The sequence below is a fragment of the Dendropsophus ebraccatus genome, chromosome 14 (assembly GCF_027789765.1).
Source record: "Dendropsophus ebraccatus isolate aDenEbr1 chromosome 14, aDenEbr1.pat, whole genome shotgun sequence".
In the NCBI taxonomy this organism is placed as follows: Eukaryota; Metazoa; Chordata; class Amphibia; order Anura; family Hylidae; genus Dendropsophus; species Dendropsophus ebraccatus.
The window spans coordinates 6499936-6562406 of record NC_091467.1 but is presented as its reverse complement, the minus strand read 5'-3'; the positions used below and the strand labels follow the sequence as shown (position 1 = coordinate 6562406).

At 47.3% G+C, this 62471-nt stretch overlaps 3 protein-coding genes across 9 annotated transcripts in view; 2 read left to right on the top strand and 1 right to left on the bottom strand.

Annotated features, from left to right (window-relative positions):
• Positions 1-1964: 1964 nt before the first annotated feature.
• Positions 1965-26655, top strand: LOC138772296 (bactericidal permeability-increasing protein-like). Its single transcript, XM_069952595.1, has 16 exons — positions 1965-2041; positions 10659-10767; positions 11258-11372; positions 11810-11938; positions 12050-12205; positions 17385-17448; positions 17577-17637; positions 18218-18309; positions 18379-18555; positions 22148-22207; positions 22435-22605; positions 22679-22746; positions 23136-23178; positions 25390-25450; positions 25577-25650; positions 26484-26655. Exons 2-16 carry the CDS (start codon positions 10662-10664, stop codon positions 26583-26585), a joined length of 1479 nt encoding a protein of 492 aa, XP_069808696.1. The 5' UTR covers positions 1965-2041; positions 10659-10661; the 3' UTR covers positions 26586-26655.
• Positions 26656-37358: 10703 nt separating this feature from the next.
• Positions 37359-44469, top strand: COX4I2 (cytochrome c oxidase subunit 4I2). Of its 5 annotated transcripts, none has more exons than XM_069951668.1 (5): positions 37359-37464; positions 38824-38920; positions 43511-43714; positions 44006-44137; positions 44211-44469. In XM_069951668.1, exons 2-5 carry the CDS (start codon positions 38824-38826, stop codon positions 44345-44347), a joined length of 570 nt encoding a protein of 189 aa, XP_069807769.1. In that variant the 5' UTR covers positions 37359-37464; the 3' UTR covers positions 44348-44469. The 5 variants fall into 5 exon arrangements, with proteins under 5 accessions (XP_069807769.1, XP_069807770.1, XP_069807771.1 ...); XM_069951669.1 differs by lacking the exon at positions 37359-37464 and adding an exon at positions 37492-37512; XM_069951670.1 differs by lacking the exon at positions 37359-37464 and adding an exon at positions 37662-37750.
• Positions 44470-49591: 5122 nt separating this feature from the next.
• Positions 49592-62471, bottom strand: part of BCL2L1 (BCL2 like 1) — a 48156-nt gene continuing 35276 nt past the window's right edge. The window contains exons 1-3 of one of the 3 annotated variants that reach the window (XM_069952530.1): positions 58626-58946; positions 52744-53400; positions 49592-49983 (exon numbers count right to left, since the gene is read on the bottom strand). In XM_069952530.1, the coding sequence (XP_069808631.1) occupies positions 49846-49983; positions 52744-53247 (642 nt within the window). In that variant the 5' untranslated portion in view covers positions 53248-53400; positions 58626-58946 and the 3' untranslated portion in view covers positions 49592-49845. Of the gene's footprint in view, positions 49984-52743; positions 53401-58625; positions 58947-62471 lie in introns of those variants that run through there. The other 2 variants (XM_069952531.1, XM_069952532.1) reach the window with 2 other exon arrangements.

The following is a 62471-nucleotide window of genomic DNA, read 5'->3' as shown; positions in this document are numbered from 1 at the left end:
TATTATAGTAGTTATATCCCTGTATATAGGAGCAGTATTATAGTAGTTATATTCCTGTATATAGGAGCAGTATTATAGTAGTTATATCCCTGTATATAGGAGCAGTATTATAGTAGTTATATTCTTGTATATAGGGGGCAGTATTATAGTAGTTATATTCTTGTATATAGGAGCAGTATTATAGTAGTTATATTCTTGTATATAGGAGAAGTATTATAGTAGTTATATTCCTGTATATAGTTGCAGTATTATAGTAGTTATAGTCTTGTATATAGGGAGCAGTATTATAGTAGTTATATTCCTGTATATAGGAGCAGTATTATAGTAGTTATAGTCTTGTATATAGGGAGCAGTATTATTGTAGTTATATTGTATATTCAGGATTCAGCGTGGGTCTCTTGGTTTATGTGCTCATAGAATAATATTTGTCAGACAAATACGAGAACTGGTATATGATAAGTGTGTATACCTTTTCTTTGTTCTCTCATGGGGTGGATGCAGCGTGACAGGCATTTACCATAATCTACCCCCAGTCTATTTGCAGACTCTCGGGGGTCACTGGGGTCTGTGTCGCCTTCTCTTCTGATGCCTCTCGGTTTCGGTTCCCCGTTCTGGGCACAGTGAGGCTTCCGCTTACAGTTCTGTAGCTGGGACTGTTCTGCTTTGTTGGTCCTGGTGTTTGTGTATGTGGGGGAGGGGGGGGGGCTATCTGCCCTTGAACAACATTCATTACGTTCATTACAAGTCACAGGACAGAGTAAAGGTCCTATTCCATGGAACGATTATCGTTCATAAACTCGCTCCAACGCCCGCTCGTTAACGATAATCGCTCCGTGGAATAGCTGTAAACAAGCGAACGACAACTGCAAAATCGTTATATTGTCGTTCAAAATTGTTTTTCAGCATGTCGAAAAAAAATCGTTGGTCTTTGAAAGATAATTCGCTAATCGGTTCGTAAAATTAGAAATCTTTCAGTCGTTCGTCAAAAGGTTTAAAAAAAGTAGGTGTGTCGTATGGTCATGATCACCCCGGCGAACGTTTTAAACGGCCGCAAAATATTCGTTATACTACATATATCGTTCATGTTCCCACATGTGTTATCGTTTCCTAAAAAAAAAAAAACTATTAGTGATCGTTAACTAGCGGTCGTTGGAGCGAGTTTATGAATGTTAATCGTTCCGTAGAATAGGGCCTTAAAGCTGCAGAAACCACCTAAGGTCGTTCACCTGGACCCCAGCTTGGTATTACTGGACCTGTGACAGCGTCGCACAGTGTAATACATATAGTGGCCCAGTAGATTGTATCACACAGGGTAAGCTCAGATACACAATGAATGGCTTAGATACAGCAGCTCAGCAAGAATATTCCATGTAAGACTTAAATATAGCAGCTCAGTAAACAGTATCACATAATAGGTTTAGATACAGCAGATTAGTAGACCGTATTCCATATAATAGGCTTAGATACAGCCACTTAGTAAACAGTATTAAATGTTCCTTCCTGACATGGACAGAGGTGACAGCAGAGAGCACTGTGTCAGACTGAAAAAAATACACCACTTCCTGCAGGACATACAGCAGCTGATAAGTACTGGAAATTACAAATCTATATAACTTTCTGACACCAGTTGATTTAAAAGAATCTTTTTTTTTTTTTTTTTTGCCCGAGTACCCCACTAGATGCACTGACTCCTCTGACACATGATAGATTTTGATACCCCAGAAGTGTATCACAGTTATATCCTGTGCAGGTAGGACATCTCAGGGGAATGTCATCCATGTCTGTAATGGGGTTAGAGGAGGGGATATCAGGCCCCCCTACTCCTATTCTGCCATCAATAAATCCAGTAGCTGTGGCTGCAGCGCCCCCTGGTGTCAGGACTGAACGCTTTGCTTTGCAGTGTAACTCTTCGGTCTCCTTCCTCCTCCTCCTGCAGTTTCTGCTTTCAGTTTTAGTGTATTTTACTCTATGAGACCAGAAAGGGTTTGGAAAGAGCATCTGAGATACAGAGGAGGCAGCGATCGGAGGAGGCCGTCACCAGGTCAGTGTCCCCCCACATCTCACAGATACACCTGACACCCCCAATATACGCCGTATGTATGCCCCCCTGCCCCTTGGCTAGCCGTCATCTCTAAAGCTGCATTCACAAGTTGTGTTACAATCAAAATTAGCCCAATTTATTATTTATTTTTTTTACTGTTTGTGCATTTTTTTTTGTTCTATAGAGTGGTTTTATGTAGCTTTTGTGTTTTATGCAAATCAGGTTTTCATTTTTATAATTAGCCAAAACTTAGGAGTAGAGCCGCCATAGGGGTGACTATCATAGAAAGGTTTGGGCTTTGTTTTCATCGTTTGTGCATATCGTCCATCTAGAGACTGTGGGTTAAGGTCATCTGAAGACTGTGGTGTAACACCATCTAGAGACTGTGGGGTAACACCATCTAGAGACTGTGGGGTAACACCATCTAGAGACTGTGGGGTAACACCATCTAGAGACTGTGGGGTAACACCAGCTAGAGACTGTGGGGTAACACCATCTAGAGATTGTGGGGTAACGTCATCTGAAGACTGTGGGGTAACACCAGCTAGAGACTGTGGGGTAACGTCATCTGAAGACTGTGGTGTAACACCATCTAGAGACTGTGGGGTAACACCATCTAGAGACTGTGGGGTAACGTCATCTGAAGACTGTGGTATAACACCATCTAGAGACTGTGGGGTAACGTCATCTGAAGACTGTGGTGTAACACCATCTAGAGACTGTGGGGTAACACCAGCTAGAGACTGTGGGGTAACGTCATCTGAAGACTGTGGGGTAACACCAGCTAGAGACTGTGGGGTAACGTCATCTGAAGACTGTGGGGTAACACCAGCTAGAGACTGTGGGGTAACACCATCTAGAGACTGTGTGGTAACGCCATCTAGAGACTGTGGGGTAACACCATCTAGAGACTGTGTGGTAACGCCATCTAGAGACTGTGGGGTAACACCATCTAGAGACTGTGTGGTAACGCCATCTAGAGACTGTGGGGTAATGTCATTTAAAGGACTGTGGGGTAACGTCATAGAGTAGAGACTGTGGGGTAATATCATTTAGAGACTGTGGGGTGACGTCATCTAAAGACTGTGGTCTAACACCATAGAGAGACTGTGGGGTAACGCCATATAGAGACTGTGGGGTAATGTCATGGAGTAGAGACTGTGGGGTAACGTCATGAAGTAGAGACTGTGGGGTAACGTCATCTAAAGACTGTGGTCTAACACCATATAGAGACTGTGGTGTAACACCATATAGAGACTGTGGTGTAACGCCATCTAGAGACTGTGGTGTAACGCCATATAGAGACTGTGGGGTAACGTCATGGAGTAGAGACTGTGAAGTAACATCATCTAGAGACTGTGGGGTAACGTCATCTAGAGACTGTGAGGTAACGCCATCTAGAGACTGTGAGGTAACGCCATCTAGAGACTGTGGTGTAACACCATATAGAGACTGTGGGGTAATGTCATTTTAAGACTGTGGTGTAACGCCATCTAGAGACTGTGAGGTAACGCCATCTAGAGACTGTGAGGTAACGCCATCTAGAGACTGTGGGGTAATGTAATTTTAAGACTGTGGTGTAACGCCATCTAGAGACTGTGAGGTAACGCCATCTAGAGACTGTGAGGTAACGCCATCTAGAGACTGTGGGGTACCATCAGGGAGTAGAGACAGATCACATCCCGGCTTCATCATCTTGGTCTTATACATTTACCTGTTTTATTGTGTTATTAGGCCGGGATCACACTGTGCTTCTGCCGTCTAATGTGTCCGTCTTATTGGGGTGGGGGTGGGGGGGGGGATGCAGCTGGGTGATATCCAGGAGCTGTTTGCCTTTGCCTTATATTATAACAAATTAGAATGTGTTTTATTTTTTCAGCATACAGAAACACATGAAAAAAATGCACATTTTTGTGGTGTAAAACAGCAAATTTAAATAATCAAAATTTTTTTTTGTAAAGTTATTTACTAAAGGGATAAATGTAAAAAATAAAATTTTATTTGGAATACCTATTGTTTTTCCAGTAAAATCAGACAGAGGCGGAGGAGTACAAAAAAACACACTAAAAACCGAAGTGCAACCATAGTCCAGCCGGCAGCCTCATGGAGGACATGATCCAACTATACAGGACAATGGCAGCATAGTGATTGGTCCCAGACATTGGGGGATCTTGCTGTGTGCGACCCATTAGGGACCCCTGTAGGATGGTGGGGATAATAGTTGTAGGGCGCTGGGGATGATAGTTGTAGGATGGGGGGGGGTAGTTGTAGGACGGAAGGTGTAGGATGGTGGGGATGATTGTTCTAGGACGGTGGGGACGGTAGTTGTAGGATAATGGATGGTAGTTGTTGGATGTTAGTCTAGGATGGTGGGGATGATAGTTGTAAGACGGTGGGGGTGGTAGTTGTGGGATGGTGGGATGGTAGTTGTAGGACGGTGGGGGTGGTAGTTGTGGGATGGTGGGATGGTAGTTGTAGGACGGTGGGGGTGGTAGTTGTGGGATGGTGGGATGGTAGTTGTAGGACGGTGGGGGTGGTAGTTGTGGGATGGTGGGATGGTAGTTGTAGGACGGTGGGGGTGGTAGTTGTGGGATGGTGGGATGGTAGTTGTAGGACGGTGGGGGTGGTAGTTGTGGGATGGTGGGATGGTAGTTGTAGGACGGTGGGGGTGGTAGTTGTGGGATGGTGGGATGGTAGTTGTAGGACGGTGGGGGTGGTAGTTGTAGGACGGCGGGGACAGTAGTTGTAGGACAGTGGGGGTGGTAGTTGTGGGATGGTGGGATGGTAGTTGTAGGACGGTGGGGGTGGTAGTTGTAGGACGGCGGGGACAGTAGTTGTAGGACAGTGGGGGTGGTAGTTGTGGGATGGTAGTTGTAGGACGGTGGGGGTGGTAGTTGTGGGATGGTGGTTGTAGGACGGTGGGGGTGGTAGTTGTGCGATGGTGGGGTAGTGGGGTGCGGTGTAGCAGAGTCCTCCCCTGTGGTCAGACGTGATGTCACACATTCTGCTTCCTTGTACTGGTTTTGGGTTTTCCCCAGGTGTTTGCGTTTCTCCCATACCCAGTAACACTAATAACTGGAGGCAGGGAGGTGACACTGGGAGCGGCTGGGTGACGGTACCATGTACAGTGCTACAGATGGTGTTGGTGCTATCCAATGCTACAGGCAGCTTCCAGCTCAGGGATAGAATAGGGAACTATGTGGACTGTCTTCTAAGCCCTATCAGAGTGGTCTCTGTCTCAAGCTTGTCCTCCCAGCATGCCCGAAATTGTGGTTTTGCAACAGCTGGAGAAGTATGTGTGGCAAAGGCTATCAGGGCATGCTGGGAGTTGCAGTTCTGCTCTGTAAATAGACCTGATATCAATCTGTTATATATGACCCTCCTAAAGGGGCCGCCCCAGTCTTCTACCTTCATGTTTTAATCTCAGCTGTCAGGCTGTGAACCTGCCCAGACCCATTATATTAAAGGGGTTATTCTAAGGCATCGCCCTTCCCAATAGCACCCTATGTCTGATATACATGTATAACCTGTGCTGCACAAGGGTGGGCCCATCTGCAAAGTAAATGGTTATTATGGTCACTCTCGTAGTCTGCAGTCTCGGGCAGTCCCCGAACACATATAGGAATGTCCCTTCTCTAGCGACACATCTCCAGCAGACCGGGTCCACCTGAGGTATTGTGGTGAGGCCCCGCTGCCAGGCACGATCGGTCACTTGCCAGATGGTGCTGTGTGACTCCACTATTGTAGTGGGTGCTCGGGATATAGCTGAGCCAGGTGTTATGCTGTCGTGGCGCCAGTGCCTGTTGGGCACACAGGTATGGGGGCACGCCTGCTTTTATTTTAGTGAGGCTGGCTATACCCATTCCCCTGTGGTCAGTAACCTGCCGGGCTGTGAGGGGGTCCCTTGGGCGTTTATCACGGTGGTCTGGAGTGGAGTTGTGACCCACTCGGACTATTGGTACCGCCACCCAGAGAAAGGGGAGATGACCCAAGGAAGGTGCAATGGCTGTGTAGGTGCTTGGATAAGAACCACAGAGTCCCGTTACAATAAATAAACTCTTCTTTACTGCGGGAATACTTGATTGAGTGATACACAATAGACTTTTGCCTTGATAACAAACTTTGGACTTGACGGACAAGACTTGTGCTGAGAGCTTAGGAGGTAGAATAGCCGTGCTGGCTTGGTTGCGTGCTTAGAAGTAGATTAAGTTCAGAAAAGTAGAGAGAAGGATGGCAAGAGAGTCCCAACCCAAGTAATACTGTGCTCTGCCGGAACTTTAGAAGTAGAATAAGTAGAGAGAATACTTGTGCCCGTGTTTTGACTCTGTGGTCTTTGCACCACCTATTGCCCACCAGTGTCGGGTGACCCGTCCTAGAGGGTGAAACAAGCGTCAGACCTTGTTACCTGCGATGAACAGAGTAATCAGAATTTTCTGGTTACACCCGCGCTGCGAGATAGAGTACATAGGCTTCTAGCAACTTTTCTCTATCCGGATTAGTTCCTCTTTCTTTAGGATACTGTCCGGCACCTTTAGACTTGTTCACGGCGTGGGCTGGGATGATCCCTGACTTTGTCCCCTCTGTGAGTGTTTAGCACTGCATAGTATGTACAAGTGCTACTTTCAAGAAACGAGTGTCTGTTCCCATGTTCGTCTGTTCTGTACCACACCTCAGACTACACTGGACTGTGTCCTCTAACAGGGGACTTGGCATAAGCCAGGGCCCAACTTGACTGCTGTAGGGACCGTTCTGTCTTGCGTCCTTCCTCTACAGAAACCAGAGTAAGACTAAGTGGGGGCTACACTTCCTCTCTCCATAAGACAACTTCCTACAGCATATGTAAAATGTGCTGTGAGTGGGTGAGAAGAGAGTGCAAGAAAGGAGATAGGTAGAGAAGAGAAAGAACTCTCACTGGTGCACAAATCACAGAAACAATAACCCTTTAGTTACCTACAGCTGTGCGATACTTAAGCATACAATATACATACTAGTGACATCTAGTGGCAAAACTTAGGCACTACTTCATTACCACTACCACTTTGGAGTACAGGATTTTGTGAGGGGTGAAAAGACAAGTAACACCTGTGGTGGGATACCACAGTATAAGTTTGTGCAGTTTGGAGGGTACTCTATACCAGCGGGCTAACAGCTTGTACCCAGCTTCTTGGAATTTGGAGTTGTTGGATGATCTATGCGTTAGATAGAAAATCTGCTGGATGTCGGTCAGGGCGATCCCCAGGTCAGTCTCCAAGTTCAAAATAAAAGTAGGAGGGATGGAGTAGATAGCAATAGCTTATAGGTCAGGGAGAGGGTATGCTGGAGAGGCTCCTTAGCTGCACACATTTTCTCAAAGGGAGTAAATGTGCCCGTGAGATGGGCAGGGGAATGCAACGTTGTCAAGTAGTGTGGTAGTTATGCCACCTGCCAGTGACCTAAGGGACAGGGCTCAGTCAGATCCCCAAGCAGGTCCGCAGAAATCCAGTTGTTGTCTCTTAGGAATTGGTGTGCTCTAAATATCTCAGCCTTTATCCAATCATGGAAGACCTTATCGGTCGGGCTGGGGCTGAAGTCAGGGCTCCCTAATATGAGGGTCATCCCACAAGTGAGGGGGACAAAGTGCTGCCCTGTCACACTAGGCATTGCTCCCACCTAGCCAGAATCCTGCTCCACACTGATGAGGGGCAACACCCCAAAACAGCTGCATGTGGATGGATACCTGGCCTTGGTTCTTCCCTTGTCATTACATTGGCTGATAGGGCCACTTAATATGGTGGTTTTGGTGGTTTCCTTACAGGAGCCGCCCCTAAGCTGGGGGATATCTGGCTAGTCCTTTGTTTCGAGACTCTTAAATGAGGCTCCACGGGTTTTATTTTGCATATTCATGTTTCCCAGGAAGCAATGCACCTAGGACTTCATTGCATTGAGCGCTTTTACTAGCAGCCGGCAGTGTTGTCGTTTGGTTGGCCTCCCTGAGATCAGCGATCTGTTTTGTCTTATGCCCTATCACCTTGTCTGAGCACGCTGCTAATGTAGGCCCGATGGTATTGAAGCTCACTGAGAAGGTCGCTTGATACCCATGCAATCCCTCGCAGAGGCGCTCCACTATAAGATTGCTCAATGGCAACCCACTGCTTCCTATTACTATTCCTTCACCAATCCACTATATGTTTGATTTGGGTGGCCAGATAGTACTACTTAAGATCAGGCAAGCCCACTCCTCCCTGATCCTTCGGATGTGTGAGGAATGCGCGCCCATTTGTCCACCCAGACAAGGAATCTCTGTGCCGCCGACATCGATGAAACGCCGCTGGTACACAGGACGGTAGGCACTGAAAAAGAAAAAACAATCTGGGCGCAGCGGCCGAACCATGCGTGGAGGCCTTTTACCCATCTGACACAATCCGTCTTAATGTTGTTTGGCAAAGGGATGTAGTTACGCTGATAGACGGTCCTCAGGTCTTCAGCCGGACGAATCCCTAGATCAGCGGTTCCCAACCGGGGCGCCGGGAGAACCCGCCAGGGGTGCCGCGGGATCCCTTTGGGAAATGCGACACTGTCCCTTTAATATCCCTAGAAGCTGTGTCACGCAGCTTCTAGGGATATACCGATCGGTTTGATGTTCCGCCCGCTCACACAGTGAGCGGGTGGAACATTCAATTGAGCAGAATGTAGGAGCAGGACCTGTCAGCGTCTTGCTCCAACATTCACTCCCATAGGCCGCTGGCACTTCATGCCAGCAGCTTATGGGAGGCCGGGACGTGACCTCTGCGGCAGGCGTGCTGACGTGACGTCATCACGCCTGCCGGAGGTCCCGTCCCCGCGGCTCACAAGATGGAGCCTGAAGAGAAGAAGAGCAGCCACGCAGCGCGGATTAGGTGAGTAGGATGTTTGTTTTTTTATGTATAGGTGGGGGCACAGCATGCAGGGGCCATTTATATTGAGGGGGCAGCAGAGCAGGGAGAGGGCACAGCATGGGCATTATTACTATATGGGGGGTACAGCATTGGCATTATTACTATATTGGGGGCACAGCATGGGCATTATTACTATATGGGGAATACAGGAGGCATTATTACTATATGGAGGGCAAAGCATGGGCATTACTACTATATGGGGAATACAGCAGGAGGCATTATTACTATACTGAGGGGCACAGCATGGGCATTATTACTATATGGAGGGCAAAGCATGGGCATTATTACTATATGGGGAATACAGCAGGAGGCATTATTACTATACTGAGGGGCACAGCATGGGCATTATTACTATATGGAGGGCAAAGCATGGGCATTATTACTATATGGGGAATACAGCAGGAGGCATTATTACTATACTGAGGGGCACAGCATGGGCATTATTACTATATGGGGGGTACAGCAGAAGGCATGATCACTATATTGAGGGCACAGCATGGGCAGTTTGGGAGCCTATAGGAGGGAGAAAGGGAAGCAAGTTGCTAGAAATGTGCAGAACCTAATATGTTTGTCTGGCAGGTTCTGAAGAGATGAAACGTAGCTGCAAGAAGTCGTCACGGAGGTCTGGACCAGATGGAGAGGAAGCGGAGAGGTACATCTCGGATCAAAGAAGACGTCACCTGTAAGTCCCTAAATAGCGGTTTTTTATATTGTGTAGAACATTATTTGGTAGGGGTGCCTCAAGCTAAATTTTTTTCTAAGGGGTGCCCCAAGGTGGAAAAGGTTGGGAAGCTCTGTCCTAGATATTTAATGGAATGTAAAACTAAAAGAGGAACAAAGATGCTCCACTAACTCACTCGCTAGGAAAACAGCCGGGGCTTCTGAGATGCCCCCCGAGAAGTAGAGTTAAAGGTAAGAAAATGAGGACTAAGTAGGTCTAGAAATGTTCTGTAGAAAAGTTATAGTTCTATCTCTGCTTGCTGTCAGTGATGTACCTGTGTGTTCAGTATACAGCTCTGGATATTGTAAGTGTTATGGATGTTCTTAGTCTGGATGGAACTAGAATGTTCACATTCACAGTCAGCAAGCAGAGATCTAAACCTACAATACACCCCCAGCAAACAGATGCCTGCTATGTAGCATATAGCTACATCATGCGCGAGTCAGCTCTGCTACATCATCAGCTAGTATGGAATACATACTGGGGTGATGTGATGCAAAATCAGTGAAAAAAACAGTCCTGTGTTTATTGTGCAATAGTAATGAGAGCAGCGGGCAGGAAAGAAAGCTAAGGGAGCGAGTACACAAACGGACCAATCAGGGAGAAGCATCATGGGAAATGTAGTTCCCAGGCTGGCGCCATCTTGGATATAGATCGTCTTTTAGAAAAAACTTGTAACTCAGGAACAGCAGCAGCTAGAAAGACAGGAGACGGCTCAAAATACTCAGGGAAACTTGGTGAGTAAGACCAGCTAGGTTTTTATTTTAGCTCTTACGTGGATAACCCCTTTAATACAGTCTAGATAATTGACATTGTCATTGCCGGGTGGTCTACAGGGCCGGTGCCATGCTGTAAGCCAGTCTGTGCCATACCCAGCCTATTGCATCCATTGATGACCCTATTTGACCTCACCTGTTAGGGGTTATAGGTCAGGTCTGGATGCATTGTCATCTGTGTTCATTTACCAATTTCTCCCCATCAGATAATGGAGCTCAGTCTGATCCTTCTCACCTTTGGCTTCATCCTATCCGGAGCCAATGCGACTGACCCCGGAGTGAAGGGCAGGCTGACCTTGAAGGGCCTGCAGTACGGTGAGTGCACCGCCCCCTATAGGTCATAGTGTAGTCACCCACCACCCCCTGGTGATCCCATAGCATTTAAAGCAGCAACAGGGAACCTTCAGCCCTCCAGCTGTTGAAAAAAACTACAATTCCCATCATGCCGGGACAGGCAAAGCTTTAGTTTTGGCTGTCCAGGCGTGATGGGAGTTGTAGTTTTGCAACAGCTGGAAGGCCAAAGGTTTCCCATCACTAATTTTTTTTTTTTTTTTTTTGCAGACAGCACCACCCCCGTTCCCAGGCTGTGTGCGGTATTGCAGCTCAATTCCATTAAATTGAATAAGTGAGTTGTAATACCACACACAACCTGAGGTCAGGAGTGGTGCTAGTTTTGGAACAATACTGGCATGTTGGGTATGGTGGGAGATGAGGGTGAGTTCACACCAGCGCAGAATTCTGGATGCTAAAATGTGAACCCATCCCTATAGCTCTAATGATGACCTGTTCCCTTCTCACTCCGCAGCCTGGCAGGTGGGCTTAGAGGAGGCGCACAAGCGACTAGATACCGTTCACATCCCCGACGTCAGCGGCTCGGTCTCTGTTGCTGTTCTTGGCCGCATTGACTATTATGTCACAGAGTAAGTTGTCACGGCCAATGATAAGGGAAATCACTCAGACTTAAAGGGACACTCCAAACTCATGGATACACTGGGCTGGAAGGGGCGGGGCCTGACTGATAGCTTTATCAATGTAGCACTGTGTCAGTGCAGGGAGTTTGGAGTGGCTATAAGAAAAGGAATTATAATACCGCACACAACCTGAGGACAGGGGTGGCGCTGTGCTTGTGCTAAGTCTCAATTGGGATTGCTGATAACAGAAAACAGTAGCCTGTCTCCTGTAATGTGGGGGATTCTGCTGTATTGCATTGTGGGAGATGTAGTCTCTTTCCCATTAGGCTGCCTGATGATATGCCATGCAGCAGATGTGACAGGACACAGGGTGGTGTGTGCAGCTTTGGCTGTGACTGGAGGAGACACCAGCAGCCATGTTGGATCACACTTTGTTGTTGCTTCAGGTTACAGATACGGACCCTGGATCTCTCCTCATCAGATATCTCATTCTCACCGGACACCGGGGTCAACGTCTCCATCAACAACGGGGAAATCCAGGTGACAGGACTCCTGCGGATCGAAACCTGGCTCTTGTGAGTCTATAGGGGGCGCTGGAGGGAGAGGTGCTGGGAAAGCTGAGTGACAACCCATCACCCTGCTCTCCCAATGAGACAACTAAGGAGCAATCCTCTTCTCCTCCGCAGCTCCGCGTCCTCCTGGCTGGAGCTCAGCGTCCAAGGTCTGACCCTAGATGCCGCCCTGGGGATCACATGCGATGACAGCGGACGTGGTGCCGTATGGTCCGCCGGCTGCTCCTCCAATGCCAGAGATGTCAACCTAAATTTCCACGGTGGAGCTGGGTCAGTATTATCTATCTATCTCTTTTCTTTTTTTAAGAATTTATTTTAGATTTTGCAAAAAGTACAAACATAAGAACAATCAGGCCCAATACGCCCGGAAAATCACATGGTGGACTCAACACCCCAAAATACAATGCACACCTCAGGGTGAGTAACAATAGGTGAGGGCCAGGAGGAGGCAGGTTAAAAGGTCAAAGAGCAGCCCCCCCCCTCTCTAACCCCAGATTCCCAGATACATTTAAATATCTGCTGTCTTATTAAGCATAAGACAGTGTATCCACATTTTTTAAAAATTTTTGAGGGCATTTATGGTTTTCATAAAGGACCTGAGACAGGGGGCCATATTTATTAGCAGGTTGTTTCCAGCGAGCCAGTGAGGGCACCTCAGTACATTTCCAGTCTGTAATGTGCGGTGTGCGTAACCTCATTTATAACACCAAGCAAACAGACAGTAGGAGTCCAAAGATAGAGGAACCCACAGCGGTCGGACAGGAATTGTAGGACCCAGCGCCAGAAGGGTTGAACCTTGGGGCAGTGCCACCCAGCGTGAAGGAAAGTCCCAACATCAGTCTGACAGGTATCAGAGGACATCACCCCCATCATCCTGAGCTGCTCCGGAGGGTAGTAGGTTCTCTGCAGAAAACGGAACTGAATTAGTCGGTCCCTTGCACTGACCTCTATCTATCTAATCTATCTCCTATCTATCTATCTATCTATCTATCTATCTCCTATCTATTTATCTATCTATCTCCTATCTATCTATCTATCTATCTCCTATCTCCTATCTATCTATCTATCTATCTATCTATCTATCTATCTATCTATCTATCTATCTATCTCCTATCCTATCTATCTATCTATCTATCTATCTATCTCCTATCTATCTATCTCCTATCTCCTATCTCCTATCTATCTATCTACTGTCTATCTATCTATCTATCTATCTATCTATCTATCTATCTATCTATCTCCTATCTATCTATCTATCTCCTATCTATCTATCTCCTATCTATCTCCTATCTATCTATCTATCTATCTATCTATCTCCTATCTATCTATCTATCTATCTATCTATCTATCTATCTATCTATCTATCTCCTATCTATCTCCTATCTATCTATCTATCTCCTATCTATCTATCTCCTATCTATCTCCTATCTATCTATCTCCTATCTATCTATCTCCTATCTATCTATCTATCTATCTATCTATCTCCTATCTATCTCCTATCTATCTATCTTCTATATATCTATCTATCTATCTATCTATCTATCTATCTATCTATCTATCTTCTATCTATCTATCTATCTATCTATCTATCTATCTATCTATCTATCTCCTATCTATCTCCTATCTATCTATCTATCTATCTTCTATATATCTATCTATCTCCTATCTATCTATCTCCTATCTATCTATCTATCTATCTATCTATCTATCTATCTTCTATCTATCTATCTATCTATCTATCTATCTATCTCCTATCTATCTATCTATCTATCTATCTCCTATCTATCTATCTATTCAAAAAATTCCAACAGCACTTCCCAATATCTTCAAAAACTTGAAATATTTTTCAATATTTTTCAATCACATAAAAAACAAACACTGTGGCATAGCAAAAAATCAAGCGACGTTTCTCCCGTCTCACACGGCCATTTTCAAGCTCATATCCCCAAGTGATAATCAAACTTATATATCAAACAAGTGACTAAATTTTACACTCCATTGGTTGTTTCAAGTGTCCATCTCTTACAAGTGTTCTCTGATAGGAGGCAATCAAAGTCCATCTGTGCCATTGTGTTTCAGTGGGTTCTTTGTAAGGCAATGTGCGGTGTTAACCCTTTTTGTGCTAAAGTGAGTGACTGCTTGAAATTACCCACTAGCAAGTTCCTCATAATAAAGGTGATAAGAAATACACAGTAATAAATACAATAAGTCCATCATAAGTAGCAGCGAAGAAGGATAGACAGCACTATGTTATCCCCATCATTTGGATCTTTTCAGAGCATGATTCATAACCATGAGATATATGTTGCTGTAAGGTAGTGTTCACATTGTACTGACCAATGTTGCATTCTGCATACTCTAGTTCGGCAAATCCGGGGTCATTCAGTCTTCAACTCCATCAGATCTCTCCAAGGGAGGTACAGCTTCACTTCCCCAGGTGCCGTTCAGACCACTTCTGGTCACTCTAGGGTCTATTGCAAAAGCTGCCAAGGTCTTGTTCACATGTAGCGCATGTTCCCAATCTCATTTGTTGTGGCTTTGGGTCCTCCGGCGTTCGACTTCCTTGGATCTCTCCACGGAAGGTACAGCCTTTAGATCCTCTGCTCTGCTGACCTCTCCAGGTCTTAGAAAAAAAAACTGCATGGGAAACGCCTCTAGTGTGTACAGATACTTATATAAAAAAAATATATTTTTTCTTTTCATGCTCCTATAGTGATCCAAATAGATGCGTCCTACTTCGTGCCTTCCGGCTGTACCTTCTGTGGAGAGATCCAAGGAAGTCGAACGCCGGAGGACCCAAAGCCACAACAAATGAGATTGGGAACATGCGCTACATGTGAACAAGACCTTGGCAGCTTTTGCAATATACCCTAGAGTGACCAGAATGGTCTGAACGGCACCTGGGGAAGTGAAGCTGTACCTCCCTTGGAGAGATCTGATGGAGTTGAAGGCTGAATGACCCCGGATTTGCCGAACTAGAGTATGCAGAATGCAACATTGGTCAGTACAGTGTGAACACTACCTTACAGCAACATATATCTCATGGTTATGAATCATGCTCTGAAAAGATCCAAATGATGGGGATAACATAGTGCTGTCTATCCTTCTTCGTTGCTACTTATGATGGACTTATTGTATTTATTACTGTGTATTTCTTATCACCTTTATTATGAGGAACTTGCTAGTGGGTAATTTCAAGCAGTCACTCACTTTAGCACAAAAAGGGTTAACACCGCACATTGCCTTACAAAGAACCCACTGAAACACAATGGCACAGATGGACTTTGATTGCCTCCTATCAGAGAACACTTGTAAGAGATGGACACTTGAAACAACCAATGGAGTGTAAAATTTAGTCACTTGTTATATATATAAGATTGATTATCACTTGGGGATATGAGCTTGAAAATGGCCGTGTGAGACGGGAGAAACGTCGCTTGATTTTTTGCTATGCCACAGTGTTTGTTTTTTTATGTGATTGAATAAATATTTCACGTTTTTGAAGATATCGGGAAGTGCTGTTGGAATTTTTTGAATATATCCTCCAGGATCCAAGGTCAGGATCATCCAGCCGGCACCCACAAGACGAGCTCCAAGCTGTGCTGCTTGCAATACTTATATGTATCTTATCTCATCTAACCTGCTCAAAAAATAGAGGGAACACTTAAAACAACACAATATAACTCCAAGTAAGGGCACCTTCATACATACCGGATTCGCATGCAGATTTCTCACTGCAAGTTTGCAGCGAAATCCGCTGCGAATCCGTGTAGTGTGAAGTTGAATAGGGTTACATACCGGCAGAGGAATTTTCATTCCACTGTGTGTAACCCGGCCCCTTTAGGGGGTCAGAGCCACCTCATCAGGTGCATGCCCGGGCCGTGTAGGGAGGTCATACACCTCATCAGGAGTATGCCCGGGCCTTGTAGGGAGGTCATACACCTCATCAGGAGCATGCCCGGGCCGTGTAGGGAGGTCATACACCTCATCAGGAGTATGCCCGGGCCTTGTAGGGAGGTCATACAGACACCTCATCAGGAGCATGCCCGGGCCTTGTAGGGAGGTCATACAGACACCTCATCAGGAGCATGCCCGGGCCGTGTAGGGAGGTCATACACCTCATCAGGAGCATGCCCGGGCCTTGTAGGGAGGTCATACAGACACCTCATCAGGAGCATGCCCGGGCCTTGTAGGGAGGTCATACACCTCATCAGGAGTATGCCCGGGCCTTGTAGGGAGGTCATACAGACACCTCATCAGGAGCATGCCCGGGCCGTGTAGGGAGGTCATACACCTCATCAGGAGCATGCCCGGGCCGTGTAGGGAGGTCATACACCTCATCAGGAGCATGCCCGGGCCGTGTAGGGAGGTCATACACCTCATCAGGAGCATGCCCGGGCCGTGTAGGGAGGTCATACACCTCATCAGGAGCATGCCCGGGCCGTGTAGGGAGGTCATACACCTCATCAGGAGTATGCCCGGGCCGTGTAGGGAGGTCATACACCTCATCAGGAGCATGCCCGGGCCTTGTAGGGAGGTCATACACCTCATCAGGAGCATGCCCGGGCCGTGTAGGGAGGTCATACACCTCATCAGGAGCATGCCCGGGCCGTGTAGGGAGGTCATACACCTCATCAGGAGTATGCCCGGGCCGTGTAGGGAGGTCATACACCTCATCAGGAGCATGCCCGGGCCGTGTAGGGAGGTCATACACCTCATCAGGAGTATGCCCGGGCCGTGTAGGGAGGTCATACACCTCATCAGGAGCATGCCCGGGCCTTGTAGGGAGGTCATACACCTCATCAGGAGTATGCCCGGGCCGTGTAGGGAGGTCATACACCTCATCAGGAGCATGCCCGGGCCGTGTAGGGAGGTCATACACCTCATCAGGAGTATGCCCGGGCCGTGTAGGGAGGTCATACACCTCATCAGGAGCATGCCCGGGCCGTGTAGGGAGGTCATACACCTCATCAGGAGTATGCCCGGGCCTTGTAGGGAGGTCATACAGACACCTCATCAGGAGCATGCCCGGGCCTTGTAGGGAGGTCATACAGACACCTCATCAGGAGCATGCCTGGGCCTTGTAGGGAGGTCATACACCTCATCAGGAGCATGCCCGGGCCGTGTAGGGAGGTCATACAGCCACCTCATCAGGAGCATGCCCGGGCCTTGTAGGGAGGTCATACAGACACCTCATCAGGGGCATGCCTGGGCCTTGTAGGGAGGTCATACACCTCATCAGGAGCATGCCCGGGCCGTGTAGGGAGGTCACACAGACACCTCATCAGGAGCATGCCCGGGTGGTGTAGGGAGGTCATACAGGCACGTGGAGGCCACACACATTACATCTATATATAATCAGTCACATCTAGGAGGGCTTATTGAGGGGTCCCCGTATTTTTTGAGCAGTCTGTCTATCTCTCTATCTAATATCTTTCTATATACACAGATGGCTATTTAACATGTTTAAGAACGCCATCATGGGCCCCCTACATGATGCTCTGCACAGTCAGGTGAGTACGCGGTGCGCTCTTCTCATCGTCTGTAGCGGGTGGTGGTAGGGATGTCGGTGGCGGTGGTGATGACGGTGGTGGGGGTGTTGGTGATGTCGCATTCTTCATGTCTTTTTCGTTTCTCATAGATTTGTCCTCAGTTTTCCAATGCAGTTAAACACATGGAGACAATTCTAAGCAGCCTCCCAGGTACGCGGCTTGCAGTGATGCCGCTCTGCAATGTCCAGCCTCCCCCTGCCCATCATCAGACTGCGCCATTGTGTCCTCCCAGAATTCGCGGCACTCTGGATGAGAGGATTTCCCCATGCAGAGGAGGAGGGGGGCGCCATTGCTGGTCAACACCCATCATCCCATCACCCCAGTCACCATCACTCATCATCCCAGTCACCACCACCCATCACCACAGTCACCATCACTCATCATCCCAGTGACCATCACTCATCATCCCAGTCACCACCACCCATCACCACAGTCACCATCACTCATCATCCCAGTGACCACCACCCATCACCACAGTCACCACCACCCATCACCACAGTCACCATCACTCATAATCCCAGTGACCACCACCCATCACCACAGTGACCACCACCCATCACCACAGTCACCATCACTCATCATCCCAGTGACCACCACCCATCACCCCAGTCTCCATCACTCATCATCCCAGTTACCATCACTCATCATCCCATCACCCCAGTCACCATCATCCATCATCCCAGTCAGGTCATGGACTGACATTTACTAAACTCTCCGATTGTATTTCCAGTTTCCTTGGCCGTGGATCAGATTTCCACATTTGAGATCTCATTGCTGGGTCCTCCGAGCATCACAGAGAAGAACTTTGACCTCCTGGTGAAGGTAGGTGGTGAGGGTGATGGGCTGGCGTAGCGGACATATAAGCCCCTCACTGTGATTCTTCCTCCTCAGGGGGAGTTTGTGGGTCGGTATCATCACTGGGATCTGCCGTTTCCTCCGGAGAAGCTTGTCCTACCAGACGTTGACTCCCGCATGTTGATCCTGGCGCTGTCGGAATTCACAGCAAACTCTGCTGGGTTTGTGCACTATCAAGAGGGGGCGCTGCAAATAAACGTCACTGATGACATGGTGTGTGAAGGCCTCTACTAAGCAGTTATCTAAACTCTCCTACAAGACCCTGTAAAATATCACAGACCCTGGACCAGACCCCTAAACTAATACAGACCCCAGACCAGACCCCTAATCTAATACAGACCCCAGACCAGACCCCTAAAGTAAGGCTGGGTTCACACTATGGAACTAGAGCGGAGAATTTCCGCCGGATTCCGTAGCTCGTACCCGTTTACGGCCATGCGCCTCTCCTATGTGTCAATTCTTTCAGCGGAATGCGGAATCCGCCCATGCATAGAATGGTATCTATGGCACGGGCGGAGAGGCATGCGGCCGTGAACAAGTACAAGCTACGGAATCCGGCGGAAATTCTTTGCTCTGGTTCCGTAGGCTGGGTTCCCTAAGGCTGGGTTCACACTGAGGAATTCTCATGGATTTTCAGGCAGATTCCGTGGCAAAATGCGCACAAAATCCGCCCATTAAGAACGAACATTGTGAATGTACATTGGCTTTAATGGGCTTTTTGCTTATGTGTTTACACAGCGGAATTTCCGCACTGAAAATTCCGTCGCGGATCTGCTTTCCACCTGAAGAATTGACATGTCAATTGTTGGGGCGGATTCCGCTAGAGGAATCCTATAGAAGTCAATGAGGGTTGAATTCAGCTCAAATTCTGCTCCTATTCTGCCAGGGATAAATAGGCGAGGAATTTAAAGCAGAAAACTTTCTGCTTCAATTCCTTGAGAATTCCTCAGTGTGAATCCAGCCTCATACAGACACCAGACCCCTATACTAATACAGACCATAGACTGGACCCCTAAACTAATACAGACCCCAGATCAGACTCCTAATCTAAGGGTGGTATTACACGTGCCGATGGGGACCCGATAATACCTGTAAACAAGCCCCGATCTGCTAGATCAGTCGGCGCCTGTCTAATATAGGTTCTAACCTATATCAATGATCAGCCGATAAACGTTGTCATCGGCTGATCATTGCATTTTTTTCACAGACTGATAATTGGCCGATTATCGTTCTGTGTGAGGGTATGTGCACACTGAGCAATTCTAGCGGAATTCTGCCCGAATTCCACCATAAAAAGCGGGCGGAATCCGCGTGGAATTCCGCCTGTGTAAATGCAACATTGCTCTTTCCATAGAGAACAATGGGATTTCCGACTGCCCGTGCACACAGAGTAAATTTCCGTCCAGAATTCCGCGCAGAATCCGCATTCCGCCCGAAGAATGTACATGTCAATTCTTTGGGCGGATTCCGCTAGAGGAATCTTATAGAAGTCAATGGGGTTTGAATTCTGCTGGTAATTCCGCTTGCATTCCGCTTGATTTCCGCTCGAATTCTGCTCGAATTCCGCCAGAGCAGAATAGGCGAGGAATTTCAAGCAGAAATTTTTCAGCTACAATTCCTCGAGAATTGCTCAGTGTGCAAGGGCCCTCTGGCAGAAAGCGCATCCAAGGCAGAAATTTCAGTGTGGAAATTCCGCTGTGTAAACAAATAAGCAGAAAGCCCATTAAAGCCAATGTACATTCATAATGGTAATTTTTTACAGGCATTTTGACGTGGAATCCGCCTGAATTCTGCGAGATTTGCTTAGTGTGAACCTACTCTAAGGGTAAGTTCACACTGAGTAAGAACGGCGGAATTCACTTAATTGAGCGAAGAGCGGCGGCTGCGGAGGAGCGTGCGCCCTCTCATTCACTGACAGTGGGATGCTGGGATTCCGCGGCGGAGCTGCCATACTTACTCAGTGTGAACATACCCTAATACAGACCCCAGACCAGACTCCTAATCTAATACAGACCCCTAAACTAATACAGACCCCAAACCAGACGCCTAAACTAATACAGACCCCTAAACTAATACAGACCCACGACCAGACCCCTAAACTAATACAGACCCACGACCAGACCCCTAAACTAATACAGACCCCAGACCAGACCCCTAATCTAATACAGACCTCAGACCAGACCCCTAAACTAATACAGACCCCTAAACCAATACAGGCCCTGGACCACACCCTTAATCTAATACAGACCCCAGACCAGACCCCTAATCTAATACAGACCCCAGACCAGACCCCTAAACTAATACAGACCCAAGACCAGACCCCTAATCTAATACAGATCCCAGACCAGACCCCTAAACGAATACAAACCCCTAAACCAATACAGGCCCCAGACCCCTAAACTAATACAGACCCCAGACCAGACCCCTAATCTAATACAGACCCTGGACCACACCCCTAATCTAATACAGATCCCAGACCAGACCCCTAATCTAATACAGACCCTAGACCAGACCCCTAATCTAATACTGACCCCAGACCAGAACCCTAAACTAATACAGGCCCCAGACCCCTAAACTAATACAGACCCCAGACCAGACCCCTAATCTAATACAGACCCCTAAACCAATACAGGCCCCAGACCCCTAATCTAATACAGACCCCAGACCAGACCCCTAATCTAATACAGATCCCAGACCAGACCCCTAAACTAATACTGACCCCAGACCAGACCCCTAATCTAATACAGACCCCAGACCAGACCCCTAATCTAATACAGACCCCTAAACCAATACAGGCCCCAGACCCCTAATCTAATACAGACCCCAGACCAGACCCCTAATCTAATACAGATCCCAGACCAGACCCCTAAACTAATACTGACCCCAGACCAGACCCCTAATCTAATACAGATCCCAGACCAGACCCCTAATCTAATACAGACCCTAGACCAGACCCCTAATCTAATACAGATCCCAGACCAGACCCCTAAACTAATACAAACCCCTAAACCAATACAGGCCCCAGACCCCTAATCTAATACAGACCCCAGACCCCTAATCTAATACAGACCCCAGACCAGACCCCTAAACTAATACAGACCCCAGACCAGACGCCTAAACTAATACAGACCCCAGACCTGACCCCTAAACTAATACAGACCCTAGACCAGACCCCTAATCTAATACAGATCCCAGACCAGACCCCTAATCTAATACAGACCCCTAAACCAATACAGGCCCCAGACCCCTAATCTAATACAGACCCCAGACCAGACCCCTAAACTAATACTGACCCCAGACCAGACCCCTAATCTAATACAGACCCTAGACCAGACCCCTAATCTAATACAGATCCCAGACCAGACCCCTAAACTAATACAAACCCCTAAACCAATACAGGCCCCAGACCCCTAATCTAATACAGACCCCAGACCCCTAATCTAATACAGACCCCAGACCAGACCCCTAAACTAATACAGACCCCAGACCAGACCCCTAAACTAATACAGGCACCAGACCCCTAAACTAATACAGACCCCAGACCAGACCCCTAATCTAATACAGACCCCTAAACCAATACAGGCCCCAGACCCCTAATCTAATACAGACCCCTAATCTAATACAGACCCCAGACTAGTAGAGACCTCTTTGTCTCCGCTTCACCCCGGGCACTGGGATTGGTTAGGATACCTACTCTTTTGGGGGTTTAGGTGGTCTCCATATTCTTGGTAATGACCCCTTTAAAGACCTCACTGAAGAGTTGACTTAGTAGCAATACAAGGAATTGATGTTGCTGTTGTTTTAGATCCCGAAGCAATCCCCCATTCACCTGAACATGAGGAGTCTCGCCATGTTTGTGCCGGAGGTAAGAGAGTGTCCTGACTGTATGTGATGGCAGACTTTGCACCAAGAGCTATCACCTGCCTTCCATGGGAAGAGACAAGCAGTGTCAATGGGAAGAGACAAGCAGCATTCATATTAGCTGCTATGGGCACCTGCTCCTTCCATCAGAGGCGTCCTTCAGGCTGCTGCTTGGCTGCTATGGGCATTGCCTCCAGTATGTCCCCCTGATGTCTCTCCCTCCATTTACAGCTCCCCAGCCATTTCCCAGACTCCCTGCCCATCCTCCTCCAGGTATCGGCTCGATCAGCCCCGACTGTCAGCTGCCAACCGGACTCTCTAACTGTGCAGGTGTCTGCAGACGTCCAGGCCTATGTCACCTACCCCAACCAGACACAGATCCCTATTTTCCAGATCCAGGTGGTGAGTTACTGCAGGAGGACATGATGGGGATCTTACCGGGTGATCTCTTATGACCCCAATATTCTGTGTACAGGACTCAGTGACCGAGGTGAACGTGGTCCTAGCCGAGGAGACAATGGGAGCGACCATAGCGGTGAAAAAGTGAGTTCACCGATAACCATACTAGTCAAGATCCAATGTAGCTAACATTATTCTGAATTTCCTCCAGAGCTGCACTCACTATTCTGCTGGTGGGGTCACATGTTATACTGACATCCCCTGCCGCCAGCTAGAAGCTTATCCCAGCACTATGTAATAGTTATGTTAGACATCACTTTGGGACATATCTGGTGTATTCTGCATAATAACCGTGCCTAAGGCTCTCCAGCTGTTGGGGAACTACAATTCTCAGCATGCTCTGATAACATGCAGGATATGCTGGGAGTAGTAGGTTTTAGCTGAAAAGTAACAGGATGAGACCACAGATCTACAGGGAAGTGGAGGTAGATGACATGTGACTCCCTGGCAGCTGAATCCAGTTTTTCTTACAGTTTTTCGCTGAAACTGATTCATTCCAGTGTGGGCCCTGTCAAGGTGAGTTATCTATTATCTATCTATCCATCGATCTATCTATCTATCTCCTATCTATCTATCCATCGATCTATCTATCCATCGATCTATCTATCCATCGATCTATCTATCCATCGATCTATCTATCCATCGATCTATCTATCCATCGATCTATCTATCCATCGATCTATCTATCCATCGATCTATCTATCCATCGATCTATCTATCCATCGATCTATCTATCCATCGATCTACCTATCCATCGATCTATCTATCCATCCATCCATCCATCCATCCATCCATCGTTGGGAAAATAAGAATGGAGAGGGGGGGGGGGGTAACTTCACCTGTGAGACATAGAATCTATAGAACATTCCAAATAATCACATTGTAAAATTTACAAATAATTATTCACAATTTTATTACATAAAATAAAGATTTGATCACCGACCGACCAGCGAGAATTCTGCCGCTCACTGCCGCTGTTAGTTTCTCTATAAGAAGCTCCTTCTACTCTGCCCTCATTACGCGGATGACCTGCACCTGTTTCATCTTGGTACCTGTATAATAATCACCTGTCCTCACACTCCAACCTCTCCACCATGGCCAAAACATTGTTGACCTGCACAAGGCTGGGATGGGCTACAGAACAATAGGCAGCAGCTTGGTGAGACGGCTGTTGGTGCAATTATTAGGCAATGGAGGAAACACAAGATGGCTGTCAATCTTTCTCCGTTTGGGGCTCCATGCAGCATCTCACCTTGTGGGGTAAGGATGATTTTGAAAAAGGTCAGAAATCAGCCCAGAACTACATGGGAGGACCTGGTCACTGATCTGAACAAAGCCAGGACCGTAGTCTCACAGATTACCGTTAGTGACACACCAGCACATGTCCAGGCCTGTGTGACGTCACCAATGACCATCTGGATAATCCAGAGGAGACATGGGAGAAGGTCATGTGGTCAGATGAGACCAAAATACAACTTTTTGGTTTTTAATTCCACTCGCTGTGTTTGAAGGAAGAAGAAGAAGGATGAGGACAACTCAACCCACCTGTATAAAAAGGAGGATGGATGGGCCCGTGTATCACCAGATACCACAACCTCCTTCCCCCAGTAAAGGCAGTGAAGATGGGTGGAGGGCAAGTCTTCTAGCTGACAATGACCCGAAACCCCTAGCCGGTACAACTAAGGAGGAAAAACAGGGACAACTAAGGACAAAACCCACAGCCGGGACAACTAAGGACGAAACCTCCAGCTGGGACAACTAAGGAGGAGACACACAGGACAACTAAGGACAAAACCCACAGCCGGGACAACTAAGGACGAAACCTCCAGCTGGGACAACTAAGGAGGAGACACACAGGACAACTAAGGAGGAACCCCACAGCCGGGACAACTAAGGAGGAACCCCACAGCCGGGACAACTAAGGACAAAACCCACAGCCGGGACAACTAAGGAGGAGACACACAGGACAACTAAGGAGGAGGCACACAGGACAACTAAGGAGGAAACCCACAGCCGGGACAACTAAGGGGGAAACCCACAGCCGGGACAACTAAGGAGGAAACACACAGCCGGGACAACTATGGAGGAAACCCACAGCCGGGACAACTAAGGAGGAGACCCACAGCCGGGACAACTATGGAGGAAACCCACAGCCGGGACAACTATGGAGGAAACCCACAGCCGGGACAACTATGGAGGAAACCCACAGCCGGGACAACTATGGAGGAAACCCACAGCCGGGACAACTATGGAGGAAACTCACAGCCGGGACAACTATGGAGCAAACCCACAGCCGGGACAACTAAGGAGGAGACACACAACCGGGACAACTAAGGAGGAAACCCGACAACTGAGGAGCGGCTCCATAAGAAGCATTTCAAGGTCCTGGAGTGGCTGCCAGTCTCCACACCTGAACCCAATAACAAAATCTTTGGAGGGAGATGAAACTCAATGTTACCCCCCAGATGTGTATAGTGGAGGGGGACACAATCCTGCTGCAGTGTCTGCAATCCTGGTCAGGACCTCCTGGAAACGTCCGACCTCTGTTACCGCAAACAAAGGTTTCTGCACCAAATATTAACTTCTCTTCTTCTCTTGTACCACATCCTTATTTCCTGGAATAAGATGCATTATGTCTCAGGCTTTGTCTCCACCTACGGGTGAGGAGGGGGATAGCAGCGGGGTATGCCCTGTATGACCCCTATCGTGTCCTGTATCTTCTATTAGATGGACAATCTGCAGAGGACCCTGAGCCTTGGCCTGAAGCTCATGACTCCGATGCTTAACGGTGAGTGTTATGGTGGGGGCCCCTCTATGTGCCTGGAGCCCCCCGCACACCTGGGCACTGTACACATAGGCCAGTGATATTAGGGGGGTCTTGTACGTTGCAATAACCTCTATAATGTGTCCACAGAGCGACTCAAGACCATGCTCCCACTGCCAACACCGCTGCTCCGACTCCAAGACCCCTTCATCCGCGTGCTGCAGGTGAAAATGCCGCCACCAGGTCACAGGCTCAGCAGACAGTACCACAAGACAGGCTTAGATACACCAGCTCAGCACTGTATCACACGTGACAGGCTTAGATACAACAGCTCAACACAGTATCACACATGACAGGCTTAGATACACCAGCTCAGCACAGTATCACACAAGACAGGCTTAGATACACCAGCTCAGCACTGTATTACACATGACAGGCTTAGATACACCAGCTCAGCACTGTGTTACATATGACAGGCTTAGATACAACAGCTCAACACAGTATCACACATGACAGGCTTAGATACACCAGCTCAGCACTGTATTACATATGACAGGCCTAGATACACCAGCTCAGCACTGTATCACATGTGACAGGCTTAGATACACCAGCTGAGCACTGTATCACACGTGACAGGCTTAGATACAACAGCTCAGCACTGTATCACATGTGACAGGCTTAGATACAACAGCTCAACACAGTATCACACATGTGACAGGGTTAGATACACCAGCTCAGCACTGTATTACATATGACAGGCCTAGATACACCAGCTCAGCACTGTATCACATGTGACAGGCTTAGATACACCAGCCCAGCTTGTACATGATAGGAACATGTAGCAGCTCTGCAGACAGTGCTGCAATTAGACAGTAGTGCACATGATAGGCTTAGATACACCAGCTTGTCAGACAGTATCACACATGATAGGCTTAGATACACCAGCCCAGTAGACAGTATCACACATGATGGGGTTAGATACCCAGGCTGAGCAGCACCATTGCCATAGTCTCGCCCTCTTCCACCCTCCTCACCGGGGTCTCCGCTCTCTCCTCAGGGGTATCTAATCATCATGACTGATCTCCAGGTGACGCCGCTCTCTCACAGTTCCGTGAAGCCTGAGAACCGTCTGTACAGCGATCGTTTCACCGTGCTTTGAGCAGCCGCCCTGAGAAGCCATAATCAATCAATATCAGTGATCACCATCAGATTAAACCTGTTGTATCGTTCTATTGTTCTCTGCTATCAGCCGCGATAGGCCGGAAATCCTGCGGAGCCTTCTATCCACAGCATGGAGGAGCAGGGCTGCAGTGTAAAGCATGGAGTGTAACACAATGGTTGTGGCCCGTCCACCAAGGCTTTACCTGTCCAGGCATAATGGGAATTGTAGCAGGTTCCTCATCCCTAGAACCACAGTGGTGAGGAACAGTCACAGATAGAGGACAGGTACCTGAGAGACAAGCTGTCCCTCTGCCCATTACACAGCTGTATAGTGTATGAGTGTTCTGTGCAAATTAGAGTGTCAGCTCAGAGGACCAGAAACTTGTGAGTGATACACAGTGTGTGCATTATTATATCAGGGATGGATAGAGGGTCACGTGGAAGGTGCCATTTATTTCTATGGATATCTTATTATTAATAGGGTGTAGTTTCACAGGTCACCACTAGGTGTCAGAAACACCTTCATCCCATAAATTATCAGTAGAAAGGCTGATCTAGAGACATATAATCGCCACACCGTGGCCATATACTACCACCGCATGGTGACCATACAGTTACTCACCGGAAACCACTACATAGAGACCAATATCCCCCCATACAGGGGCCATATACTGCACTTACATCTATGGACTACAGGGGGCACTTTTCCCATGTTTTTCATCCAGCCCGAACGACTTCCTCCAACCACACCTGCAGACATCTTTGATTCCCCACCTTCCCAGCCCCGTCCCTACCTATACCCCACCACCTATGCTGTACCCACTGCTGCCCCCTTTGCCCCTATTACTGCACCTAATGTTCACACAGACAGCACCCCTGGGGTCAGTAATGTCGGGTACTGCCCCATATTGTGCTCCAGATAGTAACACAATAAAAGGGCCCCACAAGATACTGCCCCCTGACAGCACACCTGAAAGTACCCCCAATAGTGACAATGCCCAGAAGTGACATGTGCCCCCTACTTACTATGTAATATATTATAGAGCAGGGTTGTTATTACTGATCTGGGGCAGATAAGGGGCAGTATTATTAATCTAATTATTCTGCCCCAAGAACAACCTAGTTTGTACAGCGGAATGCTGACTGCCACCGTACAGCCTAGAGAATGGCCTATTGCCTCCTGATCTGCCATAGATTCACCAGGGCGGCTCCTGATTGATCTCGGCTTTGTAATAATTAATTTACTTATTGATCAAATTAATCAAAAAGAACCATTTCCAACTCCAAGAAACGTTCAGATCAAGCGATTATGCAGAACAACATACAGAGTTTACAGTCCTTGCAATACCACTGACAAACACCAGGTGGCTGCAGAAAACACTGGGAAATGTGCTTTATATTGTCTGTAAATTATAAACATACGGTCTGCATGTTCTGACATCAGACTGTGCCCCCATAACAGTGTCATCTACACATCCCCCATAACAGTGTCATCTACACATCCCCCATAACACATCTACACATCCCCCATATACATCTACACATCCCCCCCATATACATCTACACATCCCCCCCATATACATCTACACATCCCCCATATACATCTACACATCCCCCCATATACATCTACACATCCCCCATATACATCTACACATCCCCCATATACATCTACACATCCCCCATATACATCTACACATCCCCCATATACACCTACACATCCCCCCATATACATCTACACATCCCCCATATACATCTACACATCCCCCCATATACATCTACACATCCCCCATATACACCTACACATCCCCCCCATATACACCTACACATCCCCCATATACACCTACACATCCCCCCCATATACATCTACACATCCCCCCATATACATCTACACATCCCCCATATACATCTACACATCCCCCATATACATCTACACATTTACACATCCCCATATACATCTACACATCCCCCATATACACCTACACATCCCCCCATATACATCTACACATCCCCCATATACATCTACACATCCCCCCATATACATCTACACATCCCCCATATACATCTACACATCCCCCCATATACATCTACACATCCCCCATATACATCTACACATCCCCCCCATATACACCTACACATCCCCCCCATATACATCTACACATCCCCCCATATACATCTACACATCCCCCATATACACCTACACATCCCCCCATATACACCTACACATCCCCCCATATACACCTACACATCCCCCCATATACACCTACACATCCCCCCATATACACCTACACATCCCCCATATACATCTACACATCCCCCCATATACACCTACACATCCCCCCATACACATCTACACATCCCCCCATATACATCTACACATCCCCCATATACACCTACACATCCCCCATATACACCTACACATCCCCATATACATCTACACGTCCCCCCCATATACATCTACACATCCCCAATATACACCTACACATCCCCCATATACACCTACACATCCCCCCATATACACCTACACATCCCCCCATATACACCTACACATCCCCCCCATATACACCTACACATCCCCCATATACATCTACACATCCCCCCATATACATCTGCACATCCCCCCATATACATCTACACATCCCCCATATACATCTACACATCCCCCATATACACCTACACATCCCCCCATATACATCTACACATCCCCCCATATACACCTACACATCCCCCATATACATCTACACATCCCCCATATACACCTACACATCCCCCATATACATCTACACATCCCCCATATACACCTACACATCCCCCCCATATACACCTACACATCCCCCATATACACCTACACATCCCCCCCATATACACCTACACATCCCCCCATATACACCTACACATCCCCCCATATACATCTACACATCCCCCCATATACATCTACACATCCCCCATATACACATCCCCCATATACACCTACACATCCCCCCATATACACCTACACATCCCCCATATACATCTACACATCCCCCCATATACATCTACACATCCCCCCATATACATCTACACATCCCCCCATATACATCTACACATCCCCCCATATACACCTACACATCCCCCATATACATCTACACATCCCCCATATACACCTACACATCCCCCCCATATACATCTACACATCCCCCCATATACATCTACACATCCCCCCCATATACACCTACACATCCCCCCCATATACATCTACACATCCCCCATATACATCTACACATCCCCCATATACATCTACACATCCCCCATATACATCTACACATCCCCCATATACATCTACACATCCCCCCCATATACACCTACACATCCCCCCATATACATCTACACATCCCCCATATACACCTACACATCCTCCATATACATCTACACATCCCCCATATACATCTACACATCCCCATATACATCTACACATCCCCCATATACACCTACACATCCCCCCATATACACCTACACATCCCCCCATATACACCTACACATCCCCCATATACATCTACACATCCCCCATATACATCTACACATCCCCCATATACATCTACACATCCCCCCATATACATCTACACATCCCCCCATATACACCTACACATCCCCCCATATACATCTACACATCCCCCCATATACATCTACACATCCCCCATCTACACATCCCCCCATATACATCTACACATCCTCCATATACATCTACACATCCCCCATATACACCTACACATCCCCCATATACACCTACACACCCCCCCATATACATCTACACATCCTCCATATACATCTACACATCCCCCATATACACCTACACACCCCCCCATATACACCTACACACCCCCCCATATACATCTACACATCCCCCCATATACATCTACACATCCCCCCATATACACCTACACATCCCCCCATATACATCTACACATCCCCCCATATACATCTACACATCCCCCATCTACACATCCCCCCATATACATCTACACATCCTCCATATACATCTACACATCCCCCATATACACCTACACATCCCCCATATACACCTACACACCCCCCCATATACACCTACACATCCCCCATATACACCTACACATCCCCCATATACATCTACACATCCCCCCATATACATCTACACATCCCCCCCATATACATCTACACATCCCCCCCATATACATCTACACATCCCCCCCATATACATCTACACATCCCCCATATACACCTACACATCCTCCCATATACATCTACACATCCCCCCATATACATCTACACATCCCCCCATATACACCTACACATCCCCCCATATACATCTACACATCCCCCCCATATACATCTACACATCCCCCATATACACCTACACATCCTCCCATATACATCTACACATCCCCCCCATATACATCTACACATCCCCCCATAAACATCTACACATCCCCCATATACATCTACACATCCCCCCCATATACATCTACACATCCCCCCATATACACCTACACATCCCCCATATACATCTACACATCCCCCATATACACCTACACATCCCCCCCATATACATCTACACATCCCCCCCATATACATCTACACATCCCCCCATATACACCTACACATCCCCCATATACATCTACACATCCCCCCATATACATCTACACATCCCCCATATACATCTACACATCCCCCATATACATCTACACATCCCCCCATATACACCTACACATCCCCCATATACATCTACACATCCCCCATATACATCTACACATCCCCCCATATACATCTACACATCCCCCATATACATCTACACATCCCCCATATACACCTACACATCCCCCATATACACCTACACATCCCCCATATACATCTACACATCCCCCATATACATCTACACATCCCCCCCATATACATCTACACATCCCCCCATATACACCTACACATCCCCCATATACATCTACACATCCCCCCATATACATCTACACATCCCCCATATACATCTACACATCCCCCATATACATCTACACATCCCCCCATATACACCTACACATCCCCCATATACATCTACACATCCCCCATATACATCTACACATCCCCCCATATACATCTACACATCCCCCATATACATCTACACATCCCCCATATACACCTACACATCCCCCATATACACCTACACATCCCCCCATATACACCTACACATCCCCCATCATATACATCTACACACCCCCCCATATACATCTACACATCCCCCATATACACCTACACATCCCCTATATACACCTACACATCCCCCCATATACACCTACACATCCCCCATCATATACATCTACACACCCCCCCATATACATCTACACATCCCCCATATACACCTACACATCCCCTATATACACCTACACATCCCCCCATATACACCTACACATCCCCCATATACATCTACACATCCCCCCATATACATCTACACATCCTCCATATACATCTACACATCCCCCATATACCTCTACACATCCCCCCATATACATCTACACATCCCCCCATATACACCTACACATCCCCCATATACCTCTACACATCCCCCCATATACATCTACACATCCCCCCATATACACCTACACATCCCCCATATACATCTACACATCCCCCCATATACATTTACACATCCCCCCATATACATCTACACATCCCCCCATATACACATCTACACATCCCCCATATACATCTACACATCCCCCCATATACATCTACACATCCCCCCATATACACCTACACATCCCCCCATATACATCTACACATCCCCCATATACATCTACACATCCCCCATATACTCCTACACATCCCCCATATACATCTACACATCCCCCCCATATACACCTACACATCCCCCCCATAAACATCTACACATCCCCCATATACATCTACACATCCCCCCCATATACATCTACACATCCCCCCCATATACACCTACACATCCCCCCCATATACATCTACACATCCCCCATATACATCTACACATCCCCCCATATACACCTACACATCCCCCATATACATCTACACATCCCCCCATATACATCTACACATCCCCCATCTACACATCCCCCCATATACATCTACACATCCTCCATATACATCTACACATCCCCCATATACACCTACACATCCCCCATATACACCTACACACACCCCCATATACATCTACACATCCCCCCATATACATCTACACATCCCCCCATATACACCTACACATCCCCCCATATACATCTACACATCCCCCCATATACATCTACACATCCCCCATCTACACATCCCCCCATATACATCTACACATCCTCCATATACATCTACACATCCCCCATATACACCTACACATCCCCCATATACACCTACACACCCCCCCATATACACCTACACATCCCCCATATACACCTACACATCCCCCATATACACCTACACATCCCCCCATATACATCTACACATCCCCCCCATATACATCTACACATCCCCCCCATATACATCTACACATCCCCCCCATATACATCTACACATCCCCCCCATATACACCTACACATCCTCCCATATACATCTACACATCCCCCCATATACACCTACACATCCCCCCATATACATCTACACATCCCCCCCATATACATCTACACATCCCCCATATACACCTACACATCCTCCCATATACATCTACACATCCCCCCCATATACATCTACACATCCCCCCATAAACATCTACACATCCCCCATATACATCTACACATCCCCCCATATACACCTACACATCCCCCCCATATACACCTACACATCCCCCCCATATACACCTACACATCCCCCCCCATATACATCTACACATCCCCCCATATACACCTACACATCCCCCATATACATCTACACATCCCCCATATACACCTACACATCCCCCCCATATACATCTACACATCCCCCCCATATACATCTACACATCCCCCCATATACACCTACACATCCCCCATATACATCTACACATCCCCCATATACATCTACACATCCCCCATATACATCTACACATCCCCCCATATACACCTACACATCCCCCCATATACACCTACACATCCCCCCATATACATCTACACATCCCCCCATATACATCTACACATCCCCCCATATACATCTACACATCCCCCATATACATCTACACATCCCCCCATATACATCTACACCCCCCCCCATATACATCTACACATCCCCCATATACATCTACACATCCCCCATATACATCTACACATCCCACCATATACACCTACACATCCCCCATCATATACATCTACACCCCCCCCCATATACATCTACACATCCCCCATATACACCTACACATCCCCCATATACATCTACACATCCCCCCCATATACACCTACACATCCCCCCATATACACCTACACATCCCCCATATACATCTACACATCCCCCCATATACATCTACACATCCCCCCATATACATCTACACATCCCCCCATATACACCTACACATCCCCCCATATACATCTACACATCCTCCATATACATCTACACATCCCCCATATACCTCTACACATCCCCCCATATACATCTACACATCCCCCCATATACACCTACACATCCCCCATATACCTCTACACATCCCCCCATATACATCTACACATCCCCCCATATACACCTACACATCCCCCATATACATCTACACATCCCCCCATATACATTTACACATCCCCCCATATACATCTACACATCCCCCCATATACACATCTACACATCCCCCATATACATCTACACATCCCCCCATATACATCTACACATCCCCCCATATACACCTACACATCCCCCCATATACATCTACACATCCCCCATATACATCTACACATCCCCCATATACATCTACACATCCCCCATATACTCCTACACATCCCCCATATACATCTACACATCCCCCCCATATACACCTACACATCCCCCCCATAAACATCTACACATCCCCCATATACATCTACACATCCCCCCCATATACATCTACACATCCCCCCCATATACACCTACACATCCCCCCCATATACATCTACACATCCCCCATATACATCTACACATCCCCCCATATACATCTACACATCCCCCATATACATCTACACATCCCCCATATACATCTACACATCCCCCATATACATCTACACATCCCCCATATACATCTACACATCCCCCATATACACCTACACATCCCCCATATACATCTACACATCCCCCCATATACACCTACACATCCCCCATATACACCTACACATCCCCCCCATATACATCTACACATCCCCCATATACATCTACACATCCCCCCATATACACCTACACATCCCCCATATACATCTACACATCCCCCCATATACATCTACACATCCCCCATATACATCTACACATCCCCCATATACATCTACACATCCCCCATATACATCTACACATCCCCCCATATACACCTACACATCCCCCATATACATCTACACATCCCCCATATACACCTACACATCCCCCATATACATCTACACATCCCCCCATATACATCTACACATCCCCCATATACATCTACACATCCCCCATATACATCTACACATCCCCCCATATACATCTACACATCCCCCCATATACATCTACACATCCCCCATATACATCTACACATCCCCCATATACATCTACACATCCCCCCATATACATCTACACATCCCCCATATACATCTACACATCCCCCATATACATCTACACATCCCCCCATATACACCTACACATCCCCCATATACATCTACACATCCCCCCATATACATCTACACATCCCCCATATACATCTACACATCCCCCATATACATCTACACATCCCCCCATATACATCTACACATCCCCCATATACATCTACACATCCCCCATATACATCTACACATCCCCCATATACATCTACACATCCCCCCATATACACCTACACATCCCCCATATACATCTACACATCCCCCCATATACATCTACACATCCCCCCATATACACCTACACATCCCCCATATACATCTACACATCCCCCATATACACCTACACATCCCCTTATATACACCTACACATCCCCCATATACACCTACACATCCCCCATATACATCTACACATCCCCCCATATACATCTACACATCCCCCCATTTCAGGGACAGAACTGTAAAGCAGAACACAATGGAGCAGGAAGGATCGGGCGGCTGATCAGTGTGCGGGGGGAATCCTGATCGATCAGTGTTTTATCTCCGCCTGGAAACCACCGGACGTCGCTTTGAAGTTGTGTTGACAAATGATGATCACATGACAGAGTAATGGGCGGCCAGTACAGTGCAGTCACCTCCAGTCCTCCATAGTCCCTGGGACCTGCACAGTCTCCTGGCCAGAACATCTATACATCACTATGTCGGACAGCCATGCTGGGAGTTGTAGTAGTTTTGTAAGAGTTGAGAGCTGCAGATTGGGGAACACTGATCTATAACTATAGACCATAGTTTTGGGGCGACCATATAGACAGGACCCTATAATATCAGCCGTGATCTGTTCCCGCAGCCATGCTGGGAGTTGTAGTCGTTTCCTAAAATCTGGAGAGCTGAGGAACGCTGTTATAGGCTAAAGGGTTCAAAATGTAAACTTGAGCCCATCTATTCATGTCCCCCGCCCCCCCCCCCCCCCCCCCCGTCCGTCACCGATGACACCAGGGGCACCTTGGCACCAGCATCCTTCACCCACAGCGTGCCCCCACAATTGTTTGCCTACATTTCCTATTTCTTCTAGGACTATATGGCCCTCAGCTATAGGGGTGCTGGAGACCACCCTCGGGTGTTTCGGGGACTCCCCCCACTTCCACAGGTCACTTCTATGTCTCGTATCACCTCATTTATAGGGAAACGATAAATTGGAGCTGGGGCCCCTTTAAGAGCGTCGGAGGACGGAAGCAACAAGGGGTTAACAGTACAGACCGTCATGGCTGGTGACAAAGGGGACAAGATGAGAGGAAGAGATGGGGAGAAGGTGCTGCTCTGAGGGGCCCCCCTCCTTCTCTCATCTGCTCTGAGGGGCCCCCCTCCTTCTCTTATCTGCTCTGAGGGGCCCCCCTCCTTCTCTCATCTGCTCTCAGGGGCCCCCCTCCTTCTCTCATCTGCTCTCAGGGGCCCCCCTCCTTCTCTCATCTGCTCTGAGGGGCCCCCCTCCTTCTCTCATCTGCTCTCAGGGGCCCCCCTCCTTCTCTCATCTGCTCTCAGGGGCCCCCCTCCTTCTCTCATCTGCTCTGAGGGGCCCCCCTCCTTCTCTCATCTGCTCTCAGGGGCCCCCCTCCTTCTCTCATCTGCTCTCAGGGGCCCCCCTCCTTCTCTCATCTGCTCTGAGGGGCCCCCCTCCTTCTCTCATCTGCTCTGAGGGGCCCCCCTCCTTCTCTCATCTGCTCTCAGGGGCCCCCCTCCTTCTTTCATCTGCTCTGAGGGGCCCCCCTCCTTCTCTCATCTGCTCTCAGGGGCCCCCCCTCCTTCTCTCATCTGCTCTCAGGGACCCCCCTCCTTCTCTCATCTGCTCTCAGGGGCCCCCTCCTTCTCTCATCTGCTCTCAGGGACCCCCCTCCTTCTCTCATCTGCTCTGAGGGGCCCCCCTCCTTCTCTCATCTGCTCTCAGGGGCCCCCCTCCTTCTCTCATCTGCTCTCAGGGGCCCCCCTCCTTCTCTCATCTGCTCGGGGGGGGGGATAAGGCGTCCTTTGCTCTCTCCCTCCCAGAATTCCCTGCTTCTGGCTGTTTCTCAAAATCCGCTGTATTTGGCTCTGATCCCAGATCTCGTCCCTGAGTCACTCTCCATTTTACAGAGTCTGCAGCTCGGCTCCCTCCCCGTCACTGTGAGTACTGCAAAGTCCAGCGGGGGTCTGCACCGTGACCCTCTAAACGTGGGTGCCACTCCGTACATTGGGGGGGGGTAGAGAGATGTAGGTGCTGTGGATGCAGAACTTTCATCTGATGCCAGGGCACCCAGGATGGCAAGGCCTGGACAGTTTACCGGCTATGCCAGTGCATGCGACAGCTTATCACATGGACCCCGGGGCCCTGAACTACTAACTACTGCACCAAAGAGCTGACAATCTAACCCTAACTACATAGACGGACACAGGATGAGGGCAGGTAGAGGTGAGGTTATGACCTTTCTCTGGTCACAGAGGTCGGCGACTGCTCAACTCTGGTGCCAAGTGGCAGTGCCAGGACGGCCCACACAGCGCCACTCTGAGGTAGGAGGGCGAAACTGCTGCTGATTCCTCACAGGACATCATCCTCACTGCCTGATAGAGAGGGGTAACGGAGGGGGTCTATGTTTGTGACATCAGTGGGCAGGGACGGATTCTATGTTGGTGACATCAGATGGCAGGGTCGGGGTCTATGTTGGGGACATCAGATGGCAGAGATGGGGTCTATGTTGGTGACCTCGGTGGGCAGGGACAGGGTATATGTTGGTGAACTCGAGAGGCAGGGACGTTAGTGACCTCAGGGGGCAGGGGTAGGGACAGGATCTATGTTGGGGACATCTGATGGCAGGAATAGGGTCTATGTTGGTGACCTCGGTGGGCAGGGCCGGGCATACATTGGCGACATCAGATGGCAGGGACGGGGTCTATGTTAGTGGCAACAGATGGCAGGGACGGGGTCTATGTTGGTGACCTCAGGGGTCAGAGACGGGGTCTATGTTGATGACCACAGGAGGCAGGGCCGGGGTCTGTATTGGTGACCTCGGGGGACAGGGTCTATGTTGGTGACCTCGGGGGGCAGGGACAGGCTCTATGTTGGTGACCTCTGGGGGCAGGGACGGGGTCTGTGTTGGTGACCTCGGGGGACAGGGACAGGGTCTATGTTGGTGACCTCTGGGGGCAGGGACGGGGTCTGTGTTGGTGACTTCGGAGGACAGGGACAGGGTCTATGTTGGTGACCTCTGGGGGCAGGGACGGGGTCTGTGTTGGTGACCTCGGGGGACAGGGACAGGGTCTATGTTGGTGACCTCTGGGGGCAGGGACGGGGTCTGTGTTGGTGACTTCGGAGGACAGGGACAGGGTCTATGTTGGTGACCTCTGGGGGCAGGGACGGGGTCTGTGTTGGTGACTTCGGAGGACAGGGACAGGGTCTATGTTGGTGACCTCGGGGGGCAGGGACGGGCTCTATGTTGGTGGCATCACATGGCAGCAGATCCTGATGAACAGTCACTTCTATTACAGATGTTGTCGGCCCTGGCACAGAGGTCGCCTCTTTTGGCTAGAATGAGGCTTCTGGGAGCCATGAGCGTGAGAGCGGCCCACACCCACGGGGACCACGGTAAGTGCTGAGAATAAGGGACCTATTACACCAAACGATTAAAAAGGTGAAAAATCATTATAAGATTCGAGGCACATGAGAGGTTAGGAAAGAAGGAAGGCCCAGAATGAGGTAGGAGGCACTGGTAATACGACTGCAGAAGAGTGAAGGGCCTGGAATGAGACACCTACGTGGAGAATGAGGCGTGAGGCATAGAGAACTCAAAGAACGCAACTATAATAATATCACTAAGTCAGGAGATCCCAGAGCGAGGTGCAAGGCTCTCACATTCTGATAAAGTGACGGCCTGAAATGAGACGTAATATCCAGGAGGACTGAGTACTCCGACCTCTATGAACACTCAGAAGTGATGGGACACTGGAGATGTATGGAGTCTGAAAGACACAGGAGAATGAGGCGCGAGGCGGACAAGTGGTCAGTGTATAGGATGAGGCGCGAGGTGGACAAGTGGTCAGTGTATAGGATGAGGCGCGAGGCGGACAAGTGGTCATTGTATAGGATGAGGCGCGTGGCGGACAACTGGTCAGTGTATAGGATGAGGCGCGTGGTGGACAAGTGGTCAGTGTATAGGATGAGGCGAGAGGCGGACAAGTGGTCAGTGTATAGGATGAGGCGCGAGGCGGACAAGTGGTCAGTGTATAGGATGAGGCGCGTGGCCGACAAGTGGTCAGTGTATAGGATGAGGCGCGCGGTGGACAAGTGGTCAGTGTGTAGGATGAGGCGCGAGGCGGACAATTGGTCAGTGTATAGGATGAGGCGCGTGGTGGACAAGTGGTCAGTGTGTAGGATGAGGCGCGAGGCGGACAAGTGGTCAGTGTGTAGGATGAGGCGCGAGGCGGACAAGTGGTCAGTGTGTAGGATGAGGCGCGAGGCATCTTTAAGTGAATTTAGACTGAGATATGAGGCACCTGTGACAAGGAATAAGATGTGAGGCGCCTGAAGTAATTCACGGAAGACCGAAGGGTACAGAATAAGACGAGATATAACTACTATAATACTGCTCCTATATACAGGAATATAACTACTATAATACTGCTCCTATATACAGGAATATAACTACTATAATACTGCTCCTATATACAGGAATATAACTACTATAATACTGCTCCTATATACAGGAATATAACTACTATAATACTGCTCCTATATACAGGAATATAACTACTATAAGGCTATGTTCACACTACGTACGAGACCAGCCGTTCCGTGACCCCTTCTGGCCGCAGAAAACTGACCTGTCAGTTTTTTCCGGTGCCGCACAGATCCCGGCTGGAGCGTATACGATGTGTGTACGCCCCGGGCCGGGATCCACTTGCACATAAGGCTATGTCCCACCCCACAAAACTACGGCCGTAGTTCTGCGGCGAGAACTATGGCCGTAGTTTTACGTAGTGTGAACATAGCCTAATACTGCTCCTATATACAGGAATATAACTACTATAATACTGCTCCTATATACAAGAATATAACTACTATAATACTGCTCCTATATACAGGGATATAACTACTATAATACTGCTCCTATATACAAGAATATAACTACTATAATACTGCTCCTATATACAGGAATATAACTACTATAATACTGCCCCTATATACAGGAATATAACTACTATAATACTGCCCCTATATACAAGAATATAACTACTATAATACTGCCCCCTATATACAAGAATATAACTACTATAATACTGCTCCTATATACAGAAATATAACTACTATAATACTGCTCCTATATACAGGAATATAACTACTATAATACTGCTCCTATATACAAGAATATACTACTATAATACTGCTCCTATATACAGAAATATAACTACTATAATACTGCTCCTATATACAGGAATATAACTACTATAATACTGCTCCTATATACAAGAATATATCTACTATAATACTGCCCCTATATACAAGAATATAACTACTATAATACTGCTCCTATACACACTCACCGGCCACTTTATTAGGTACACCATGCTAGTAACGGGTTGGACCCCCTTTTGCCTTCAGAACTGCCCCAATTCTTGGTGGCATAGATACAACAAGGTGCTGGAAGCTTCCTCAGAGATTTTGGTCCATATTGACATGATGACATCACACAGTTGCCGCAGATTTGTCGGCCGCACATCCATGATGCCAATCTCCCGTTCCACCACATCCCAAAGATGCTCTATTGGATTGAGATCTGGTGACTGTGGAGGCCATTGGAGTACAGTGACCTCATTGTCATGTTCAAGAAACCAGTCTGAGATGATTCTAGCTTTATGACATGGCGCATTATCCTGCTGAAAGTCGCCATCAGATGTTGGGTACATTGTGGTCATAAAGGGATGGACATGGTCAGCAACAATACTCAGGTAGGCTGTGGCGTTGCAACCATGCTCAATTGGTACCAAGGGGCCCAAAGAGTGCCAAGAAAATATTCCCCACACCATGACACCACCACCACCAGCCTGAGCCGTTGATACAAGGCAGGATGGATCCATGCTTTCATGTTGTTGACGCCAAATTCTGACCCTACCATCCGAATGTCGCAGCAGAAATCGAGACTCATCAGACCAGGTAACGTTTTTCCAATCTTCTACTGTCCAGTTTCGATGAGCTTGTGCAAATTGTAGCCTCAGTTTCCTGTTCTTAGCTGAGCGGAGTGGCACCCGGTGTGGTCTTCTGCTGCTGTAGCCCATCTGCCTCAAAGTTGGCCATACTGTGCGTTCAGAGATGCTCTTCTGCCTACCTTGGTTGTAACGGTTGGCTATTTGAGTCACTGTTGCCTTTCTATCAGCTGGAACCAGTCTGCCCATTCTCCTCTGACCTCTGGCATCAACAAGGCATTTCCGCCCACAGAACTGCCGCTCACTGGATGTTTTTTCTTTTTCGGACCATTCTCTGTAAACCCTAGAGATGGTTGTGCGTGAAAATCCCAGTAGATCAGCAGTTTCTGAAATACTCAGACCAGCCCTTCTGGCACCAACAACCATGCCACGTTCAAAGGCCCTCAAATCACCTTTCTTCCCCATACTGATGCTCGGTTTGAACTGCAGGAGATTGTCTTGACCATGTCTACATGCCTAAATGCACTGAGTTGCCACCATGTGATTGGCTGATTAGAAATTAAGTGGTAACGTGCAGTTGGACAGGTGTACCTAATAGAGTGGCCGGTGAATGTACAGGAATATAACTACTATAATACGGTTCAGGGAAGAAAAAGAGCGCTGTACCTCACACCTATGGCTGACACTAGTACCTCTCGGCTGCATAAAAAACATCAGAATTTTGTGTATGAATTGATCAAGCCACACTGCCCCATGTACCGCGTGCAGGTATCTGATACACATGGGTCCCTACACTAAGTCCACACTGTGCCAGTCAGCGACCACCACCCCCGCAGGCGTGCACAGTCAGGGAAGGGAGGCCATGGAACGGCCCTGCAACCCCCTTATCCAGACTTGTGCTGTTTGGGGGCAGCTTCCTCCGCCGGTGGTGCTGGCTGGGTTTTGGTGTGGCAATTTTGGGTCTGGTCCTGTGGCATGGGGGTTGCAGGGCCGTTCCATGGCCTCCCTTCCCTGACTGTGCACGCCTGCGGGGGTGGTGGTCGCTGACTGGCACAGTGTGGACTTAGTGTAGGGACCCATGTGTATCAGATACCTGCACGCGGTACATGGGGCAGTGTGGCTTGATCAATTCACATACAGAATTCTGATGTTTTTTATGCAGCCGAGAGGTACTAGTATCAGCCATAGGTGTGAGGTGCAGTGCTCTTTTTCTTCCCTGAACCGTATAACTACTATAATACTGCTCCTATATACAGGAATATAACTACTATAATACTGCTCCTATATACAGGGATATAATTACTATAATACTGCTCCTATATACAGGAATATAACTACTATAATACTGCTCCTATATACAGGGATATAACTACTATAATACTGCTCCTATATACAAGAATATAACTACTATAATACTGCTCCTATATACAAGAATATAACTACTATAATACTGCTCCTATATACAGGAATATAACTACTATAATACTGCTCCTATATACAGGGATATAATTACTATAATACTGCTCCTATATACAGGAATATAACTACTATAATACTGCTCCTATATACAGGGATATAACTACTATAATACTGCTCCTATATACAAGAATATAACTACTATAATACTGCTCCTATATACAAGAATATAACTACTATAATACTGCTCCTATATACAGGAATATAACTACTATAATACTGCCCCTATATACAGGAATATAACTACTATAATACTGCCCCTATATACAAGAATATAACTACTATAATACTGCCCCCTATATACAAGAATATAACTACTATAATACTGCTCCTATATACAGGAATATAACTACTATAATACTGCTCCTATATACAGGAATATAACTACTATAATACTGCTCCTATATACAAGAATATAACTACTATAATGCTGCTCCTATATACAGGAATATAACTACTATAATACTGCTCCTATATACAAGAATATAACTACTATAATACTGCTGCTGCTATATACAGGTGTATACTAGAACATATATATATATATATATTGTTACAGTTGTGACAGTACCTGGTGTGATGTCGCTGTCTCTTCCGTCATTAGATGCGGTGCCATATTACACAAAGCCGGCCTATTTTGACCACCGTACTTCCCCTCTGCCTGAGATCCCCTTCCACGAGGATTTGACCTCCCAGGAAAACGCTCTGAAGGAAAAGGAGAAAGGCCCATGGAAGCAGCTGAGTTTAGAAGACAAGATATCACGTAATGTACAGTGCGATCAGCACCAGTCATCTACTGGTTCCCATTGCTGGGTGGACTGGTGCAGTGATAGTAATGTCCTGTAATACCTACTGCCGCCACTAGTATGCATCATTTACCAAAGATTGTATCCTACTACTTTTCAATGTCACCTGATATAACCCCCCCCCCCCCAATCTATATTACTGAAGCTAGAGATAGCATCCTACCCAGAGTTCAGTCAATTGGCATAACCCCCTCTCAGCACCTGGTGTGGAGGTCCTTAACCCCTCCTTTTCTCTTCGTCTTTTGCAGTTTACCGCATCAAGTTTGACAAGACATACGCCGAGATGAACAAACCCAGCAACGAGTGGAAATCTGTGATCGGCAGCGTCTTATTCTTCTTTGGCATTACAGGCCTCATAGTGTGGTGGCAGAGAGTATACGGTGAGGAGAATATGGGGGAATGGGCTTCTAGGACCTTGGAGTGGGAGTGACGCCATCTTTTCTGTCCATGTAGTGTTTCCTCCACTCCCGCACACCCTGGAGGAAGACTGGAAAGCCATGCAGTTACGCAGAGAGCTGGACATGCGCATCGGGATCATCGAAGGCCTCTCCTCCAAGTGGGACTACGAGAAGAATGACTGGAAGAAATAAGAAAGACCTGGGAAGGAACGGGATCCGAGCCAGCACAAACTCTCTGTATAATACCTAACCACAGTGTGTGTCCATGTACCAGTTCACCAGCAACCTGCAAATAAACTGTCAGTGAACACTGATGAGGTGGATGTGATGGCGTCTTCTGTCACTCACAAATCTACCTACGGCAATGCCTGATCCATACATGTAATCTAATTCAGGGGTCTGTACATTGTAGACATCCAAAATACAAGTCCAGTTCACCCTGACAGCCTACGGCTACTTGTTGTAAGGAGAACTATCAGCAGGTTAGAAGTATTACTTAGGCCCCTCTGTCTCTATATAGTTATTAGATCCTTCTGTGCCCCCATATATAGTAGTTAGGCCCATCTGTCCCTATATAGTAGTTAGCTCCTTCTGAGCCCCCATATAATAGTTAGGCCCCTCTTACTACTATATGGAGACAGAGGTGCCTAACTATATGGGGGCGCAGAAGGATCTAACTATGATCTGGGGGCACAGAAGGAGCTAACTATTCTACAGAGACAGAGGGGCCTAACTACTATATGGGGGCACAGAAGAATCTGTCTCTATAGTTAGCTCCTTTTGTGCTCCCAGATAGTAGTTAGACCCCTCTGTCTCCATATAGTATCTCGATCCTTCTGAGCATACATATAGTAGTTAGGCCCCTCTTCACCCCCAAATAGTAGTTAAGTCACTCTATCTATAGTTACAGTTATGCCTCCCTGAGCAGGTAGGCCCCCCAGTAGGTAGTCTCCCTGGTGGCTGGCTGGCTGTAGGTATCCCCCCCCATGCAGTGTCCCCCATGTAGGCATCTCACTGATAATGAGCACCCCCTCCAGTAGATAGCATCGCCCCTGTTATCTCACCTAGTATGACCCCCCAGTCGTTAGCGATGTCTGTGCACCCTAGCTAGGGTACTCCAACATGTATACAAATTATAAACACGTATGCTTACCTCTCCACGTGCCCCCGGTGTCCTCCTGCCAAGTTGGCAGATGATCCCCCGTTTAATAGGGCCTTAACCCATACTAACAGAAAGGGTCTCAAAAGACGAGAGGTCCCCCTGGTGCCCAGTCCATAATCTCAGAGTAGGTTTCTAACTATCTCATCTTGATTTTTTTTATTGGCTTAATGCCAATGGATTGTGGTTTTGTCGCCTGGACACATTCGAGGAGGCCCTGAAGGTAAGTCTGTCAATGGAGGAAGCTCCAGCATGTTTATCGCGTTGAGAATCTTCTTGGGAGGACCAAGTTCCTTGAGTTGTCTGACCCCACCAGATCCCTTACCAGCCCTAAAGACTGGCATTAGTGGTCACAATGAGCAGAAGAAACCTCAGAAACGTTTCTGATGGGAAACCGGAACACTGACCTCTGGGAGAGAAGGGAAACCAGATGGCAGGCCATAAAGAAACATCATGGGGGAAAGAAGGAAACAGATCTTGTAATATGATGTATTATACTCTAGAGCTGCACTCAGTATTCTGCTGGTGGGGTCACTGTGTACACCCTATCCTCCAATTATCACAGTGCCCCATAGTGTTACAGCCATATATCTAGGTGGTCAAACATCCAGGAGACAAGAACTTGTATAACTGCATTTTATTGAAACTTTTCTATAACACAGAAGATCAAAAATAATATGTAATAAATAAAGGGAAATCTGACAGACATGACAGTAATAACCCTGACAGCAGCTCTAAAAACAAGGAAAAAAAACAGAAAACATAAAAAAACCCTAATAAATAAAAAGGTAAAATGAAATAAAGACAGCCAGGCATGAGTAATCTATGACAGAGAGTGTGTTTATTATGTGGAAGTGATCACCGATCAGAGATTTATGATCATTACTGCAAAATAATCAGGAATATTGGGGGTGAAATCAATCACTGCTAAAGGAAACCCCCCCGGCTGGATGGGCGCTTATTATTCCAGTTATGATGTGTGAGCCGAATTGGGGTCACCGACAGACTTGCACCTATGATGGTCGGAACGCCATTTTCTAACACAGAGCTCCAAATCCCCTGCACAGACATGTCCTGAAGCCACCACTAGGGGGAGCTTACTGCATACAGTGTATACAATGACTGCTGGAATATCAGAGAGTGGACAGACATACTAACATGTCCTGCAGCCACCACTAGGGGGAGCTTACCGCATATAGCGTATACAATGACTACTGGAATATCAGAGAGTGGACAGACATACTAACATGTCCGGCAGCCACCACTAGGGGGAGCTTACCGCATACAGCGTATACAATGACTGCTAGAATAACAGAGAGTGGACAGACATACTAACATGTCCTGCAGCCACCACTAGGGGGAGCTTACCGCATACAGCGTATACAATGACTGCTAGAATAACAGAGAGTGGACAGACATACTAACATGTCCTGCAGCCACCACTAGGGGGAGCTTACCGCATACAGTGTATACAATGACTGCTGGAATATCAGAGAGTGGACAGACATACTAACATGTCCTGCAGCCACCACTAGGGGGAGCTTACCGCATACAGTGTATACAATGACTGCTGGAATATCAGAGAGTGGACAGACATACTAACATGTCCTGCAGCCACCACTAGGGGGAGCTTACCGCATATAGCGTATACAATGACTGCTGGAATATCAGAGAGTGGACAGACATACTAACATGTCCTGCAGCCACCACTAGGGGGAGCTTACCGCATACAGTGTATACAATGACTGCTGGAATATCAGAGAGTGGACAGACATACTAACATGTCCTGCAGCCACCACTAGGGGGAGCTTACCGCATATAGCGTATACAATGACTGCTAGAATATCAGAGAGTGGACAGACATACTAACATGTCCTGCAGCCACCACTAGGGGGAGCTTACCGCATACAGCGTATACAATGACTGCTAGAATAACACACTATGCATTGAGCTTCCTATAATAGACTTGTATAGGGATTTGGTGCACTGTGTCAGAAAAATGGAGCTCGAACGGCTATAAAGATCTGAGAAAAAAACAAGTAAAAATTATTCGACATAGAATGTTACTTTACGCATAACAGAATCACAATAGTAACATCATACAATGTATTGTCTCATGGGTCAGACGCTCTATCCCTGGAAGCTGAGATATGAAGAGCTGTTTGCAAGGTCCTTACTGATATGACGGGAACACAGGTTACAATGAATTTACCAAGTTCTCCAGTCTCTCAGTGTGAGGAGCAGACAGCTCCTTAGATCTCAGCTTCCTGTATGCCTTTGGGTAGCACAGTTACCTGCAGTCACCCTAGGCTTTCGGTGTGTACCTCTTGGTTCTTAACGGTAGCAGGATACATGTCCAAACTCCTGGCAACTCTGTAGTCTGTTACTAAAGTTAGCTGTATATGGAACCGTCTGTAGTCCCATAGACTTGCATTGCAGCGACTTTAATCTGTTGCTAAAGTGGGCAGTATATAGAACTGTTGGCAGTCCCATAGACTTGCATTGCAGCGACTTTAATCTGTTGCTAAAGTGGGCAGTATATAGAACTGTTGGCAATCCCATAGACTTGCATTGCAGCGACTTTAATCTGTTGCTAAAGTGGGCAGTATATAGAACTGCTGGCAGTCCCATAGACTTGCATTGCAGCAACTTATCTGCTGCTAAAGTGGGCAGTATATAGAACTGTTAGCAGTCCCATAGACTTGCATTGCAGCGACTTTAATCTGTTGCTAAAGTGGGCAGTATATAGAACTGCTGGCAGTCCCATAGACTTCCATTTCGCTGTGGCATTGTCCCATAGGTGTGCACTGCAGTACAAGTTTATTGAACTTTCATCGATTGCATATACTGCATGCTTTAGCAGAGGACTACAGAGTTGCAGCAATGCAAGTCTATGGGATTTCAAGAAATTCCATATACTACCCACTTTAGTAGTAGACTGCTGAGCTCCCAGGACTTGGAGCTTGTTTCCTGCCACCATCACGAGAGGTACCCTTTAAAAGGGGTTGTCCAATATATGTAAAAAGCAAATTACAGGAGTGTAAAACAACTAAATAAAGCATACTCACCTCACCTGGTCCAATGCCGGCCCTCCAGTCCCCCGGGCGTTTACTTATCCTGAGGGTACGGTCTCTTTTAGCCAATCACTGAGGCTTAGGAACGTAACCAGCAAGAAGAGTAGGTCTTTAACGGTAGGACTGGGGGGGGGGGGGGGGGGGGGGGGGTTGGCACTGGACTAGGTGAGGTGAGTATGCTTATTTATTACATAGCCCTAGTATGCTGTAATCTGCCCTCTACAGGAGCTTTATATGAATACTTTATGGGCAGCGCTCCCTCAGGTTGGAGACCACCAGTGTATTAGTCATTTTTATGTAGATATTTTTAATTTGGTACCATATGCCAGGCTTTATGTAGGGGTGATAAAGCTATATGCCTATAGCGCCCCCTAAGGGTTATCTGCTGCTATTGGCTGGCATCTATGTAAAATCCACATTTATAGTTACATAAATAAGTCTAAACCAGGCGATGGAAGCGGCTGAGCCCGGATCGGTCACAGCTCTGGCCTTGCCATTACTTTTCTGATGCTTTTTAGCTCTGAGACCTATGATCTGGAGCCTTGTGAAGGAAACTGGTCCAGGAGCCAAGCAGGGTGCTTCTCGAGATGATGGGCCCCAACCTCATCCCAATACACCCCTCATATTGACAGGAGTCCTGCTCATCCCCAGGCCCCCCTCTCCTTCTTGCTAACACTGCAGTGCCTACGGAGAAAAGGATTTTGCTTCGTTAGGGAGGACGATAAGGCCGATTCCCCCATCATCCTCTATGTTTCCATTAGAGCAAACAACTTCAGCAAACCAGTAATAATGCCCTGCCATTAGGGACAATCATATACCCTGAAGCCGATGCTCCCGCCATGTGATAGCCTTGATGACCCAATCTCATTCTCTCCTGTGAGAGTCCTGTCCTTTGTGGACACCACTGGGTGGAGCGGAACGTGTTCCATCTCCTGAGACCCCCTCGTACTAGGCCAGACTATGTATAAGTTGGTGTAGTTACCTCCCATAGAAGAGTTAACTCTCCCCTGCTCTTGATCAGCTGCCCCAATAAAGAAATCCAAGGGGTAGGCGGCACCTAAACAATTACTGAAAACAATGGGCACAGGGTACAGAGAGGGACCCTCAGTGGAGGACTCCATGTTATCTCTGGACTCTTATACCCCCGGGACAATGCATTGTGGATCAGCCGCACAAACCTCCGAGACAAGGAAAGACAGTGACGACGTCCAAACTATTTACTCAGATGCAGATAATGGATCTGATCCACAGAATGAAGAGTTAAAAGAAGCTAACAAAGGGTTAATGAAGGGTGGGGTGTCCGCCCGCAGGGAGTCCTGGGGATTTTTTTTATAGTTTTTTTGCATTGCTGTTGGGACGTCCTGAACGATGAACTGGAACACAACATTCTTTGTCAAGGGTCAACATTGAGAACTCTCGCCTCTTCCTTCCGGCTCTCTCGGACTCTGGGGGGAGGTCTATCTGCGGACCATGTAGGAAGCCAGCAGGACCACTCCGGCCAGTGTCACTCCAGTCAGCAGCCACTTCCCAAAGCGTTCCTGGCTCTTTCTGGCTTTGGCTGCGGCGTCGCTTCCATACAGGCTGACAAAAGCTTCCTGTGGGGGAGGAAGAGGAGGTTAATAAAACAATGCTGTCTGGCCCGGGATCACCCCCCACGAATCAACTCTCATCATACCCGACTATGGATAGATGTGTAGACGGACACAAGGCCTCCACCAACTGAAACTACTACTCCCATCATGCCCGACACTCGTTCACTTGTTACCCCATGAGATTAGTACTGCTGGAGGGGTCAGTAAAATAAACCACATTGGGCTACTGCTATATGTGTAGTCACCGACCTGTGGGACAACTACAACTCCCATCATGCCCCAACAGTTTTAGTTCTTAGTCATTTGTTATCTTATCCCAGCTGGAGGAGTCTGTAGAAACTTATTTATAGGGGATCGGGGGCCGACCAATGACATTCTACAGATTGTTTCTGGAAACTGTCAGCAAGCTTGCTGACGCCCCTTACACCTTAGCGGAGCTGTATTATTTCCGGGGTGCAGTCAGTTTTTGAAACATGGCCGCTTTCTTCCAGAAACAGCACCTCTCGTCTCCAGTTTGGGTGTGGGACTTTGCAGCCGACTTGATTATTGATTAATTGTAATACCACACACCTCCTGAGGACAGGGGTGGCGCTGTTTTTGTATGAAAGTAGCTGTGTTTTCTCTAATCCTGGATGACCCATTTAATCTCCGTAGATGACTATACAGATCCAGAATGAGCTCTGCCCAGACACCAAACAAGCAGGGGATGCTGGTAGAATCATATCCTGCTAGTAACAAGGACAGGGCCGTGTCATCATCTCTGTATACCATCATCATGTTATTAGGTGATGTCATGGCAGGCGGCATAGTTTCGGGGCAGCTCTCCCTCTGTAGGAATGTCCCGGCCTCAGTGAGAACTGTTTACATGCGGCTACAGAAGCAGTGATCTGCGGAGCTGCTGGCTATGTCCAGGCATGACTCCCTGGCCTGTCCTCAGGAGTGTCCCCAGTGGGAGGTGAGGAGAAGACAATGACATTCCTGACATTGTTCTCTGACTAGTCATCACCATCGGTGAACACCTAACGGAGGAGCTGCCCGCCGGCTGCACCCTCTTGCTGCTAGGAGTGTCGTACCTTCCCTTATCCTGGTACATTACACCTTATACTCTAGCTACATCCAGAGCTGCGGCAGCTTTCTGTCATCTCTTCTCCCTGCTGCTGATTCAGGGTCTGCTAAATTTAGGTTTAATCTATAATGAAGGGGTTATCCTGTGTTATAGCCACTCTATAGGACAGGTGACAGCCAGGAGCCCATCTAACTTCCCACAATGCATCAGTCTAAGGAACGCCTCTCTTATTGCACTGCACTGTTACTAAACTACAACTCCCATCATGCCAGCTCTCAGGACTAGTAGTTATTGTATAGCAGGATCGGCCATACACCTTAGCCCACCGCAGGATGAAGCCGTAGTCACCTGACAGCTACACCTCCCCACCCCTTTGCCAGCGCAGGTTTGGCCAACGTTCTCAGGGTTGATCAGTATCCCAATGCAAAGCATGTCCTGATGTGTTGCATTCCAGGAGACGGAGCTGTGCAATGGTTTATACGCAGAAGGAAGTCATACGAGGTCAGGTGGCTCCACTGACATCACAGAGTCTTGTATAGACGTTACACAATTTAAAGGGGTACTCCAGCAATAGTCTTTTCTTTCATATCAACTGGTTTAGGAAAGTTATCTTTGTAATCTACTTCTATCTACTCCTTCCAGTACTTATCAGCTGCTGTATGACCTGCAGGAAGTTAGTATTCTCTCCAGTCTGATACAGTGATCTCTGCTGCCACCTCTGTCCATGTCAGGAACTGTCCAGAGCAGTAGAGGTTTTCTATGGGGATTTGCTGCTGCTCTGGACAGTTCCCGACATGGACAGAGGTGGCAGCAGAGAGAGGGCACTGTGCCAGACTAGAGAGAATACACGACTTCCTGCAGGACATACAGCAGCTGATAAGTACGGGAAGACTAGAGATTTTTAAATAGAAGTAATTACCAAATTTATAAATCTTTTAAACCAGATAATTTGAAATAAAAAAAATGGCCGGAGTCTCCCTTTAATGAGCATTACTTGTAAGGGAAGCTTTGGCACTGTCTTCCTGTCTAATTATTTTGTAGAGATCCTTCCTATACGACGCCCAATGTGTTTGATCACCTAGTAACGGTAGACGCGGTGGCTGATGGATACTTGGTAGGCACGCCAGCTGGCGCGCATAGATGGCAGAGGAACGGTCACCGTACCAAACTACATGGCGTACAAATACTACAGGGGGGAAGCAGCGCTCACAGCAAACAACATGAAGAGATTATAGTGAATGGCAAATGTGGAATTTCCCTTTGTCGTCAAACATCCCCTGGAGGTGAGAGGAACTGTGGGGAGTACATTGTTGGCAGCGGGCAGGGACTCTCCGCATCATGGCTTCCCGCAGGCGGGCTCTCTGCCAGGTACAGGGAGGGGCAGACATCGGCTTCCTGTCAGGTAAAGCTCAATGAGCATGAAGTGTACAAGTGTGTAAAGCCGAACCCCATCCATGCGTCCACGTCAGGGATTGTAGGAGGTGACATGCACAGTGTTATACAGAAAGTGATGACCCGGTACCCACCAACCATCCACATCCCTCGCCTATCTATTACCAGCTCTACATCTTCTACAATTCCCATCATGTCTAGGCAGCCAAAGCTTTAGCTCTCCAGGTATGATGGGAGTTGTAGTTGTGTAACAGCTGGAGGGCCTACCACCCCCTGCCCATCAGCCCCGTATGTCTGCTGCTCACCCAGCCTCCGTTGGCTTGTATCCATGGTCCTAGAGATGTGTCCAGATAGGTGGCCATCCACTCGATAATTCTAGGTATCAGAACCTCCATTTCCTTGTTTGCGCTTTCAAAGCACAGCGCCCCCCCAAAAGAGAAAAAAGCAACAACACGTCCCCAGTTTATGCCGTCCCTGAACAGCTCGTGCACCACCTGCTCGAAGCTCTGATAGGCCGTGTCCAGGGTGATGTGCAGCTGGCAGGTGAGGTCACTGAACGCCCTCCGATACCTCAGCTCAAACTCCTCTGAGGCTTCCAGCAGGGCCTGCAGCACATCTTCAGCCACCACGCCCTGCAGGGGTTCAGCGTTGTGGGCAATGGCCTGGGCGGCGGGCGAGGTGCCGTTCAGCAGTATTCCAGGCTCCGCATCGCTGCAGCAACTCGGGTTAAAGCCTTTCTGGGAGAGTTTTTTGCATATAAAGTTATGTACAAGATTCTTATTGCCGTCCATCCTCATGAGTGAGAACATAGCATGTCCTGGGGAAAGAGACACCGCTACATGGAAGCAGAGAGGGGGACGACCGGATGGCTGCAGTCCTGGTCCTGGCGTTCTCAGGGTAATGACATGATGAGCGGCACTCAGTAAATCCACAAGAACTGGACGAGCGATGGAAAAAACTGTCTGGAGAAAGAAACAAGAGCATCAGAAAGATGGATAGAGACACTACTATAATACTGCTCCTATATACAGGAATATAAGTACTATAATACTGCTCCTATATACAGGGATATAACTACTATAATACTGCCCCTATATACAGGAATATAACTACTATAATACTGCCCCTATATACAAGAATATAACTACTATAATACTGCCCCTATATACAGGAATATAACTACTATAATACTGCCCCTATATACAAGAATATAACTACTATAATACTGCCCCTATATACAGGGATATAACTACTATAATACTGCTCCTATATACAGGGATATAACTACTATAATACTGCCCCTATATACAAGAATATAACTACTATAATACTGCCCCTATATACAAGAATATAACTACTATAATACTGCTACTATATACAGGGATATAACTACTATAATACTGCCCCTATATACAGGAATATAACTACTATAATACTGCCCCTATATACAAGAATATAACTACTATAATACTGCTCCTATATACAAGAATATAACTACTATAATACTGCCCCTATATACAAGAATATAACTACTATAATACTGCTCCCTATATACAGGAATATAACTACTATAATAATGCTCCCTATATACAGGAATATAACTACTATAATAATGCTCCCTACATACAGGAATATACCAACTATAATACTGCCCCCTATATACAGGAATATAACTACTATAATACTGCTCCCTATATACAGGAATATAACTACTATAATACTGCTCCTATATACAGGAATATAACTACTATAATACTGCCCCCTATATACAGGAATATAACTACTATAATACTGCTCCTATATACAGGAATATAACTACTATAATACTGCTCCTATATACAGGAATATAACTACTATAATACTGCTCCTATATACAGGAATATAACTACTATAATACACGAACTGGAGAGAATGGAACCGCTGCACATCCCATCTATGGCTGATACTAATGCCGCTAGGCCTATATTAAAAATCAACACAAGAGTGTCTGTATATGAATTGATCAAGCCATATTGCCCCGTGTACCACCGCGCAGGTCCTCTGGTCCTCACGGGTCCCTACGCTATGCCCTCATCCAGGCTTGTGCTGTTTGGGGGCGACCTTCTCCGCCGGCGGTGCTGGCCGGGTTCTGGTGTGGTGTTTTTGGGTCTGGTCCTGTGGCATGGGGGTCGCAGGGCCGTCCCATGGCCCCCGTTCCCTGGCTGTGCGCGCCTGCGGGGTTGGTGGCCACTGACTGGCACGGTGTGGACTTAGTGTAGGGACCCATGTGTATCAGATACCGGCACGAGGTACATGGGGCAGTATGGCTTGATCAATTCATACACAAAATTCTGATGTGTTTTTTATTTAGCATAGGGGCACTAGTATCAGCCATAGGTGTGAGGTGCAGCACTCTGTTTCTTCCCTGAACCGCATAACTACTATAATACTGCCCCTATATACAGGAATATAACTACTATAATACTGCTCCTATATACAGGGATATACTACTATAATACTGCTCCTATAAACAGGAATATAACTACTATAATACTGCTCCTATATACAAGAATATAACTACTATAATACTGCTCCTATATACAGGAATATAAGTACTATAATACTGCTCCTATATACAGGAATATAACTACTATAATACTGCTCCTATATATAGGAATATAACTACTATAATACTGCTCCTATATACAGGAATATAACTACTATAATACTGCTCCTATATACAGGAATATAAGTACTATAATACTGCCTCCTATAAACAGAAATATAACTACTATAATACTGCTCCTATATACAGGAATAAAACTACTATAATACTGCCCCCTATATACAGGAATATAACTACTATAATACTGCTGCTGTATACAGGAATATAACTACTATAATACTGCTCCCTATATACAGAAATATAACTACTATAATACAGCTCCTTTATACAGGAATATAACTACTATAATACTGCTCCTATATACAGGGATATACTACTATAATACTGCTCCTATATACAGGGATATACTACTATAATACAGCTCCTATATACCGGAATATAACTACTATAATACTGCCCCTATATACAGGAATATAACTACTATAATACTGCTCCTATATACAGGAATATACTACTATAATACTGCTCCTATATACAGGAATATAACTACTATAATACTGCTCCTATATACAGGAATATAACTACTATATTACTGCCCCTATATACAAGAATATAACTACTATAATACTGCTCCTATATACAGGGATATAACTACTATAATACAGCTCCTTTATACAGGAATATAATTACTATAATACTGCTCCTATATACAGGGATATACTACTATAATACTGCTCCTATATACAGGGATATACTACTATAATACAGCTCCTATATACAGGAATATAACTACTATAATACTGCTCCTATATACAGGAATATACTACTATAATACTGCTCCTATATACAGGAATATAACTACTATAATACTGCTCCTATATACAGGAATATAACTACTATAATACTGCTCCTATATACAGGAATATAACTACTATAATACTGCTCCTATATACAGGGATATACTACTATAATACTGCTCCTATATACAGGGATATACTACTATAATACAGCTCCTATATACCGGAATATAACTACTATAATACTGCCCCTATATACAGGAATATACTACTATAATACTGCTCCTATATACAGGAATATAACTACTATAATACTGCTCCTATATACAGGAATATAACTACTATAATACTGCTCCTATATACAGGAATATAACTACTATAATACTGCTCCTATATACAGGAATATAACTACTATAATACTGCTCCTATATACAGGAATATAACTACTATAATACTGCTCCTATATACAGGAATATAACTACTATAATACTGCTCCTATATACAGGAATATAACTACTATAATACTGCCTGTTACCCCAGGAAAAAAGCTCTAGGATCTTGGTCCATACAAATCTACCCTCCAGCAATCTTCTGTTTGCTGCCTGTTGTCAGGGAAATTCTGTCTCTAGTACCAGTGAGGTCAGGACAGAACACAGGAGGTGGGGTTTAGCTTGTGCTATGGGCAGAGGGGAAGAGAAAAATCAAGTTGCCTGCTCCATATGATACCGTCATTAATGAAGACTATTGGCGGTCAGAGGGGCAGCTAAGACCCCCATCAAAGAAAGCACATCAATACGATCAATATGCTAGAGCACTTTACTTCTCTGCTGTCACTTGTTCATTCCAGAACCACAGACTAACAATGGAGCTGCCGGGATTTAGGACACATCCCTGTGTCCACTAAAGGTAAATCAAGGCTTCCCTCTCATATCTCACCACATGTAGTGGAGAATACTATGAATCTATCTGACCCTCCATTTACCGCTACACAAAGTCGCACAGGGTCACACACGACGCACAGGGTCACACACGACGCACAGGGTCACACACGACGCACAGGGTCACACACGACGCACAGGGTCACACGGCTTGTGGAGATTTTACAAGAAAAGTGATTCAGAAAGCCAACATCCTAGACGATTAGGAAACCCTGCAATACAGTGTACTGAGGTGATGACACATCCGCCATCTCTGTACTCCGGCCAGAGGTCACATGACCAGCCTGGGCAGGACAGAAGGCATGCTGGGACTTGTAGCTCCAACTCCCCCAGCTACAGGCTGATGTGGACTCCTGTTAGCTCACTGGACTCTACCAGGTATCAGCCGCCTGCTGCACAACTACAACCCCCAGCGGCCGAGGAGCCAGGTACCTCACCCGTCTACAGCTGCTGGGATCTACTACTACCAGGATGCATGATGGGAGTTACAGCAGCTGGAGCTGTAGGGCATGGTGGGAGTTGTAGTCCTGCAGCAGCTGGTAGGGTATGCTGGGAGTTGTAGTCCTGCAGCAGCTGGCAGGATAAGCTGGGAGTTGTAGTCCTATAGCAGCTGCAGGGTATGCTGGGAGTTGTAGTCCTATAGCAGCTGCAGGGTATGCTGGGAGTTGTAGTCCTATAGCAGCTGCAGGGTATGCTGGGAGTTGTAGTCCTGCAGCAGCTGGCAGGGTATGCTGGGAGTTGTAGTCCTGCAGCAGCTGGCAGGGTATGCTGGGAGTTGTAGTCCTGCAGCAGCTGTAAGGTATGCTGGGAGTTGTAGTCCTATAGCAGCTGTAAGGTATGCTGGGAGTTGTAGTCCTATAGCAGCTGTAAGGTATGCTGGGAGTTGTAGTCCTATAGCAGCTGTAGGGTATGCTGGGAGTTGTAGTCCTATAGCAGCTGTAGGGTATGCTGGGAGTTGTTATCCTGCAGCAGCTGTAGGGTATGCTGGGAGTTGTAGTCCTATAGCAGCTGTAGGGTATGCTGGGAGTTGTAGTCCTATAGCAGCTGTAAGGTATGCTGGGAGTTGTAGTCCTGCAGCAGCTGTAGGGTATGCTGGGAGTTGTAGTCCTATAGCAGCTGCAGGGTAAGCTGGGAGTTGTAGTCCTGCAGCAGCTGTAGGGTATGCTGGGAGTTGTAGTCCTATAGCAGCTGCAGGGTATGCTGGGAGTTGTAGTCCTGCAGCAGCTGGCAGGGTATGCTGGGAGTTGTAGTCCTGCAGCAGCTGGCAGGGTATGCTGGGAGTTGTAGTCCTGCAGCAGCTGGCAGGGTATGCTGGGAGTTGTAGTCCTGCAGCAGCTGGCAGGGTATGCTGGGAGTTGTAGTCCTGCAGCAGCTGGCAGGGTATGCTGGGAGTTGTAGTCCTATAGCAGTTGTAAGGTATGCTGGGAGTTGTAGTCCTATAGCAGCTGTAAGGTATGTTGGGAGTTGTAGTCCTATAGCAGTTGTAAGGTATGCTGGGAGTTGTAGTCCTATAGCAGTTGTAAGGTATGCTGGGAGTTGTAGTCCTATAGCAGTTGTAAGGTATGCTGGGAGTTGTAGTCCTATAGCAGCTGTAAGGTATGTTGGGAGTTGTAGTCCTGCAGCAGCTGGAGGCCGCCGCTATGGGAGATGACAGGCCGGGCCCGAGGGGGCGTTCCCTCCCGCACACAGACCCCGGGATCAGGCGCACACCCCCCGGCTGAGGAGCGAGGCTTCCTGGGAGACTACACTGAGGGTCCCCCGGGCCCTGCGCCCTGCATATAGTGTAGCCCTGCGCCCTGTATACACCCCCCGGACAGACAGACAGGGACGAGGCCCCGGATACTCACAGTGCACGGCTGTCACTCCGCGGACACGGCTCCCACTCACCCCCTCACACAGACGCTCTAGTCCCCCAAGCTCCGCCCCTTCCCTTGGTGACCGGGGGAGCCAATCAGAAGACAGTACAGTGAGAGGGCCGTTGCCCCGGCAGCTCCCCGCAGACCTGCAGCGCACGCCAGACTACGTTTCCCGAGATCCTTCACTTTCCTCTGACGTCAGGATGACGCAAGAGCGAGCGTAGGCGGAGGGGGTGCATGTGAGAATACGTGACTATAAAATACTGCGTCATGCTCGGGGCCGCCATTTTGTCGTAGACCTAAAGTATTCGCCTGGAAAACAGTGAATAAGAATATTTTAGAATGTGAAGCAAATCCTGTATGTGTACTTTATGTTTATTAACCCCCTCTTAACCAGCTCTTGCAGAACTACAATTCCTAGCATTCTTTGGGTGTGAGGGCATGCTGGGAATTGTAGTTTTGCAGCAGTTGGGAGATCACTGCTAGAAACAAATACAGTGATGACAGGATTATTATCCATGTATCCTTGCACTGTTGTCAGTTTCTTGTCCACAGATAATCTATGTGTCTATGAAGGATCCATCCACCATGTACACTACACGTATATCCTGTTCCTTCCAGATCTATTAAAAAAAAACAGTAACTCTTTATGCGACATCTTTTCCCATAGGTAATTATGTTCATTCTTTTTCTTTTTGTTCATTTCTTTCTAGTGTGCCCTCTCTCCTGAATCATATAGACCCCCTAACTAATACAGACCCCAGACCAGACCCCTAAACTAATACAGACCCAGACCAGACCCCTAAACTAATACAGACCCCAGACCGGACCCCTAAACTAATACATACCCCAGAACAGACCCCTAAACTAATACATACCCCAGAACAGACCCCTAAACTAATACAGACCCCAGACCGGACCCCTAAACTAATACAGACCCCAGACCGGACCCCTAAACTAATCCAGACCCCAGACCAGACCCCTAAACTAATCCAGACCCCAGACCAGACCCCTAAACTAATACAGACCCCAGACCGGACCCCTAAACTAATAAAGACCCCAGACCAGACGCTCTAAACTAATACAGACCCCAGACCAGACCCCTAAACTAATCCAGACCCCAGACCAGACCCCTAAACTAATCCAGACCCCAGACCAGACTTCCTAAACTAAAACAGACCCCAGACACAACCCCTAAACTAATACTGACCCCAGACCAGACCCCTAAACTAATACATACCCCAGAACAGACCCCTAAACTAATACATACCCCAGAACAGACCCCTAAACTAATACAGACCCCAGACCGGACCCCTAAACTAATACAGACCCCAGACCGGACCCCTAAACTAATCCAGACCCCAGACCAGACCCCTAAACTAATCCAGACCCCAGACCAGACCCCTAAACTAATACAGACCCCAGACCGGACCCCTAAACTAATAAAGACCCCAGACCAGACGCTCTAAACTAATACAGACCCCAGACCAGACCCCTAAACTAATCCAGACCCCAGACCAGACCCCTAAACTAATCCAGACCCCAGACCAGACTTCCTAAACTAAAACAGACCCCAGACACAACCCCTAAACTAATACTGACCCCAGACCAGACCCCTAAACTAATACAGACCCCAGAACAGACACTTTAACTAATACAGACCCCAGACCCCCTAACTAATACAGACCTCAGACCAGACCCCTAAACTAATACAGACCTTAGACCGGACCCCTAAACTAATACAGACGCCAAACCAGACCCATAAACTAATACAGACCCAAGACCCCTAAACTAATACAGACCCCAGACCAGACGCTCTAAACTAATACAGACCACAGACCAGACCCCTAAACTAATACAGACCCCAGACCAGACCCCTAAACTAATACAGACCCCAGACCAGACCCCTAAACTAATACAGACCCCAGACCAGACCCCTAAACTAATAAAGACCACAGACCAGACCCCTAAACTAATACAGACCCCAGACCAGACCCCTAAACTAATACAGACCCCCAGACTAGACCTCTAAACTAATAAAGACCCCAGACCAGATCCCTAAACTAATAAAGACCCCAGACCAGACCCCTAAACTAATACAGACCTTTGACCGGACCCCTTAACTAATACAGACCCCAGACCAGATCCCTTAACTAATACAGACCCCAGACCTGACCCCTAAACTAATACAGACCCCAGACCAGATGCTCTAAACTAATACAGACTCCAGACCAGGCCCCTAAACTAATACAGACCCCAGACCAGACCCCTAAACTAATACAGAACCCAGACCAGACCCCTAAACTAATACAGACCCCAGACTAGACCCATAAACTAATACAGACCCCAGACTAGACCCCTAAACTAATACAGACACCAGACTAGACCTATAAACTAATACAGACGCCAGACCAGACCTCTAAACTAATAAAGACCCCAGACCTCTAAACTAATACAGACCCCAGACCAGACCTCTAAACTAATACAGACCCCAGACCAGACCTCTAAACTAATAAAGACCCCAGACCAGACCCCTAAACTAATACAGACCTCAGACCGGACCCCTTAACTAATACAGACCCCAGACCAGACCCCTAAACAAATACAGACCCCAGACTGGACCCCTAAACTAATACAGATGCCAAACCAGACCCATAAACTAATACAGACACCAGATCCCTAAACTAATACAGACCCCAGACCAGACCTCTAAACTAATACAGACCCCAGACCAGACCTCTAAACTAATAAAGACCCCAGACCAGACCCCTAAACTAATACAGACCTCAGACCGGACCCCTTAACTAATACAGACCCCAGACCAGACCCCTAAACTAATACAGACCCCAGACTGGACCCCTAAACTAAGACAGATGCCAAACCAGACCCATAAACTAATACAGACACCAGATCCCTAAACTAATACAGACCTCAGACCAGACCCCTAAACTAATACAGACCCCAGACCAGACCCCTAAACTAATACAGACCCAAGACCAGACCCCTAAACTAATACAGATGCCAAACCAGACCCATAAACTAATACAGACCCCAGACCAGACCCCTAAACTAATACAGACTTCTGACCTGACCCCTAAGCTAACACAGATGCCAAATCAGACCCAGAAACTAATACAGACCCCAGACCAGACCCCTAAACTAATACAGACCCCAGACCAGACCACTAAACTAATACAGACCCAAGACCAGATCCCCTAAACTAATACAGACCCCAGACCAGAACCCTAAACTAATACAGACGCCAAACCAGGCCCATAAACTAATACAGACCCCAGACCCCTAAACTAATACAGACCCCAGACCAGACCCCTAAACTAATACAGACCCCAGGCCAGACCCCTAAACTAATTCAGACCCCAGACCAGACCCTTAAACTAATGCAGACCCCAGACAAGATCCTCTATACTATTACAGACCATAGACCAGACCCTCTAAACTAATACAGACCCCAGAACAGACCCCTAAACTAATACAAACCCCAGACTAGACCCCCTAAACTAATACAGACCCCAGACTAGATCCCTAAACTAATACAGATCCCATACCAGACCCCTAAACTAATACAGACCCCAGACCAGGCCCCTAAATTAATACAGACCTCAGACCGGACCCCTTAACTAATACAGAGCCCAGACCAGACCCCTAAACTAATACAGACCCCAGACCAGACCCCTAAGCTAATACAGACCCCAGACCAGACCCCTAAACTAATACAGATCCCAGACCAGACCCCTAAACTAATATAGACCCCAGACCAGACCCCTAGACTAGTACAGATCCCAGACCAGACCCCTAAATTAATACAGACCCCCAGAC

Coding starts and splice junctions, on each gene's coding strand:
- LOC138772296 (XM_069952595.1), top strand. CDS start 10,662: ATGGAGCTCAGTCTGATCCTTCTCACCTTTGGCTTCATCCTATCCGGA. Junction 11,373..11,809: donor ATTGACTATTATGTCACAGA/GTAAGTTGTCAC, acceptor TTGTTGCTTCAG/GTTACAGATACGGACCCTGG. Junction 17,449..17,576: donor ATGATGCTCTGCACAGTCAG/GTGAGTACGCGG, acceptor CGTTTCTCATAG/ATTTGTCCTCAGTTTTCCAA.
- COX4I2 (XM_069951665.1), top strand. CDS start 37,759: ATGACCTTTCTCTGGTCACAGAGGTCGGCGACTGCTCAACTCTGGTGC. Junction 38,921..43,510: donor CCACACCCACGGGGACCACG/GTAAGTGCTGAG, acceptor ATATTGTTACAG/TTGTGACAGTACCTGGTGTG. Junction 43,715..44,005: donor TTTAGAAGACAAGATATCAC/GTAATGTACAGT, acceptor CGTCTTTTGCAG/TTTACCGCATCAAGTTTGAC.